This window comes from Nicotiana tabacum, chromosome 14, assembly GCF_000715075.1.
Source record: "Nicotiana tabacum cultivar K326 chromosome 14, ASM71507v2, whole genome shotgun sequence".
Lineage (NCBI taxonomy): Eukaryota > Viridiplantae > Streptophyta > Magnoliopsida > Solanales > Solanaceae > Nicotiana > Nicotiana tabacum.
In genome coordinates this window covers 111,728,032-111,790,025 of record NC_134093.1, presented here as the reverse complement: position 1 = coordinate 111,790,025, position 61,994 = coordinate 111,728,032, and the positions used below count along the sequence as shown (strand labels likewise).

The 61,994-nt window shown below is 35.6% G+C and overlaps 3 protein-coding genes and 1 pseudogene across 5 annotated transcripts; 3 read left to right on the top strand and 1 right to left on the bottom strand.

The window, feature by feature from the left end:
• Positions 1 to 2,227: 2,227 nt before the first annotated feature.
• LOC107773813 (3-isopropylmalate dehydratase large subunit, chloroplastic-like) lies at positions 2,228 to 10,812 on the top strand (annotated as a pseudogene).
• Positions 10,813 to 17,550: 6,738 nt separating this feature from the next.
• On the top strand, positions 17,551 to 26,283 carry LOC107830165 (3-isopropylmalate dehydratase large subunit, chloroplastic-like). The gene is made up of 15 exons (XM_075230341.1): positions 17,551 to 17,798; positions 17,894 to 18,028; positions 18,719 to 18,889; positions 20,165 to 20,317; positions 20,430 to 20,498; positions 20,589 to 20,705; positions 21,033 to 21,107; positions 21,274 to 21,351; positions 21,429 to 21,524; positions 21,713 to 21,762; positions 22,482 to 22,536; positions 22,808 to 22,939; positions 24,352 to 24,399; positions 24,504 to 24,662; positions 25,865 to 26,283. The coding sequence occupies exons 1-15, from the start codon at positions 17,751 to 17,753 to the stop codon at positions 26,003 to 26,005; spliced, it is 1,527 nt and encodes a 508-aa protein (XP_075086442.1). The 5' UTR covers positions 17,551 to 17,750; the 3' UTR covers positions 26,006 to 26,283.
• A 671-nt stretch (positions 26,284 to 26,954) lies between these two features.
• Positions 26,955 to 29,463, bottom strand: LOC107772837 (uncharacterized). Its single transcript, XM_075230394.1, has 2 exons — positions 28,862 to 29,463; positions 26,955 to 28,359 (listed from the first exon to the last, which is right to left on the bottom strand). Exons 1-2 carry the CDS (start codon positions 29,243 to 29,245, stop codon positions 27,172 to 27,174), a joined length of 1,572 nt encoding a protein of 523 aa, XP_075086495.1. The 5' UTR covers positions 29,246 to 29,463; the 3' UTR covers positions 26,955 to 27,171.
• Positions 29,464 to 32,795: 3,332 nt separating this feature from the next.
• On the top strand, positions 32,796 to 39,098 carry LOC107773576 (uncharacterized). Of its 3 annotated transcripts, none has more exons than XR_012698836.1 (6): positions 32,796 to 33,838; positions 34,580 to 34,752; positions 34,851 to 34,934; positions 35,023 to 35,147; positions 35,643 to 35,834; positions 38,724 to 39,098. XR_012698836.1 is itself a non-coding variant. In XM_075229886.1 (6 exons), the coding sequence occupies exons 4-6, from the start codon at positions 34,854 to 34,856 to the stop codon at positions 38,841 to 38,843; spliced, it is 606 nt and encodes a 201-aa protein (XP_075085987.1). In that variant the 5' UTR covers positions 32,807 to 33,224; positions 33,738 to 33,838; positions 34,580 to 34,752; positions 34,851 to 34,853; the 3' UTR covers positions 38,844 to 39,093. The 3 variants fall into 3 exon arrangements, 2 of the variants coding, with proteins under 2 accessions (XP_075085987.1, XP_075085986.1); XM_075229886.1 differs by having other exon boundaries at positions 32,807 to 33,224; positions 33,738 to 33,838; positions 34,851 to 35,147; positions 38,724 to 39,093; XM_075229885.1 differs by having other exon boundaries at positions 32,807 to 33,838; positions 34,851 to 35,147; positions 38,724 to 39,093.
• The last annotated feature ends 22,896 nt before the right edge of the window (positions 39,099 to 61,994 follow it).

Genomic DNA, 61,994 nt, shown 5'->3' with positions numbered 1-61,994 from the left:
GAAAATTCATTTGTAGCAATATAAAATTTTTCTAAAAATTCTACAAGTATTTTAACATTAGCCCAATCCCAATTTGTAAGGTGCTCATCATCATCACTTACATGTGCATTAAATGTTGAGTTTATGGGGTTTCTATATTCATATACAACAACCAAACTTTTATACATGTAATTCCATCTAGTTGGACAAGGTTTAGGAACCTTTCTTTCTCTTAGGCCAAATTCATCGCATCTTTTAAAATATTATATAAGTCTAATTCTACGGTTTGAATAAAAAAGCCAGTTAAGAGCTATTTTAACCTTTTCAATTTCAATATTTAAAATTCTCATACCATCACCCACAATTAAATGGTAAATATGACAAATACATCTAACATGAAAAATATCACTAAATGTAGGATTTAGCGTAGTGGTAAGCAAGGCTATATCATTTGTGTTACTAGTAGCATTATCCATTGAAATTGACATTATTTTATTACTAATGCAAAAATATCTACAAATATCTGTAACCGTGCAAGCAATAAACTGCCATGTGTGATATGAATTAATTATTCCATAAGAAATAATGCGCTTTTTGCATTATCCAATCCTCATCAATCCAATAACTGGTAACAGTAAGGTAATCACAGTCGTTACCACTTCTACCAATATCAGTTGTAATAGCAACACGACAATTTATATGAGTAAATAAATAGCGCAAATATTGGTCATATTTATGTTTATATTTATAAATATCGCTCTTTACGGTTGTGCGAAGAAAACCTTTATAAGTAGGATTAAAAAATTTTCTAATATAATGCATAAAGTTAGGATCAAAAGGAAAATTATAGGGTAAATACATAACAGTTACCATTTTTGTCAATTTTTCCCGATCTTTTGTGGATCATAATATAAAATACCACCGATAACAGTGTTAATTCTCGATTGAAATTGATTTGAACCGGTACTAGGGTCAACCTGACTAGCAGTAGGTAGACTTTTCCCCTCGGCCAAAGCTTTCAGATGAAGATATCTCACTTTTATCTTGAGGTTGTTTCATTATGTGTCTGGCCAAAGTTTCCGTCCCCCCCCCCCCCCCAAAATATTTAAAAACTAACTCCGTGCTATAAGTTTTACACTTAGCCTTATTTTCTGGAATTAGTTGAGTAAAAAATGGCCAAACGGGAGATATTTTCGTCCGTTTGCTAGGCTGTCTAGAAAAAGTAGGGGTAGTGACAGGAGTATCAAATGGGGCATCATTTGGATTTGCAGGGTTACCACTAGTTGGGTTAACATCAGGAGCATGACTAGTTGGTGTATCATCATCCGGTTGAGTTTCATCAAAATCTATTTCCTCATCATCATTTTCATCAATAGTTGGATTAGAATAAAGAGCATTCATTAATTCATGGTCTAATTGTTCACCAGATCTAATATTATGATAAAATTGACTTTTAGTAAATTGTAATAAACTATTATCGCTATCAAGAATAGCAGGTGTAGGACGTATATGGAGTTTGGTTCGGGGAGCCCGGGGCAGTGGGGAGGAACAAATTGAACACTAGATTCGTCACTCTTGAATTTTCCCTTATTTTTACCAAAACGTTTTTTTAAGGAAGCCATCTTAATTAATAAAGTAATAGAAAATAAATAAATAAAACAAAATTATAATATTAAAACTTAAGAGTTGGAACGAATTTACCGAATTGACGAATAACTTGTTGGAAATTGATTATCGTTGAAGACTTCAATTCACCAACTTCACAATTGTTTCACAAATTGTAACAATAAAGTAAGTAATAGTAGCAATTATAGAAGAAAATTAGAGAGAGATTGTGATATATTGATGATTTTGTAAGAAAAAATAAAAGAATGATGGAGTATTTATTGTTGAAAATAGGGAAAAAGTGTAATTATAAAAAGTTTGGGATTAAAACAAAGTTGGGGGGGTTAAATGACTATTTTATAAATAGCCAACGACTATTTTTTGACAGCCCAACGGCTATATTTTTTTTAAAAAAAAAAAAATTTTAAAAAATAGCCATTGGGACCGTTTGGCCCGCTAAGGAACCGGGACGGTCCCGGGCCCTGACGGACTAACGGTCCGGGCCTGACAGGTACAAACCATAGGACCGGCCCGCGAGACCGGCCCAAGCCCACTAAAATCGGGCCAAACGATCCTGGCCCGTTTGGCCCGCGGTCCCGGGCTTGAACCGGCCCACTTGACACCTTAGCGACCCCTAAAGCTTGACCATACCTCAACAATGGCTTCCTCTTCTATAGCTTCAAGTTCCACAGCTTTCATCAATAAGGTAACAATTAAATTAATGCAAAAATCAAGATTTGTTGCATTTTGAGGAAAATTTCACTGACCCTTTTTCTGATATTCTTTTTTTTTGTTATGCAGGAAGATGTGGGTTTATCAGCTTTTTCTTCACAACATTCAGTTTCAGTCCAAACTGCAAAGAAAAGGGTTTCCAAGAAAAAAGTTTCTGTGATGACATCAAAGCAGACTGAGAGAAAACCTGCCACCACTGGCTCAGTTAGGATTCTTGATTATTTTATGCTCTTTAATTGAAAAAAAGTGAACTTTTTTTAGTAAGGGATTTTGGGTTTGGTGATTTTTGATTGTTTTGTGCTCTTTATTTGAAAAAAGTTGTCCTTTTTAGTATTTTGTTTTTGGATTGTTTTGTGCTCTTTAATTGGGAGAAAAGTTTGTATCTTTTGGTTGTTTTGCGCTCTTTAATTTAAAAAAAAAGATAATTTTTTTACCATGGGTTTGTATTTTTGATTGTTTTGTGTTCTTTAATTGAAAAAACTTTGACTTTTTTTAGTATTGGATTTGGTGAATCTTGATTATTGGGTTTGTATTTTTGATTGTTTTGTGCTCTTTAATTGCAAAAAAATTGATCTTTTTTAGTATTGAGTTTGTAGTTTTGATTGTTTTGTGCTCTTTAATTGAAAAAAGTTGGCTTTTTTAGTATGATTTTGGTTTTGTTTGATTTTTATTAATGGGTTTGTTGCATATGTTTTTAGGTGAAGACTGGGATGACTATGACTGAGAAGATATTAGCTAAGGCTTCTGGCAAGCCTGAAGTGAGCCCTGGTGATAATATTTGGGTTATTGTTGATGTTCTTATGATCCATGATGTATCTGGCCCTGGCGCTTTTGGAATTTTTAAGAAAGAGTTTGGGCAGAATGCTAAGGTATGTCCTGCCAGTAGAGTACTTTATCATGCAAATTCATTGTGTTAGGAATTTAATTTTGCTGCTAGTACTTGGAAACTGATTCTTAATTTTTATGGTTTCTATGTTTCTATGGCAAGAGCTTATGTTGTTGACTAGACACACTTATTCGAATTATATATCTAATGAATGTTTCCTTGTTTCAATATCATAGGTTTGGGATCCTGAGAAGCTTGTCGTTATACTCACGGGCGGGGCCTAAGGCGAAATCATATTTGGAGATCCTTAATCCCAGTATAATTCCACTAGTGGGATCTGGGGAGGATAGTTTGTACGCATACCTTACCCCTACCCTGGAGTAGAGAGGCTGTTTCTGATAGACCCTCGGCTCCCTCCCTCCAAGAATTCCCTACCTTGCTCTTGGGGTGACTGGAACTCACAAACTCTTGATTGGAAGTGGAGGGTGCTCACCACTAAATCAACCCACTCTTGTCAAATATACTAATTAATGAGGGAAGAAAATTATTATAATTTATAAATTTATTATATAAAATAACCTCAATCAAGTAAAAAAAATATATTATAATATTTTTTTTATTCTAATTATTTATAGAAATTATATAATATATAATAATAATAATAATAATAATAATAATAATAATAAATTTGGGTGTATTCAAAATTTGAGGCCTAAGTGAATGGCCTCACTGGCCAAAGTTCTGCACCGAACAAAATATTAAGTACTTCTATGACATTAAAGATCTGGGGAACTTCCGCGTATGGCTATTTCCTCTAAGAAAATTCCAACTCTTTTACTTTTTTTGTCTGCCTCTTAAATGGAAAACTAAATTTGTGATAACTATACAGGCTAATCCTGATTGCAAGGGCGTTTCCCACGTTGCTCTTGCGCAAGAAGGTCACTGCAGACCTGGAGAGGTGAATTATCTTTGCCAATATCCACTGTCGAGACGTTTTAATATGTGTTGGCATATGCTTTAACTTTACGAAATCGTTATGTTTGCTCCCAGGTTTTGCTGGGTACAGACTCCCATACATGTACTGCTGGAGCTTTCGGGCAATTTGCCACTGGAATTGGCAATACTGATGCAGGTTTTGTGTTGGGTACTGGCAAGATTCTGCTCAAGGTATGTGATTCTTGCCTTTATGGGATGTAGTTCTGGATTTATGGTTGTGTTGTTTGATTTTCTTGCCAATAAGAAATTCCTAATTAAATATCCAGAGGATCTTTATCTACATTGTCTACTGTTCCTTAGAGGTGTAACTCACTTTCTTTGTGTTGTCTCTTACCAAAGACTTGGCCTTTTTACTTCAGACAATATATACAGAGCTAAAGACTTGGAATAGTAAATGCTAAGGTCATGGAGCATGGCGCTGAGCTTGAAGGTCTAACCATCTAATAAAACGCGGTTTAATGCATGTAAAAGAAGAAAAAGCAATATGCTACAAAAAATGTATTAAAAAACATGGTGTAGGCTTAATGATTTTCTCTTTGAAGATTGAAGGATGAACAACAACTGACAGTCACATATGTCTCTTCTACATTTTTACTTTTCATAGTGACTCTTCGATTCCCGAGGGTCTATCGGAAACAACCTCTCTGCCTTTTCCCGAAGGTAGGGGTAAGGTCTGCGTACACACTGCCTTCCCCAGACCCTACTTGTGGGATTTCTAATGTAACATTTGTATGATGCAAGCGCCTCCAACTCTGAGATTTGTAATGGATGGTGAAATGCCCGATTTCTAAGCTCTCTTTCCTAATGTACATAGTCTTTGAAATTTAACATCTGTATGATGCAGGTGCCTCCAACTCTGAGATTTGTAATGGATGGTGAAATGCCCGATTACTTGCTTGCTAAGGATTTGATTTTGCAAGTAAGTACCCATTAGATGCTCTACATTTCATTTATGTGTGCTGTTTCATGTGAATAAAAACAAGCCGTAAGTAATCTGTTATGTCTCTTTTTCTGTTTTGCTGCAACATTGTTTGGTTGATAAATTTCAAAGTTCAAATTCTTGTCCTTTGTTCCAAATTGCAGATTATTGGTGAAATTTCTGTGGCTGGTGCTACATACAAAGCAATGGAGTTTGTCGGCACGGCAGTTGAAAGCTTGAGTGTAATTTTTTTTTTTAAAATCTTGTTGATGGAAGTAACAAGGTAAAATCTTTAATTAATATTGGCGTTCGTTGTTTTAATAGATGGAAGAAAGAATGACATTATGCAATATGGTTATTGAAGCTGGGGAAAGAATGGTGTCATCCCAGCTGATAAAACGACATATGACTATCTTGAGGTTAGTGGAGAAGCTGGGGGTTAAACTTTTTCTCCTTAAATTGTTCCACCTCCCTCGTGAATTTAACGTCATTCGACATATGCTGCCCAAAAGGTCCAATAACTTTATAATCATGGGTGGCCGAAATAAAGAACTGTTGTTCTTGCTAATGTCCGTTCATTTTCTGCTGTCTCAGGGCAGGATTTCTGTGCCTTATGAACCTGTTTATAGTGATGAAGAAGCCAGGTATTTAACACGAAAGACCGTTGCAGCAATGTCACTATTTGATTCCGTATCGTTCTAGTGTGCATTTGTCTCAGTCTTGAAAATTTTCAACTTGATTCACATAATGTCTGATATTTGAAATACTAGAATATGCAAAATATATTGCAAAAAGTGCAAAATACGGGATCAACTGCAAAGAAGCAGAGCTCTAATCAGTAAAAAACTTTGTTGCAAAGAAGATATCAGCATATGTTCAAGTTGAAGAATAAGGTCGACACATGTTTTGGGTTTAAAAAGGTGGGAAATTAGTTAACGAGAAAGATTTGTTCTATAGTATACTTGTAGAAATAATTGTTCTATATTCCTGGAGAATATGGTGACACAATTTCACAGCAAAAAACAAATGCCTTTTTTGCCATCATTTTCTTGTAACGAGAAAGAGTAATTTAGTGAAGTTGACGAAGAATAGGAAGGAGGAGTAGATGTCTTGAAAACTGACAAAATCAGAAAAATGTTATTAAACTGCTCTTGATCTTAGCTTAAAGGCCAAGAAAGTTCCGAAAATATTACTGGACTGCAGTTATTAGTTATGCCTTTGTGTCTAGCTGATTAGATTCTTGTTGTGAGGCTCATTATGTAACTCAATAATGGAATTTTGGCCCATGTTGAATGTTTGGGAATACTCTGTTCAATTTGTGCTTTCAGCTAGTCGTGAAATTCTAACTGATGAACATTAGGAATTGGTTGCCTTAAGAATTGTAAATGTGTTTTTGGTCGTGGAATGTTTGTATTTGGATAGAGCTAACAACAGAAGGGTCGAAGATTGGTTTCTTTTCAAAATGTTTGGGATATAGAAGTCTTTTAGTAAAGCAATAGCCTCCGTCATGAAATTGACTTATTTAATCTTCGAGATTGTAGGGTTTTATTTATTTGATACAACTCTATCATAAGTGTTGTGGACATCTAGTCATCTTCTATTTACCCTTCTTCTGTTCTTTTCTTTCCTCAACCAAAAGATAATATTAAGTTGTCATTTGTCAGCTCAAATTGCGATGACTTTTACATTTATGAATTTTTAATTTTTAATTTTTTTGATTTTTGTATACTCAGATATCTTAAGGAGTACAGATTCGATATTTCAAAGTTGGAGCCCTTAGTGGCAAAGGTAGGTTATATTCTAGCCTTCTCTCTTTGTGGAATTCATCAATGATCAATGGTATTAACAGTGTTGGGTTGTGAATATAATTCATAAGCTGTCAAAATTTGAACTAAATTTTATACTATTAAGAGGTCAAGAACAATAGTACAGTGCTCTTTGCATAGCTTTAAGCTTGTTTTCTTGTTTAATACTTTGGTATTATTTGCTCTGGAGATAAATTTCTACTCATGTTGAGTACTGTGCTCCAAATGTTCTAAATCTTCTGTGCATCCTGCAGCCTCATTCTCCTGATAATCGTGCTTTGGCAAGAGAATGCAAAGATGTCAAAATCAATAGAGTATATATTGGATCTTGTACTGGTGGAAAAACAGAGGACTTCATGGCTGCTGCAAAAGTTTTTCTAGCTTCTGTAAGATGTTACTCCATTTATCTATATATTGATTTGGTGCACTCAGCAAAACATGGCTACTTCTGTGATTCGGTTGTACTTTTTTCCCCCTCTGGCACTTCTCGTAAAGGTAAATGCGAACTGTCTATTTCTAGTCAACCATTAGGGTTGAAGGTGATAAAATGGTCAAAGAACCATCAAGTCACCCCGATTCACTCAATTTAAATAAGTTCACTGACCGATATCCTCTTATTTGTTTACTTCTTTATAAGTTTCCAAAAATTGAAGATCAAGATTGGGTCTTCACAATGTAGGATTATACCCATTACTAAGAAAATGTTTCTTAAATAAGTTGTTTGCAATTAATCGCCTCTACTGCTGCCTGATGAATGCAATGTACTAGAGACCATGACCAACAGTCTTGAAATAACGTTTTTCTTTTCATTAGAAAGTGATTTGAAAAAGAATAATTTTCATTCAGAAGAAATTGTATATTTATGTTTAAGCATATTGTAATGGTCAATGGTTTTACATTTACTGATACGTCTTTAGTTTTACCTGTTTTATTGCAAGTCCTACGATCACAGTAGAAGCAGGGATCAATATCGCCAATCAACTAGGTGCAGTTAAGACTTGTATGTTGTTATTATACTTAAACTAGGTGCAGTGATTTTGAGGAGTCCTTTGTTTTGGTTAGAGATTTTTATGGCCATGTTGGCATAAATGATAAGATTTAGAGAATCTCTAGTTACAAAGAACCTTTTGCCGTCAAAGACAAACTTTTTGGTAATGGAATGAAATTGGCTTGAATAGAGTGAAATGAATACCGAGGAGTCATATATCATCTAGCTTATTCCAACAAGTTTGGAATTGACGCTTAGATGATTGATGGATTAACTTCTTTACTTTCACAATTTTATCCATTGAATTCTGCATTATGGTCGGACTCAACAGTTGACAACCTGACGCGCATGATGTAATGTTGCTTTTTCCATATTTAAAAAAAAAAAAAAAATATATATATATATATATATATATATATATATGCTTTACACGTTAGGCCAATTGTTCTTTTTTCAAGTTGTATTCTTTTTTCTTTAGATTTGTTGTTGTCCTATTTTTGTGTAATGCACATGTGCAATGATGCTTCACCATGTTTCACAATTATCTGAAACTACTTTGATGCTTTGTCGCTTTTTTTTGTGGGTTGCTCTAGTGGTGAGCACCCTCCACTTCCAACCAAGAAGTTGTGAGTTCGAGTCACCCCAAGAGCAAGGTGAGGAGTTCTTGGAGGGAGTGAACCGAGGGTCTATCGGAAACAGCCCCTCTACCCCAGGGTAGGGTTAAGGTCTGCGTACACACTACCCTCCACAGACCCCACTAGTGGGATTATACTGGGTGGTTGCTGTTGTTTTGTGGCAATCTTGGCTCGCTTATTTCTGCTCCTGCTCCGGAGGTAGAGGAAATACTTCATTTTTCAAGATTAAGTCCTTATTTGTCTTGTGTTTAACCATGCAATAAGACTCAGAACCCTAGATCAGATCTTCAATTATGTTTTCCAATTGATTCTAAATGTTGAATGTTCTGTTTCTTTATTAGATAACTTAGAAAATGGAAAGTGCAAGTTCTATGATGTACTTCCAAGTAAGCGGGATATATTAAATCTTTCATGCTAAACAAATAACATTGTCTTACGCAGGGTAAGAAGGTAAAGGTTCCAACTTTCCTTGTTCCTGCTACGCAAAAGGTTCGTTAATCTTATTTTTCATCCTGCTACTATCTTGGTATCTCAGCCAAAAAAATATCACTGCAGAAGTACCATATGATGTAAATGTTAAAAAACCGTTTCAGGTATGGATGGATGTATATAGCCTCCCAGTTCCAGGATCCGGCGGCAAAACATGTTCCCAGATTTTTGAGGAGGCAGGCTGCGATACACCTGCAAGTCCTAATTGTGGTGCTTGTTTGGGTGGCCCTAAAGACGCACGCACGCATGAATGAAGCTCAGGCAAGTTGTTAGTTGTTTTATATGAATAGTTAACTTGCCACTAATATGCTACTCCCTCTGTTCCAATTTATGTGGCATGATTCGGAGTATGAGGGTCAAAGTTCTTAATTTTGACCATGAAATTAGACATAGATTCTTCAAGCTTTTGAAAACAAAATTTACATTTTCGGAAACTACCTCAAAAGTATTATAAGTCATAGTAATTTAGAACTCAAAATATTTATAAAATATTTAAGAAAAATACGGTCAAAGAACAACCTCATAGACTCCCCAAATAGTAATGTTGCCACATAAATTGAAACAGAGGGAGTACTATTTAGGTGTATTTGACTCTTGAGTAAACATCATTGGCTTGTCTGGGACAAATAGGATATGTGATAGTTGATTTTTCCTTCACCACGAATAAGTTAAATCAATCTTATGCCGTAGTTGAAAATGCATTGGACACTTTCCAAGCTGGAACATATTTTTATAAAGCTAGTTTATAATGGTCACATCATTGAAATTTGATGTATTCTTATCGTAATGTTTTCCTTCAGAATAATGATAAATGAAGAGATAAACTTCAGAAGTATTAACATGAAACATGTTTGTCTCTTGTGATTTAACCCTTTCTTAGAAATCATAAATGTTTCTTCTGCGTCTAGTATACAAATAATCGACAGCTATAATTAGCATCATGATATTTAGCACATAGACTGAGTCCAGAATAGTTTAAAATAGCAAGAAATTGTATGGACTTCATTTGTACTAGACACAGAAGAAACATGCCGACCCCAACTTGTTTGGGAGTGAGGCGTGTTGTTATATGTTGTAGTTGTGATGTTCGGAGGTTATTGGCGGGTAGGAGCAGAGCTAGTGAATGGGTTACGGGTTTGGCCGAACCCGTAACTTTGGTCCAAACTCTGTATTTGTCTTAAACAATTCTTTCAATATGTACAAAATTATTGATTTAGAACGCAGTAGCTTAAACATACTAGAATCCCGAATCTACAACTTCAAATCTTGGCTCCACCTCTATTGGCGGGTTGGTAAATTCTGGAAGGTCTTCCCAAATCCGTTCCTTTTGGTTTTTGTTTCCTTTTTTATATCTGTTTTGTATAGAATGCCTGAATTCCTAACATCAGCATCTTTCCTATGTAAATTTGCTCGCTATGTTCTTTCTCCTTGGCGGTATCTAGAACCCAAGTTCTCCAGATGCAGAACCTTTCTATTGATGATTTTGAGAGTCAAACGTGTCAATGGGATGTAGGTCGTTACTTGACATTACGAATGGTTGTTTTGCAGGTCTGTGTATCAACTACGAATAGGAACTTTCCTGGTCGAATGGGACACAAGGAAGGCCAGATATATCTTGCATCGCCGTATACAGCTGCAGCATCAGCATTGACTGGTTATGTCACTGATCCCAGAGAGTTTTTGCAGTGAAGCGCTTTGATTAACTCGTTTTAGGAGTTGGGAGTATGTTGCATCACTAATAGATGAGTAACTTAAGCTCTTATGTGTAGGTTAATACCGGAAAAATGCGACTATGTGCTCTCTTTTTCTCATGTTTACTCCAGGAAATGGATATTCTGCAATTAAATGAGTCGTCCTTACTCCTATTTATGTCTTCTTTGTGTATTACTGGAGTCTAATGGTTATTGCATTGGGACAAGAATTTGCTTGAAAATAACACTGCATGGCCGCCTTAAAAATTTAATAGCCCAAAATTTTGCACTTTACCCGAAATGTCCAGTGAAATAAATTTAATATCAAATCATAGCCATTAGCACAACTATTACCGTCTGAACTAAAATTTTTCAAATCTCCGTATCCAGACAACATCACATACTCTTAAAAATTTTATTATTTATTATACACGTTTTCCAACTTAACTTAATCTCTTTCGTTTCATTTCTCAAGAATAATTTTTTATCTTCTAGAACCCAATCACCCGTAGAAGTTACTCACTATCTTTTTTTTTGTCTTCTTCTCCTTCATTTTCTTTCTGTCTATTTCTCTCTCTTCTTTATATTCCTTCTCCTTTTTCTATTTCTCACTTCAGATCTAGATTTCTTTCTTTTTATTTTGCATTTTATATGGAAAAGCTTCTTTTGAGTAGATAGAAAAGTTGCCAAAAATTCAATTTAAATCTTAAAAGAATTTCTTCGATTAATGCTACGGTAATGATATTAGAATGTCAGTAGAAGAGATGAAATTTTCTAGTCAAGATTTATGTATTTCTGTTGGTGCTTTATTGGTGGTTATGGTAATTTTTGTGAGGATATGAGATTTTATGATAGATCGACGGGTTATTTTTTCATACAGGTGGTTGCTTCTTGTCATAATGGTGTTTTGTGAGTGAAGATCTTTTACAGTGAGTGTTGATGGTGGATCTAGGTTTAATAAGGAAGCTGAACGGTACTTATATGTAATTTAGTATAAATATTATATATATATATATATATATATATATATATATATATATATATATATATATATATATATATAGTTATAGTTATAGTTATACAATGTATTAAATATTTTATATACACATATATAGAGTTGTACATATACGATAATTTGTATTGTAGTTTGGTATAAAAATTATATATATTGTATATACATTGTATCCTAGGTTTGGCAATGCACTTTGTGTATATTGAGTGTATTATGAACGTGTTTGTATATCCAAAGCGTATATTGAATTTTTTAAACATGATTATATAGTGTATATATACTACACAATACGTATACATTGTGTATATACTATGTATGTATAATATATAATATTTATCTATACTATATACAAATTATATACATAATTTATACACGATTAATACATATTATGCAATTATATTTTTGTATAAAAATTATATATAAACTGTTATATATGTATAGACGATGTATATTTACAGTTAAACAGTATATAAAAGTTTTATATACAATATTTCCTGAGTTTGACAATGTATTCCGAGCTGTTGTGTATTTTAAGTGTATAAAAAATATTGTTCAACGATGTATAAAAAATGTATAGTACGTGTACAACCTATACTTCACCTTCTTCTTCTTCTTCTTCTTCTTCTTCTTCTTCTTCTTCTTCTTCTTCTTCTTCTTCTTCTTCTATCATGGGTATTTTTGCTTTTATAATATTATATTTTTCTAAATTGGATCACTAAAAATTTATTCTTTGTAAAAGTTAAAAAGGGGATTATAATTTTTGTATAATAGGAAAAAGTTTGGTGGTTGTGGAGAAGACAATTGGGTTTGATGGAATTTTGGGGCTGAAAGGATAGTCTTTACGGGGATTTCACTAGATATGAATGATTTTGGGGGTGATTTGGAGAGACTTTAAAAATTTTAACTGCTAACATTAATTTTAAAAGAATGTTAGGCTAGAGGTTGGGCTAGCAGCTATTATGTTGCATTGAGGAGCTAGAGTCTCTTGTTGGTTTTCTAGGTTTCACTTGCTAGCACTTATAATTGTTTTTGGGCTATAAATTGTATACCTTATTTTGTGGCTACCAGTTGTCATTAGTTTTCATCGAGTGGCTACAAATGAATTTCTCTTATTTAATAATGCTGATTTATGCTTTTTTGAAAGCTCAAAACAAACATGTTTATTTTGTTTCCTTTGCTAATTAAAGCCCAAATCATGTCAATGAAGGGGTTTATGCATCTATACCCAGTTTTGGGATCACAATTAAACTTATACCCACTTTGCAAATAAGTTTGCAAGTCTACCCACTTTACGATCAACTTCAAACTTATCGGGGCTGAAGTTAAAAAAAATTAGTCCGAAGTGAAAAATTTGTATTTCAGATGCACTTAAGGCCAAATGGGTTTGAAGTGTAATCAATGCTTTCTTGCACTTAAGGCCAATAAATCTAGAGTGAAAAATTATACTTCAGATGCACTTAAGACCAAAGGGTCTGAAGTGCAATAAATTTTTTCCTACACTTAAGGCCAATAAGTCTGAAGTGAAAAATTGCACTTCAGATGCACTTAAAGCCAAATAGGTGTGAAGTGCAACCAATTGCTTCATGCACTTAAGGCCAATAAGTCTGAAGTAAAAAATTGCACTTCAGATGCACTTAAGGCCAAAAGGACTGAAGTGCAACCAACGATTTCATGCACTTAATGCTAAATAGGCCTGAAGTGCAAATTGCCGAGAAACAGAAATTTGTTCTTCGAATTTTAACAATCCAATATATGATTTAATACCTAAATCTACTCCAAATAAGCTCAAATTTGAAACATAGCCTTCAAATATCATTAAGAACAAACCCCAATCATCAATTTTGTCAAAACAACAATAAATCTAAGAAACTCATTTTGCAACTAAGAAAAAGAAAAAGAAGAAATTCTAAGCAATAGTAAAAAAATAAAACGCCACAATAGCTGCCACTGTAACATATCATAAACTATCTTAAAATATTTTCACAAACACCATATAAAATCATTGTTACCCAAAGAAGAAGAAAAAGAAGAAGAAGAAGAAGAAGAAGAAGGATGAGGAGGAGGATGAGGAGGAGGAGGAAGAAAAGAGAAAAAATCCCGAAGTTATTTAAACAGTGGGTATAAATTTAAAAAATAAAAATAAAAAGTGGGTACAAGTTAAATAGGGGCGACCAAATAGGGCGCCCATGCAATTTTTACGTGAATGAGGCCTTCAATAGGAACTGTTTTACCTCAATATCATAGGGCTTCATGTTGTTGATCAAAATGGAAAAAAATAAAAAATAGCCCGATTTACAACTGATAATTGAAAAATAGTCATAGTTTCAAAAGTAGTTAGAATTTAGTCACTTTTTCATGTAAAGATAAAGTTTGAACAAAACACCCTTAAAAATCTGGAATTATTGCACCATAATATGATGGAGTTCGAAATTCTTACATATGAGATTTTAACATAATATGCTGGAATTTTATAATGTGCTGGGGTTGCAACGTATATGCTGGAAGTTTATGCGCATGAGTTTCATAATCCAGTATGCTAGAACTTTTTGTGTTTCATCTAAGATATTTTTGTTTAAATTTTATCTCTGCATAAAATAGTTGTTATTTTTCAATGATTTTATAAACATTGACTATTTTTTTTATTACCAACCCGAAAACTGACCAGCACATGCTATTTTCACGATCAAAATAGACAAGCATCTCAACCCTTTTTTTTAATATAACCATTTGGAATTTGGAATTTACATACCAACTAAGTCGAATTTGCGCCTTGTGGGGCCCATAAAAGGGGAAATACTCCATATCAAAGATTTTTTTTCCATTCCAGTGACTCGGTCAAAGCGCTAGGAAGGAGTTAAAAAAAGGAAGCAAAAGAATTCTTTTCAAGAGATTTGTTAATCAATAACAAGACAATGTATATAAATTCGACAATTTCTGCTAAAGACCAAATATTATTTTGACAATTTTTGCTCCACAAAAATCAAAATAATTACAGCATTGTAAATAAATATAACAATGAACAAATTTAGTGAAAAGAGTGACCTAAACAACAAGATTCCCCAATTAAATTCCTGAATAGCATCTTCAATATCATTAATCTTGCAACTCAGCCTTAAAATCAAATTCGGCTTGGTATTGGGCTTTCAAAGCCATAATCGGCTAGCATTGGATGGACCAAATAGAATTTGCCTTTAATGGGCCTCCATAAACAAACTTGTCATTTTGCATTGGACCTCCATATTCATTTCCACTATACTTCACAATGGGCTTTCCAATTTGTGGTATTGATGTCTCTTTAGGTTTGTCACCAACTCCAAAACCTTTGGATTTTGTAATTGATTGTTCATCAATTACTTTAGTTGTGGGCTCATTTTTGTTACCAATTTCTAACTCAATAATTTTGAGCTTGGACTTGGGCTTTTCATTATTGGACAATTATAACTAGATGACTCTTTGCTCATAATTGAATCACTCAAAATAGAACCTGCATTACCTTTTTACCTTCTGATTTTGGTTTCTCCCTTAGATATCTACACTATTAATAAGAGAACTTGCTTTTCCTCCCTTCTTCATCATATGAGTTGGAGGCTCAAATAAAATACTAAGTATTTAGTCATAGTAATTATTGCTCACAAGATCATATCCGATGGATCCACCAATTTTAGGCCAATCAGAATTCATCAATAAAATTTAGGAACACCATTAAGTATGTAAACACACGATAAAATAGATATAATTATTAATTCATGTTTCATGCGGTCGTGCATAGTATTCTTATAATTCCGAAATGCTAAAAAATAATATTAGTCATGATGAGTATTGCCTATGATACCGTATTCGAGTGATCCATCAATTTTTAGGCCAATCGAAGTTCGTCAACCAGACTCAAAAAATTATCATGTATATACACACAAAGAAATGGACATAATCATCAATTTATGTTTCATGATCCCAAAATGCCAAAAAATGATATTAGTCTTGGAGAAGCTATGAGTATTACTGACTAGGCCATTTTTAATTGACCCATCAAATTTCAGGTCAATCGGAGTTCGTCAATTTTTTAAGCATCGATAGGATCCAAGTTACCGTGCATATCATGAGTAGGTTCTATGTGATCGTGCATAGTATTTTTATGACCTCGAAAATCTAAAAACGATGTTAATCATGGTAAAAATTACTCACAAGGTCATATCAATGGATCCGCCAATTTTTAGGCCAATCGAAGTCCATCAACTAAACTCAAGATAATCATCATATATATATATATATATATATATATATATATATAAACACACGAAAAATGGGCATAATCATTAATTCATATTTTATGACTTAAAAATGCTAAAATATAATGTTAGTCATGGTAAGTGTTATTCACAAGGCGGTATTCGATGGATCCACCAATTTTAGGCCACTCGCAATCCATCAACCAAATTTAGAAAATCATTATGTATATCAACAGACAAAAAAAGGACATAATTATTAATTATTATTTCATGCGGCCGTGCATAATATTTTTAAACCCGAGAAGCTAAAAATGATGTTAGTCATGAGTACTGCTCACAATGCCTTTTCCGAAGAATCCATCAATTTTTAGGCTAATGGGAGTCCGTCAACCAAATTTTAAAAAATCATCATATATATAAACAAACAAAAAATATTATTTACACTCATTGTTTACATCAAATTAATAGATACATGATAAATATTTGGCATCTAAACTTTAACCACTTAACTATGACTCATTATATATATATATTCTTACCTCATTATACTACTGATAACTAATAAAGTTACTGTCATGTGATTAGGAGGTCACGAGTTCGAAGTGTGAAAATAGATTTTTCAAGAAATGCAGGGTACAATAAATATTTCGGAAAATGGCCAAAAATGCCTTTGAACTATTTGAAATAGCTCAAAAATGCCCTCCATTTTTTTGGGTACCAAAAATATCCTTGTCGTTTCTATGTTTTGGACCACAAATGCCCTTAAGCCGTTAGTCTTGCCATTGAAGGTGACATGACAGTCCAACTAGGTTAGATTTGTTTACATGACCATCCACCTAAGCAATCCAGCATGACAAAATTATTTTTTCCGATTTTTTTTTTTGAAAAAATTATTTTTCCGGAAATATTTTTAAAATACAAAATAAACACTTATTCCGAAAAAAGTAATTTTTTTTCAAAACAATTATTTATTTCGGAAATTTTTATTAAAATACAAAATCAACACTTATTCCAAAAAAGTAAAAAAATTTCGGAAAAATAACCCCTAAATATTTATTTTTTCCGGTTTTTTTTTTACTTTTTTCGGAATAAGTGTTGATTTTGTATTTTGAAAAAAATTTCGAAAAAAATAATTTTTCCGAAATCTTTTTACTTTTTTCGAAATAAGTGTTGATTTTGTATTTTAATAAAAATTTCCGAAAAATAATTTTTTTGAATTTTTTTTACTTTTTTTGGAATAAGTGTTGATTTTGTATTTTAATAAAAATTTCCGAAATAAAATATTTTTTTTGATTTTTTTTACTTTTTTCGGAATAAGTGTTGATTTTGTATTTTAAAAAAATTTTCGAAAAAATAATTTTGGCATGCTGGATTGGTTAGGTGGATGGTCATGTAAGCAAATCTAACCTACTTGGACTATCATGTCACGTTCCAATGAAGACTAACAGTTTAAGGATATTTATGGTTCAAAATATAGTCGACATGAATATTTTTAATAAAAAAATAAACGAAGAGTATTTTTAAACTATTTAAAATAGTTCAATAGTATTTTTGGCGTAGATATTTTTGGTCTAACGTTTCTGTGGATCTCGCATTACCGGGCTGTCTTAATTATTATTATATTATGCTACTTAACTATGAGGAATTTACATTGGGGACAAAATTTGGAGCATACCTTTCCCTAGCCGATTGCAAAACATTCAATCATCATCTACCAACCATAGGATCTTGTCATCTTGTGGGACCCTCTATCTCAGAGTTCAACAATTTTTACCTTCTCATCAGCCGCCATTTATTTTCTTTCATTTCTCGCCGACCCCTAAAAAGTTAGCTAATTTCTATCAGCAATGGCATCTTCTGCCATCGCTTCAAGTTCCGCAGCTTTCATCAATAAGGTAACAATTAAATTGTTGTTAAAATCAATATTTCTTGCATTTTGAGGATAAATTATGTTGACCCTTTTTCTGATATTCTTTTTTTTTTTTGGCAGAAAGATGTGGGTTTATCAGCTTTTTCTTCACAGTCTTCATTTTCAGTTCAAACAGCAAAGAAAAGGGTTTCCAAGAAAATAGTTTCTGTGATGACACCACAGCAGACTGAAAGAAAACCTGCTACCACTGGCTCAGTTTGTATTTTTTTGACTGTTTTGTGCTGTTTAATTGTAAAAAAAGTTTGACTTTTTTAGTATTGGATTTTGGGTTTGATGATTTTTGATTGTTTTGTGCTCTTTAATTGAAAAAAAACTGTCTTTTTTAGTATTGGATTTTGGGTTTGTATTTTTTTGATTGTTTTGTGCTCTTTAATTGGGAAAAAAGTTGACTTTTTTAGTATTGGATTTTGGATTTGGTGATTTTTGATTATTGGGTTTGTATTTTTTGATTGTTTTGTGCTCTTTAATTGAAAAAAAGTTGGCTTTTTAACCACTGGATTTTGAGTTTTGGTGATTTTTGATTGTTTTGTGCTCTTTAATTGAAAAAAGTTGGCTTTTTTAGTATTGGATTTTGGGTTTGGTGAATCTTGATTACTGGCGTTGTAGGTTTGATTGTTTTGTGCTCTTTAATTGAAAAATAACCTGACCTTTTTACCATGGTTGATTTTGGATTATTTGGGCTTGTATTTTGAATGTTTTGTGCTCTTTCATTGAAAAAAGTTGGACTTTTTTAGTATTGGATTTCGGGTTTGGTGATGTTTGATTATTGGGTTTGTACTTCTGATTGGTTTGTGCTCTTTAATTGAAAAAGTCAACTTTTTTAATTTTACCATGAGGTTTCAGTATTGGTGATTTTTGATTATTGGTTGCATATTTTTTGCTTAGGTAAAGACTGGGATGACTATGACTGAGAAGATATTAGCTAAGGCTTCTGACAAACCTGAAGTGAGCCCGGGTGACAATGTGTGGGTCAATGTTGATGTTCTTATGACACATGACGTCTGTGGCCCCGGCTCTATTGGAATATTTAAGAAAGAGTTTGGACAGAACGCTAAGGTATTTGCTGCCAATAGTGTAGTGTTATTTTGCAAATTGATCGTGTTGCAATGTCAACCGAGTATTTGGTTTTGATTCTATTAATCGGAAACTGATTCTTGATTTGCGACTTTTCTTCAGTACCTGGTTATGTAACTTTAAGCACAGACCGGAATTTCTATAATGATCTGTGTTATGTAATGTGGAAATATGTGAATCAGAAAGTGAAATTATGTAAACTATGCCGTTGTGATCTTTGTAGTTAGTGTCTTAGGTTCTTTCAGTTTCCGGTATAAGGGTAGGGATAGAATTCTGCATAACTAACTACAGTATGTTGTTTGCAGCATAAAATCTGCGTTACTACTCTAATCTGTTGTGTGTGATCAATACAATGTTTAAAACTTTGCATAACTAATGCAATATTTGGTTTTTGGGTATTCAAACAATTGTTTTAGTAATAGTGTAATAGCGGCATAACTTTCTAAGCATTATTTATTAAGAATAGGATGTGTAATAATAATATATATGTTACCAATACCTAGAGATTAGACTATCTACGAACAACAATGCTCTTAAACTAGGCAATACATACATAATAATATCTGTATTATTATTCTTTTATCTCTGTATTGTTGTTAACTGTAAAAATCCCTACGTTTTTTATTCATCGTATAACATTCCCTGTATCATAATCCTTGCATATACTTTGGACTTATTAAACTCGAGTCAGAATTTCTTTTGTTTGCCATGAGAAGTTTGAAGTCTAATTTACTGAATAAAAAATGTTTCAAGTCTAATCTATTTTGGAGATTTACTATGCTTTTTAAGACTGCAATCGTCTCCAATCATGACATTGTTGGCTTGTATAAATGGTTTTAGCTGATAGCTTAATTTCTTTTCATGTTGTGCATCTATACTAATTTCCTGTTATGAGGAAACATCACACTTTTATGAATTGGGATTGAGTAGTTTGCTTGTTCTTTATAACTTATTATCAAAGCAGGTTAATCCCTTCTTCCTTTTAATGTATTGTAATTAATCCTTAATTTGCTTTTGTTCAGTCATTGCTTTTAGCCATCTAGGCAGTTGGAGTAGAAGACTATCTTAATAATATTTCTGTAGATTATACTGAACTGAATAATTCCCAATGCTTTTGAAAGTTTTTGTGAACTAAACACTGTGTTTCTTTTTTATGAACTAAAAACTATGTTTCCAAGGCAAGAGCTTATTTTGTTGATTGGATACATTTATTCGAATTATATATCTCATTGATGCTTCCTTATTTCAATTTCATAGGTCTGGGATCGTGAAAAGCTTGTCATTATACCCGACCATTACATATTCACAACTGATGAACGAGCAAATCGTAACGTGGATATCTTGAGGGATTTCTGCACTGAACAAAATATTAAGTACTTCTATGACATTAAAGATCTTGGGAACTTCCGCGTATGGCTATTTCCTCTAAGACAATTGCTACTTATTATGTGCTCAGCTGAAGCTTTTACTTTGTTTATCTGCTCTTAGCAAATGGAAAACTAAATGTGTAATAACTATACAGGCTAATCCTGATTACAAGGGTGTTTGCCACGTTGCTCTTGCGCAAGAAGGTCACTGCAGGCCGGGAGAGGTGAATAGTTTTCCAGTATCCACTCTGTCGAGACGTTTTATTGTGTTGGCGTATGCTTTAACTTTAAGAAATCGTTATGTTTGTTCCCAGGTTTTACTGGGTACAGATTCCCACACATGTACTGCTGGAGCTTTCGGGCAATTCGCCACTGGAATTGGCAATACCGATGCAGGTTTTGTGTTGGGTACTGGAAAGATTCTGCTCAAGGTATGTGATTCTTATGTTTATGCTACATTTTTACTTTTTGTAGTCTCTTTGATTGCTGAGGGTCTATTTGGAATAGCCTCTCTACCTTCCCGAAGGTAGGGTAAAGGTCTGCGTACACACTATCCTCCCCAAACCCCACTTCCCGAAGGTAGGGGTAAGGTCTGCGTACACACTATCCTTCCCAAACCCCACTTGTGGGATTTCACTGGGTTTGTTGTTGTTGTTGTTGTTGTTATAGTGTCTCTTCGACATTTTGCTTTTCATAGTTAAATAAGCTTTCTTTCCTAATGTACATAATCTTTGAAATTTAACATCTGTATGATACAGGTACCTCCAACTCTGAGATTTGTAATGGATGGTGAAATGCCCGATTACTTGCTTGCTAAGGATTTGATTTTGCAAGTAAGTAACCCATTAGATGCTCTACATTTCATTTATGTGTGCTGTTTTATGTGAATAGAAACAAGCAGCAAGTAATCTGTTATGTCACTTTTTCTGTTTTGCTACAACATTGTTCGATTTATAAAATTTCAGAGTTCAAATTCTTGTCCTTTGTTCCAAATTGCAGATTATTGGTGAAATTTCTGTGGCTGGTGCGACATACAAAGCAATGGAGTTTGTCGGCTCGACAGTTGAAAGCTTGAGTGTAAGTTTTTTTGATCTTGTTGATGGGAGTAACAAGGTAAGATCTTTAATTAATATTGGCTTTCGTTGTTTTAATAGATGGAAGAAAGAATGACATTATGCAATATGGTTGTTGAAGCTGGGGGAAAGAATGGTGTCATCCCAGCTGATAAAACGACGTATGACTATCTTGAGGTAAGTGGAGAAGCTGGGGAGGGGAGGGGGGGGGGGTTAAATTTTATCTCCTTAAATTGTTCCACTTCCGTGAATTTAATGACATCTGATACACGCTGTCAAAAAGATCTTATAACATTATATTCATGGGTGACTGAATTAAAAAAAACTGTATTCAGCTAATGTATTTTTATTTTCTGCTGTCACAGGGCAGGACTTCTGTGCCCTATGAACCTGTTTATAGTGATGAAGGAGCCAGGTATTTTACACCAAACACCATTGTAGCGATGTCACCAATTGATTCCATATTATTCTAGTGGTGCATTTTTCTCAGTGTTGGATTTATCTAAATTTTAACTTGATTCACGTAATTTCTGATACCTGAAATACTAGAACATGCAATAACATTTTTATTTATCTGATGCAACTCCTTTTCCTTTCTTCTTCTTCTTCCCCCTCCTCTTCCTCTTCTTCTTCCTCTTCCCCCTCTTCTTCTTCTTCTTCCCCCTCTTCTTCTTCCTCCTCTTACCCCTCCTCTTCCTCCTCTTCTTCCTCTTCTTCTTCCTCTTCCCCCTCTTCTTCCCCCTTCTTCTTCCCCCTTCTTCCCCCTTCTTCCTCCTCTTATTCCCCCTTCTTCCTCCTCTTCTGATTCTGATTCTGATTCTGATTCTGATTCTGATTCTGATTCTGATTCTGCTTCTGGTTCTGGTTCTGGTTCTGGTTCTGGTTCTGAGCCGAGGGTCTTTTGGAAACAACCTCTTTATCTTCATTAGGTAGGGGTAAGGTTTGCGTACACACTACCCTCCTCAGACCCCACTTGTGGGAAAACAACTCTTTCATAAGGTTGCGCACTTGTAGTCATCTTCCAAATAACCTTCCTCTGTTCTCTTGTCTCACCAAAAAAGTATATTAGGTTATCATTTGTGAGTTCAAAATGGTATGACTTCTAAATTTACGCATTGTTTTTTGTATATCCAGATATCTTAAGGAGTACAGATTCGATATTTCAAAGTTGGAGCCCTTAGTGGCTAAGGTTAGTTATGTTCTAACCTTCTCTCTTTGGTGGATACATCAATAGTATTAACTGTATTAGGTTGTGTCTATATAATTCATAATTTGACAAAATTTGAACTTAAATTTTATATTTTCAAAAGATCAAGAACACTAGTACAGCGTTCTTTGCATATAGCATTAAGCTTGTCTTCTTGTTTAATACTTTGGTATTATTTGCTCTGGAGATAAGTTTCTTTTCACGTTGAATACTGTCTGCTCCAAATGTTCTAAATCTTCTGTGAATCCTGCAGCCTCATTCTCCTGATAATCGTGCTTTGGCAAGAGAATGCAAAGATGTCAAAATCGACAGAGTATATATTGGATCTTGTACTGGTGGAAAAACGGAGGACTTTATGGCTGCTGCAAAAGTTTTTCTAGCTTCGGTAAGATGTTACTCCATTTTTCTATATTTGACCATGTAGTTGTTGATTTGGGCACTCAGCAAAACATGGCTACCTCCACACCCTCCTATTAAGGGACATGTCCTCGGTAAGCTCTAGCAAGGATTGATATTCAACTAGGTGTGATTAAGACTTGGATGCAGTGGCGGAGCCAGAATTTTCGTCAAGGGGTGTCAAAATATAAAAGTAAACATACCAGGAAATTAAGGGGAGTCAATACATAGTATATATATGCATATAATTTTTTTTTACCTAACTACACAGTGTATTTTTCACGCGAAGGGGTGCCATTTGCCACCCCTTCCCATAAGGTGGCTCTGCCACTGCTTGGATGTTGTAATTAAAAAACTTAACTTAGGAGTGCTTATTGTGAGGAGTCCTTTTGTTTTGGTTAGAGACTTTTATGGCTATGTAGACTATATGTTTTGATTTAGAGAATCTCTAGTTACAGCGAACCACTATTTGCTTTAAAGACAAACTTTTTGGTAATGGAATGAAATTGGCTTGAATGGGAGCGAAATGAATATTGATGATTCAAATATGATCTAGCTTATTTCAACAAGTTTGGAATTGAGGCTTAGATGATTGATTAATTAACATCTTTACCTTCAAAATTTTATCCATTTTGATTTCTAGATTATGGTTGGACTCAACAGTTGACAACCTGACGCGCATGATATAATATTGCTGTCCATGTTAGGCTAGTTGTTGTTTTTTCTTTAGATTGTTGTTTTCCTATATTGGTGGAGTCAGTGTTGTCAAAAGCTCATTTAAGGCTCACTTTGCCTTGAAGCTCAGAAAAGCTCAGGATAGGTGCTTCGCCTCGCTTAAGCTGCACTTCAGTGTAGGCAAGGCACTAAGGTGTGTGCCTCATTGCCCATGAGTTCTATCTTGAATTGATTGGTATTAAAGGATAAATATTATCGGCAAATAGGTCTATTATTTGTTGATGAAGACATTAGGAATGATTGTCTCTTTTTTCTTGAATTGCATTTGTATTTTTTATTTTTTTTCCTTAGTTGCGCCTTTTTTCACTAAAGCCCGCAGTTTAGTTGCGCTTTGCGCTTAAGCCCCGATCGACTTGGAGCGCTCTTTAGAGCTTTTCGCTTTTGTCAACACTGGGTGTGAAGTACACGCGTGCAATGATGCTTCACCATGTTTCACAATTATCTGAAATCATTCTGATTGCTCTGTCACTTCTTTTTGTGGCAATCTTAGCTCGTTTATTTATGTCACTTCTTCAATTATGTTCTTCAATTGATTCTAAATATTTGATGCTTTGTTTCTTTGTTATATAACTTAGAATATGGAAAGTGCAAGTTCTATGATGTACTTCCAATTAAGCAGGATATATTAGATCTTTCATGTTAAACAAATAACATTGTCTTTCGCAGGGTAAGAAGGTAAAGGTTCCAACTTTCCTTGTTCCTGCTACGCAAAAGGTTCGTTAATCTTATTTTTCATCCTGCTACTATCTTGGTATCTTAGCTGCAAAAATATCACTGCAGAAGTACCATACTATGTAAATGTTAAAAAACCGTTTCAGGTATGGATGGATGTATATAGCCTCCCAGTTCCAGGATCCGGCGGCAAAACATGTTCCCAGATTTTTGAGGAGGCAGGCTGCGATACACCTGCAAGTCCTAGTTGTGGAGCTTGTTTGGGTGGCCCTAAAGACACTTACGCACGCATGAATGAAGCTCAGGCAAGTTGTTAGTTGTTTTGTATGAATGGTTAACTTGCAATTAATATGCTACTCCCTCTGTTCCAATTTATGTGGCACGATTCGGAGTACGAGGGTCAAAGTTCTTAATTTTGACCGTGAAATTAGACATAGATTCTTCAAGCTTTTGAAAACAAAATTTACATTTTCGGAAACTACCTCAAAAGTATTATAAGTCATAGTAATTTAGAACTCAAAATATTTATAAAATATTTAAGAAAAATACGGCCAAAGAACAACCTCATAGACTCCCCAAATAGTAATGTTGCCGCATAAATTAAAAAAGAGGGAGTACTATTTAGGTATATTTGACTCTTGAGTAAACATCACTGGCTTGTCTTGGACAAATAGGATATGTGATAGTAGATTTTACCTTGACCAAGAATAAGTTAATTCAATCTTATGCCATAGTTGAATATGCATTGGACACTTTACTAGCTGGAACATATTTTTATAAAGCTAGTTTATAGTGGTCACGTCATTGATATTTGATGTATTCTTATCGTAGTGTTTTCCTTGAGAATAATTATAAATGAAGAGATAGCTTCAGAAGTAGTGACATGAGAAAAATGTTTGTCTCTTCTTGTGATTAACCCTTTCTTAGAAATCATAAATGTTTCTTCTGTGTCTAGTATACAAATAATCGACAGCTATAATTAGCATCATGATATCTAGCACATAGACTGAGTCCATAATAGTTTAAAATAGCAAGAAATTGTATGAACTTCATTCGTTCTAGACGCAAAAGAAACATGCCAACCCCAACTTATTTGAGAGTGAGGCGTGCTATATGTTGTAGTTGTGATGTTAGGAGGTTATTGGCGGGCAGGGGCAAAGCTAGAATGGGTCACAGGTTTGGCCAAACCCGATAACTTTGGTCCAAACCCTGTAATTGTCTTAAACAATCCATTCAATATGTACAAAATTATTGACTTAGAACCCAGTAACTTAAAACGGACTAGAATCCTGAACCTATGACTTCAAATCATGGCTCCACCTCTGTTGGCGTTGGTAATTGGAATCCCGAAACCAGTACAAAATTTTGCGTGCTATGTTACTTCTCCTTGGCGGTCTCTAGAACCCATGTTCTCCAGATGCAGAACCTTTCTATTGATGATTTTGAGAGTCAAGCCTGTCACTGGGATATAGGTCGTTACCTGACATTATGAATGGTTGTTTTGCAGGTCTGTGTATCGACTACGAATAGGAACTTTCCTGGTCGAATGGGTCACAAGGAAGGCCAGATATATCTTGCATCGCCGTATACAGCTGCAGCATCAGCATTGACTGGTTATGTCACTGATCCCAGAGAGTTTTTGCAGTGAAGCGCTTTGATTAACTCGTTTTAGGAGTTGGAAGTATGTTGTATCACTAATAGATGAGTTGCAGCTTAAACTCTTATGCTTAGGTATACCGAAAAGGGCAGCGCGCGATCTGTCTTTTTTCTCTTGTTTACTCCAGGAAATGAATGTTCTGAAATGAAATGAGGAGTCCTTCTATTATGTCTTCTTTGTTGTATTACTGGAGTCTAATGGTTATTGCACGGGGACAAGAATTTGCTTGTCATAATAATATGCTGATTTATGCTTTTTTGAAAGCTAAACTAATGACTTTTGTTTTGGGTTATCATCACTTTTAGCTCTCGACATAAGTTATTTACATCTGATAGCCGAAAAAGTATAAAATTTGTATAGATTTTATATGTATACAAAAAATAGAAAAAATTATATATATATATATATATATATATATATATATATATATATATATATATATATATATATATATATATATATATATAAAATTTCGTCTATTATTTTTACAGCGGCTATACAATGTCTTCCTTTGCTTGTTAAGCCCAAATCTTATGAATGTTGCCTTCTATAGAAACTCTTTTACCTCAAATATTAGAAGGCTTGTCTACACCTGTGATCAAAATAGATAAGTATCTCTGGTCGATTCTAGAAGAGGAAATAGGCGGTTTTCAAATTTAGAAACACACATAGCTTTGTAACAATCACGGGTGTGGCTTAGTGGTTAGTGAAGTAGAAAAAAAGGTTTTGAGATCAACATTTAAAACATGATGCGACTTTTTCCATTTGCCTAAGTTTGGATGTACAGAAGAAAGACGACTAAGGTTCATAGTGTCTTTTTCCCATTTGTTCAAGTCTAAATGTATGGAAAGGAGAAAGTGCGTGCAAGTTGGTACAGACTACCACTATCAAAAAGGGGTATAAATCAAAAAGAAGAGAATATAATTATGAGAAATTCCGCTAAAGAAAACCATATATTATTTTGACAAATTCTGCTCCTGAAAATCCAAAGGAAAAGGATAGTTACAGCATTGTAAATAAAAATAATAATGAACAAGTTTAGTGAAATGAGCGACCTAAGCAACAAGATTCCCCAATTAAATTCCTCAATACCAATATATCATTCTTCTTGCACTGGGCCTTAAAATCTAATTGGGCTTGGTCTTGGAATTGGGCTTTTAAAGCCATGATCGACTAGCAGTTGATGGGCTACGATACTTGTTGTTAAGACTTCTCCTTTGAGGCTTACCACAAATGCATTGGCATTCAAACCCACAAATATTACCAAAGCAAGAAAACAAGCTACTCCCTCCGTCCGAATGCCTTCTCGGGTGACGTCCGGTCGAATGATAGCTGCTTGAGGCCATCCCACGATCGTATATCGGTGGAAGCTCCGTTCGCCACCTCTCGAGCTTCGATCGGAGCCCCTCGGTGCTCTCATCTAAGCTCCAACCATCCAAGACTGAGCTCTTTTTATCATCCAATGGATATCTCTTTTCGACCAATGCAGCTGCCACTTCAGATGCTGAAGGCCCAATTTCGGACTCGGACCAAAGAGAATTTGCCTTTAATGGGCCTCCATAAACAAACTTGCCATTTTGCATTGGGCCTTTTGGGCCTCCATATTCATTTCCACTATACTTCACAATGGGCTTTCCAATTTGTGGTATTGGTGTCTCTTTAGGTTTTTCACCAACTCCTAAGCCCTTGGACTTTGTAACTGATTGATCATCACTTACTTTAGTTGTGGGCTCATTTTTGTTACCCATTTCTAACTCAATAAGTTTGAGTTTGGGCTTGGGCTTTTTATTATTAGGCCAGTTATAACTAGATGACTCTTTGCTCACAATTGAATCACTCAAAACAGAACCTGATTTACCTTTTTTACTTTCTGATTTTGGTTTCTCCCTTAGCTCTGCACCACTAATAACAGAACTTGCTTTCCCCTTCTTTTTTATCATATGAGTCGGAGGCTCAAATGAAATACTAAGTATTGAGCTCTCTTTATCTTGAGCTTTAGCCTTTATTTTAGAGGGAACTGCAACTAATGAACTATTACCCATAGAAATGTCATTGAACGTGACACGTTCGCTACGTTCACTCTTTGATCGACGTAATATAGGTTTTAAAGTAGTGACATTGTTGGTGTTACTGTTGTTGTTGTTGTTGTTGTTGTTGCTGCTGCTGCTGGTGCCGGTGTTGTTCTGCTTATTGCGTGGTAGATGTGTATCTTCTTCCATCAAATCGCGATATCCAACTGCTGACGTGCTCATTTGCCTATATAGTGGCATACTTCTCATAGATCCATCAAGCAACGCCACACCGATGTTCAATATACCTTGAGGACGACCTGATGGACGACGTATCTACGTACACCAAAATAGATAGATCTTTAAATGTCAATTAAGATAATTCAATTGAACAAATATTGAACTATATGTTAAGTAATTATCATCATACTCACATATTAATTAATTCAAAAACTTTAACAGAATTCTTAGCTACATATAGTTTTTAATAAAAACATGTACATTTGTTAAGGAGAATAATGATAAACAACATATACTTATGTCGACTTCTTGATACCTAACTCATGATATGTAATGTTAAGCTATTGTCACATTCATTAAAAGGGGTGAAATTTATTTGGAATTTCTGCACAAATTTATAGAAAATAAAATGACATTTAGAAAGGTAAATCGGAGAAAAGAAGACAAAAAAAGAAATTAAACAATAGAGGAGATCAAAGAAAATATCTCAATTGATTGCATGCATGCATGAAACTACGTATGTACGTAACCAAATAATGTTAGTGATAAATAGCCAAGAAATAGCATATGAAGAAAAAAAAGGAATGAACAAACAAACCTGCAGTGCAACAAAACGCATTCCGAGATGGTGATTATGGTGGCCGTAAGCTCGAATAGGAGGAATTAGGTTTCCGACGAGGACACGAACCGTTCCGATGAGCGAGTCTCGGAACCAATGGACAGAAAAAATCTCAATGTGGACAGCGGATGTGTCTTGTCGGAGAAATTCCTCGTCCACTCGAAAAACAAACTTGTCGTTCCACGTAGGGTTGTTGCCACCTTCGACATCAACGCCCGTGGTGAGTTTTTGCGTCGGATGGATCCACGCGGTGACGTAGGTTTTCATTTTCTTGGACGTAGGTTCCAAATCTTGGACGGATATGATGTTAATTTCCAAGAGTTGGAATGGTTTTAACATTCCCATCTTGGAAATTGGTGGCATTTTGAAAAAATAAGAATAATCGTGATCGTGGTGATAGAAAGAAGAGGTTTCGCTCGTCGTCCGACTGAAAAGGACGACGAGGGAAAGGTTTTGGGATGGACGTGGAGGAGAGACCCCAAGTGAAATTGGGGTAAGAGAAGAAGGTGAGCTCTCGAGAGAACATTAAAGCAACATATACAATGAATTAAGTTAGAATCAACTTTGTGTTTTACATAATATACCGTATTGCCGCAGAGATTTTCTTTTTATTGTTTAAATGTTATTAAGTTAAAAGGGCATCACTATATGGACCTTACTTTTAGGCAAGAATTTAGTCATACGTGGGATTTTCCTTAAAGAATTTAGTCTTCTTCGACTTGTGTATTTCTTGTCATAATTTGATGTATGCAATACACCTTATGTTATATCATAAGGGTTATATCATAAGGGTTGCGGCGAAATGAATATGACCCTCCACTTTTAATTAAAATTCTCGGGTTCAAGTATAAGAATGAAAAATATCCTGATGTAGGCTACGTGTAAATATACCAAAATTTGGGGCCACCAATAAAGTCATATTTGCATTGCACAAAAAAATATAAAATTTATCCACTTCGGAACATACATCACAATTGTGTATGAAGTTTTATAAGATTTAAAGTTCTTCAATCGCTTCAATGTGCAACTTCAAAATTGGATCTGAAATTCTTTTATCGTTTCATTACAACTTTAGAAAAATCGGATCTGAAGTTCTAATTTATCGCTTCAAAGTGCAACTTTAAAATTGGATCCGAAGTTCTTCTACTGCTTCAATACAACTTCAGAAAATCGAGATATGAAATTCTTCTATTGCTTCAATACAACTTAAGAATATTAAATATGAAGTTCTTTTATAGTACTCCAGACACCACTTCAGATGATACAATACAAAACTTCATAACCGGTGGCAGGGGCGGATCTATGAAGAGCATAGGCGTGATACGCCACCCGTTCGCTCGGGTAAAATTTGATGTATGTATTGATATTTTACACACAAAACGTATATAATTAAACGATGGCACCCAGAGAAGCAAATACACTCCAGGTGCCACGGTTTAGGTGCAAACTTTCCATCTGCTTGATGTAGGATTGATTCTCACTTGCTTGCTTTCCCACGCTACTTTCTACTTGTGCCCTTTTCTGTCTTCTTTTTCTACCCCTTTTCTTTGTTTCTTTTAATTCTTCAATATTCATCTTTGCATTCTCTCTCTTGGTAGCTATTTTTTTTTTTTTTATCAAATTATATATTTGCTTCCTTTTTGTTTTTCTAGATCTTTATTTGAACATGATTTTAATCATTTTCTCTTTGTATCCTTCTAATATACATTATTTTTTTCTTGATTTCCAAATATATTTTAGAATGATAGTATCAACAAAGATAATATAAATCTAGCTATATGTAGATTGAAGAGATGTATTTGTTTATTTTAAATTTATATTTTTATTTATGTCTTTTCATTATATTATTCATAATTTGAGTCACGAAATTAGATCGCATTGAAATTTATTCAATTTGGTGATCACCTATTTATTTATGCACCAAAGGTCTTGTCCATTGAACTAAATTATTCAAAATGGATCGAATCGACCCGAATCAAATTAATTCAAAATGGATCGAATCGACTAAATGCACACCAATTCAATCAACAGTGATAAATTTGTATTAAAATAGTAGTACCCGCATTCATCAAATCATAGATTTACCTCTGACCAGTGGAGCTAGGATTGGGTGGTAGATGTACATTGTTCAGTGGTATTGGAGATTAAGTGTGGTATTTTTTCAGGTGGTTTCACAATGGAGCTTGCGAGTGGCTTCTGGTGATTTCCATGGTGTTTGGTAGTACTGATCTGGTGGTGAATAATAGTGAGGAAGTAAATGTCACGATCCCAATTTTCACCCGTAGGGTGTCATGATGTCACCTAGTCTCTAAGATTAGGTAAGCCTAACAATTTGCGGAATAACTGAATATAAAACTGAAACTCAAACCTCAACATGTGAAGTAAGTAAAACTGCAGTTTAAAATAATTACAACTCCCAAAACCCGGTAGAAATAAGTCACAAGCTTCTAAGAGAAAATATTATGTGTCTCTATACATCAGAGTCTAAACAGAATAAGGAAAAACAACATAACAAAGATAGAGGGAGACTCTGAGGTCTGCGGACGCTGACACATGTACCTTGAAGTCTCCACGCACAGGCTATCTCACTGGTATCTGGCATGGTAGGAAGAACCTGGATCTGTACAAAAAATGTGCAGAAGAGTAGCATGAGTACACCACAGTGGTACCCAGTAAGTGCCAAGTCTAATCTCGGTAGAGTAATGGCGAGGTCAGGTCAGGGCCCTACTGGAATAAAAAGGAAACACGGTAGAAGATATAATAATATAATGAAACAACTAAGAATTTAACAATGAGAAATTTCAGAAAGGTAACAACACAACAAATAGAAATAAACGACAGGGGCGCTCCCGATGTATCGCCTCGTAGTCCCAAATGTAAATACACAACAGGGGAATCTCCCGAGGTACAACCTCGTAGTCCCAAAAGTAAATATGCAACAAGGGGATCTCCCGTGGTACTGCCTCATAGTCCCAAAAGTAAATATGGAACATGGGGTTCTCCCGAGGTACCGCCTCGAAATTCTAAAAGTAAATATACAACTCTTAATCTATGGAACAATGAATTTACAGCAAAGAATCATACAGTTAAAGACCGAATACAAGATCATAGAGACAAGTAATTTAACTAAGCATATTGTACATATTTCAAGTAAAAGTTAAGACATATAGATATACAATACTAGGCTAAACACGTCACCGACACGTGCTAAGGCAACTCAGTTAAAGTTAAAGAATTTAAAAGAGGACTTCCCATCAAGAACCGGAATTTCTACATCAAAACCAAACTTTTTTCTGTTTTCTTTAATGGTTGTCCAAGAAGGGACTGACTATAAAAACTTGAAATTCTTACACGTATATCTTCTATGAAGACACGTGGCTTTTCCCTATTCTCTAAGATGTTCCCAATTTTTATTATTTTATTTTATTTTTATGGTATTCCCAATAGTTTTTGTATTTACATATACAGTCAAACCTTTTTATAACAGTCTGGTTTGTTTCAAAATTTTTGACTACTATAATGAAATGATGTTATAGAGGACATATATTATAATATAATATTCGATTCAGAGAATAACTCGACTTTTATAATGAATGTCTATTATATAGGGATGGTGTTATAGAGATGTATTGCTTTATTACCTCATCGTAGTTTCATCGCACTCCCATATCTTTACATGCACCACCATCTACTATAATAAGAAGAAACAAATCAAAGGTAGGCTACATTATATATCACACTCTCCCATCCAAATTCTTTAGTGGGATATTTTTTTTCCACTTCTGACTGATATGTTTAGTCATACGTTTACTTTAAATCTTATATTTTTATGAGTCTTTTAGTCCTCATGAAAATTCTTATACGGGTAGAAACATAGAAAAATCTAGTAACTTAATAGTATTTATTTTGTATAATATTAATCTAAAATAAATTTAAATTAAAAAAATATATTTAGTGAGGATTCATATTAACTACCAAATTATCATTTTTGAACACTTTATTTAGGATCTCCATAGAAGTATCAAATCAAGTTTTCTCAGTCTCAAGCAACAGCCATAGATCACACCATACAAATAATGCTCCTAAGCTCATCAACTCCAGTTTCACAAACACTTTTTCCAGAAAGTCCAAAGAGATTTTGATAATACCTCTGATCACTATATTGGCACAGTCTTATTTCACCCTTCAAACCATCTGTGTTTTTATTCAGGCAACACCGAATTCAGCCCAAAAATCAGTAATCTTCGTCGAAAATCGATCCGGAGAGCTCAATCTGATGGGAATTTAAAAGGGTTGGTGTCAAGTTCTGATCTTGACCAAGTGGATATAGATCAGATCAAAGGTAGTTTCAAGATCTTGTCATAAGCAAGAGAAGATAATAATGTTGCAAACAGAACCATCACTTTCTATTTATAATCAAGATTTTGAGGAGTTCAATGATGGAAAATTGGTGAAGTCTGTTACTATAGGAAATGATATAGCGGATATAGTAATTAGTGATGATTTCAGCTTTGGAAAAAGAGTTATGGGGCTGATAGAAGAAGATGATAATGAAGAATTAGGTGAAGGGAAACAAGATAAAGAAAGAGTCTTGGATGGATTTAAAGACAATATGGGAGTTGAAGGAGGAAGTGAAGAAGTTGGTCTAATGTACCTTGCTTCTCGATTTGGAATTAATGACAATGGCATAGACAATAGTGGTGTTGTGACACCTAATTTTGAAACTTAGTGAAAATCTTGACTCCACCGCTACATGATTCTAACTCTATACCTTCAAATAAAACACATTTAAATTTGGACAATTAGCGAAAATCCTGACTCCGCTATTGCATGGTTCTAACTCTATACCTTTCAGATTTTGAAGAAAATGGAGATATTGAAGCGCATTATAAGAGGTCGCTCCAAGAATATCCTTCCAACCCTTTGTTTTTGAGGAACTATGCTCAGCTCTTGCAGGTCGGTCTATTGACTCTATTCACCATTCCATTGAGAGTCTTTTTATATTTTATGTTTATGAACATGGCCAATTCTCTTTGTACCGTGCACAATTTCTCTAAGATTTGACAATTGTGAAGTCTTCATTGAGGGCTATAACTGTAAAGTTAGTATTTTAATAGTCTATAGGCTACTTCAAAGATTATGTGTTCCTTATAGATTGCATAAAAACATGCAAGAGCAATCATTGGGCTTGTGTTCTCAGATGCCGACGATGTATTACTGTGCAAACTGAACATATCCAAAAGAACTCTGATATGTAAAGTATGATTGAAAGAGGTCAAGAACAGTGACAAGAAATGTCCTCGACTCTTCCCTCCGATTTCAGCTGAAGATAATGATGGTTGAAATTGATAAAAGGAAGTGTGTGTGTGTGTGTTCTTTTTTTAGTGGTCTTAGCATAATTTATTTTGTCCATAACATATTTATGAATGATTCGGAAGGTCATAGCCTCATAGGGACGCACAATACGTCCTGATATAATTGTTATTTGGTTCTAATTTTTCTGGTGTAATTCAACAAGATCTGCTCTTAAAAGATTTAGTAGTGATTTGGCTGGATGAAGCATACACGGAATTGTGACGACGTATGCTGTTTTACCCTTAAAAACTCTATTCTTGTTTCCACATAATGAGATTTAGTCCAATGCTTGGTTCTCTTCTGATATTTGTGTCGTTTATAAACCTTCTGCAACTTTGACAGTCAAAAGGTGATCTTTCCGGGGCTGAGGAATATTACTTTCAAGCTACACTAGCAGATCCAAAAGACGGGGATATCTTATCTCGGTATGCTAAATTGGTGTGGAGGCTGCACCATGATAAAAATAGAGCATTGAACTACTTTGAACGTGCCACTCGTGCTAATCCTGAAGACAGGTAATAATAATCTGTAGTTTTGAATCCTTACTTATCGTGAGAGGACAAGTCTACGGGGTATTAATATTGATTTTTTGTTTCCCTCAATGTCCTCGCAGCATATGCTAGTTTTCTTTGGGAGATTAATGATGATGACACTGAGAACGAGCACGATACAAACACACCCTGCAATCAAACTAAGGGTACTTTACAGAAGAAGTTATACTATATTTCAGGACATGGATTGTAAAGGAGATAACAGACCAGTAACTCCTCCATTGCATCTTGCAGCAGGATTTGGGATTGGAAGTGGTAATATTGGTGATGGAAATGCTGATTATTACTACAGGAGTATGATTCAAGAAAATCCGAATAGCGCGTTGTTGTTAAGAAACTATGCTCAGTTCCTTGATCAGGTAATGTCCCTTATTCTCATTCTAGGTTACCACTTATACATCCTTCATGTGCTTAAAGTGAGATCCATTTTTCCTCTTGCTTATTGTTCTGAGGATGTCATCAAATAAACATGTGAAATACTTGCTTTCGTTTAGTTTTTCTTTAGATCATCTGAGTAGTCCAATTAGTGTCGAAAACAGTATATGTACGTGGGCTTTTGCGTCATTGGTAATGATAATGACATGAGTTGAGCTTAAATCGAGAAGTGAGGATTCATATAGCTGACCCCAACTTGTTTGGGACTGAGCATTGTTGTCGTTGTTCATGTTGTTTATGAGCTCTCGCCTCAATCAAAATGTGTGCAAATACAGACAACAAATGAAAATAGACTACCTTGAGACACTTATAGCATACTTTTTCAAACGGAAAACTCTACATTGCATTGAAATGAATATTATTAGATGTAACTTGTAAGTTTATATTTGTCATTATGCTTCTTGTTATTGGCCTGGCAGTGTAAGGGAGATTTAAAAGGAGCTGAAGAATACAACTCTCGCGCAATATTAGCATATGCTAACGATGGAGAAATTATTTCACAGTATGCAAAGTTGATATGGAAACTTCATCACGACCAAGATAAAGCCCTGGGCCGGTTCATATCGAGGTCCTCCGATAAGAGCCATCGGTTCTTCTTTTCACAGAAACAGGTAAACAATGAACTGTGTCGAGCCATAAAAAATCTTCCAATTATAGAAATATTAACTACTACTTTAATACAACTACAACCATAAAGTACCTATGGAATTGAAGACAGATTCCTTTTCGTTTGATTACTACAATGGAATGGTGGAAAGTGCTTCACTGATAACATTAGTAGGAGAAGAATGAAGATTAACATTCTGCATATTTATTATGCTGTTTCACATCAAGTTCATTAATTCTCATATCGCGATGGAGCCCATCTTCAATGATTTCAACTTAATCAAATATTTCCGATATGGAACATAGGACAGTGTGGAACAAACACTCCTTCGCCAAATATTACACTATATGTTAAATTGTCTGGTGTGTTTACTTCTTTATACTTTGACATCCTTAGTGAAAAAACCTGGCTTCGCCATTGTTACATAGATATATGTGTAAAATACTACTACTAAATTTTTGAGAAATGTTCAATTCTGGACCCATAATAACAATACATTATGGTGCTAATATAAGAATCTTAATGGTTGAACTCGTCAAGTTTATATTCTCGATTCGTCTCTATTCATTGTGAAGCTATGCGGTTTTGCTTTCAGCGATATACTTGCAGCATATGCTAGATTTCTGTGGGAAACGTGTTGGGAAAAATAATAATCCCGCCCATGAATAATATCCACGGCAGATAATAATAACACAAGAGAGTAACAACGACACCAACTCTTTTAATGGGGTAAAATACAATACCCGAGCGGAGCAATATAACCACTATAATATTACAACTTAGTAGTGTCAAGAGACTACTACAATTTTGAAAGAAATAACACTCTTTATTTAAAAAACACCTCACTACAATATTACTCACACTCACTATTTATCTCACATACTACAATCTGTGGATTACTCTCTCTAACTTCTATTGCTTATCTCTTATTTTGGTGTAATTGAAATGAATAATGGAGGCCTCTATTTATAGTAAGAGATGCCGTCCAACTACTACAAAGAAGATGGCTTGTTGTTGATTTAGTTTTTAACAAAGTTAGGCACCTCCCATCCCATTTTTCTTCTTTTCATTTTGTTTTCTTCAATATGAACCCCACGAATCTCTCCCTTAATTTTTCTTTTACTTTTTCATTCTAAGACTTGATCTCAATCTCTGAAAATCCTCAAACTTAAGAGGCTTTGTAAAGATATCTGCAGCCTGATCATGAGACTTCACATATTAGAGCTTGACTTCCTTCTTGGCAATGCACTCTCTGATGAAGTGATATCTTGAATCTATATGCTTGCTTCGATCATGATACACCGGATGCTTGGCGAGTGCCTGTGCAGATTTGTTATCAATACAAATCTCTGTAGCTTCAATTTGTGGCAAATTGAACCTCTTCAATAATCTTCTTAGCCAAATAGCATGATATGTACATGATATTGCTGTTATATATTCAGCTTCACAAGTCGAGAGAGTAACTATGGACTGTTTCTTTGAACTCCAAGAAATAACAAAATCACCCAAAGAAAACACAAAGCCAGTTGTGCTTTTTCTATCATCAATATCTCCCGCATAATCACTATCACAAAATCTCATAAGGTTGAAATCATTAGAAGAAGAATAAAATAACCCAAAGTCGATCGTACCTTTTAGGTAACGAAGAATTCTTCTAGTGATCTTTAAGTGAGTGGAGGTAGAAGCTTCCATGAAGCGGCTTACTACTCCAACCGCAAAGAGTATATCTGGCCTGGTACAAGTCAAGTACCTCAAACTTCCCACAAGACTTTTAAAAAATATGGGATTCACTTTTTCTCCTTCATCAAACTTGGACAATTTTGTCCCACTCTCCATCGGTATGTTCACGGGGTTGCGATCGAGCATGTTGAACTTCTTCAATATCTCTTTTGTATAGCTTTATTGAGAGATAAAAATTTCACCCTCCATCTGCTTCACTTTTACGCCCAAGTAGTATGACATGAGCCCTACGTCTGTCATATCGAATTCACGAGACATATCTTTCTTAAAAGATTGAAACAAACTAGGGTTATTACCCGTGAAAATAAGATCATCAACATAAAGATAAACAAGTAAGATATCTCCATTAATATGAACTTTAAGATAAAGAGCATATTCATGGAGATAACGAGTAAACCCATTGTCTTGAAAATACTTGTCGATGCAACTATTCCATGCTCGTGGGGCTTGCTTTAATCCATATAAAGAGTGATCAGGTAAGAATAATCATTTGTGTGACTTAGTATGAGACTTGCTTTACATGTAAATTTAGTTCTGCCTCTATTTGGCCTTTTTCAAATACTTTAAGATGTATGTTCGCTTTAACATATAAATCTTGGTTGGGATTCTTATAGATTTGATGGCCAAACAACATTATTCTTTCTTATAGTTATGTATTTCTACTCTTATAGAATTATTTTTGTTCATTGATTCAAAGTTAACTTCCCAACTTGTTTAATTGAGGCGTAGTTGTTATTAATTGAAGACAAACTTTGGAATATAACAAGAGGTCTTCTCTACTGCATAGATGATACTTGTAAAAAAGGCTACATTACATATATTCTTTACTTGCTAATATGTTAAGCATCGGTGCACTAAGGGCTACATTACATATATTCTCTACTTGCTAATATGTTAAGCATAGAGGGCAGCTCGGTGCACTAAGCTCTAACTATGCGCGGGGTTCGGGGAAGGGTCGGACCACAAGGGTTTATCGTACGCAGCCTTATCCTTCATTTCTGTAAGAGGCTATTTTCACGGCTCGAACCCGTGACCTCCTGGTCACGGGGCAGCGCGCAACTTTACCAGTTACGACATGACTCTCCGTTAAGCATGGGATGTAATTTTAACTTCAACGGCTTGCTAATACATTTCTCATTTTATAAATGCATAGGTGACTACATCAGACAATATTCTTGTCTCAATTCAAGAGAGTATCAAATGGGCAGACACACAAGTGAATTGGAGAAGAAGCTCCTTGAAAAAAGTAGCAGAAAGAGTGGAAGACAGTTGAAGAAGAAGTGAAGAAATCTCTTGTTGTTCTAAACTTAGTTAGATTTTACTTAGGCATACACTTGGAATTAGTTATAGGGATCTTCTTTTCATAGTATTTTACTTTAGTTCAAATTGTCTATGGTGAATGACATTTGGATGTATATATTTTGGAATTGGATGGTTATGGCTTCAGGTATAATGAAATGAATATTAGCTTTGCACTTATAGCAAATGTGCTTTCAATATTAAGTACAAAGATCATTGTGTGTTTTCGACATTAGCCGGATGTGTTGCACAAGTGTAAGTAGAAACTGATACTATTGACATTTGATAATAGTGGTTAATAAATATCACTTTTTATTACTCACAGTATTCTAAATGTCAGAAATTTCAATCCGATGTTTCATAAATAGTCAGTAAATAAATGTTATAAATTCTTTACCGACATTAATATAGATGTGTCGTAGCCCTTATTTCTTGTAGTGGTGAGAACTTACACAAAAAGATATTGGTTCCTATATTTTGTCGAGACATGGGACTAAGGGACATGTCTGGATTTTATTCTCTTGGACAAATAAATCGACTGTATTTGGTTTTAATACTTTGTATTTTCCAATTCGTTTAATTTGTGCTCCTTTTAACTGATGATTACTGCTAACATCTTATAGATTCATCAAAAGCTAGACAAGTATTGAATACCACGTTGTTGGGAAAAATAATAATTTCGCCCATGAATAATATCCACGGTAAATAATAATAACACAAGAGAGTAACAACGGCACTAACTCTTTTAATATGGTAAAATACAATATTCGAGCAGAGCAATATAATCACTATAATATTACAATTTAATAGTGTCAAAAAACTACTATAATTTTGAAAGAAATAACACTCTTTATTTAAAAATACCTCACTACAATATTACTCACAGTCACTATTTATCTCACATACTACAATCTGTGGATTACTCTCTCTAACTTCTATTGTTTTTCTCTTATTTTGGTGTAATTGAAATGAAGAATGGAGGCCTCTATTTATAGTAAGAGATGTCGTCCAATTACTGTAAAGAAGATGACTTGTTATTGATTTAATCCTATAATTTTTCAACAAAGTTAGGCACCTCCCATCCTATTTTTCTTCTTTTCATTTTGTTTTCTTCAATATAAGCCCCACAAAACGGCGATGAAGACGAAGACAAAGGATCGGACAATCACAATGGAGTACCATATTTTCACAATCTAATTAGCTTTGATGTTGTCAAACACTCAATTTGACAATAGTTTGATTTCTCAAGTTGTTGAGTAACTCCAGAGAGCTAATTTCTGATCATTTTCTGGACGATCACACAATATTCAAGTTTCAGGATTTGTCCTTCAGCTTGAATCAAGCAACATCAGGATTTATCAAATAACCTCTCATTAATTTTATTCAAATATGTCTTTCAAACAAAATACAATCTTTTCTCCTCTTCTCTTTTTCTGTTTAATTATATTTTTATTTTAAATAATTTTAATATTTATTTATTTATGTTTTAAATTAAACAAAATACAATTTTGATTAAAAATATTTCATAAAAAAATATTTAAACATTTTAATAATTTATATTTAACTCATTAGATTTAGTAATATATTAATTTACATAATATCTTGAATGATTGAGAAGAAGAAAAAGTTATCACATAATTGCTTCAAATATTTTTTAAGGATCAATATCTGTCGTTCATCCAATGATAAATAACATCCTAATTATAGAGCTACAATACAATTAAATCTGAACGAACAAAATACTGAATTGAATTGTACCAGTCTTTGCCAGGGGACATTATTCATTTTTATACCTTTTTTTCCCTTCAATTAACAAGACAAAAGAAAATAAATAAAATTCTCTTAGCTCATCCGGAAGGATCTCATAATTTAATTATTTATGATTGTTTTTGTCTCTAACATGATCACTTGATAAAATATAGAAAAAATAGGGGGTAAATGACCGGTACTACTAGAAGAATTCCTTTTTGGATAATAGATACTGTAATTGATATTCTTGTTAAGTTGTATATGTATTTTCTCTATGGTTCAAATTGGTTCATTACCTATCGAATGAATTGAGTTGTCAATATGAAAGCTTAAGAATTCAACGTCGTTTCCAAAACTTTTCTCTAGTTGAATAATACTAATTATAAAAATATTATTTTGTCGCTAAAAAATATTATGGTTAGAAACTAAAGAAGTGTGTAATGTATTAAATGTGCTTAAATTTTGTGGTACTAAAGTGTTATTAAATAAATATAGAAGTAAGATTTTTTTTGAAACAAACTAAAAAAGAAAGTAAGACACATAAGTATAGTTTAATAAAATGCTTCTAAAAATAAACTTAAGCTTGCTTTTCTACTTTTTTTTTCATTTCTCCTATAAATGTTTTCTTTAGATCTCAATAAATGACAAGGGTTTTAGCCCAAACCTCAAGCTAGCAAAAACCCTAAACCTCCCTCTTCAACCACCTCAACAATGGCATCTGCCGGCGGAAAACGCTTCTCTTTGACCAAATCAAACAGCAGCAACAAAAACGACGGCATAATCTCTAGGGTTTCTCGTTCATCTATAGTGATCAAAGGAAAGCAAGCAGCTAGTGATGCCACGTATGTAGGCAAAAAACTTGCTAAAAGCACTGGAAAAGCTGCGTGGATAGTTGCGACAACGTTTTTGGTTCTGGGTTTGCCTTTAATTATAGTGATGGATCGTGAACAACAGCTCAATGAAATTGATCTTCAACAAGCTAGCCTTCTCGGTGCTCCCCCTTCTGCTGCTATTGCACTCCAGAAATAAATGATTTAATTTAAATTTGTGGGGTTTTTTCTTTGTTTTATGTAACATTTTAGTGATGGGTTTGTGATTGAAAAGTATGGTTATTTGATGTTTGTGCTGCCTCTTTTAGTAAATTGATTTTATCAATTGAAATGTTTTTAGCCTGATAGCTGTGAACACCTAATTTTTGCATCTCTTTAATCCTCCTAAATAGTCTAATTTTATGTGAACAACAGCTCGATGATCTTGATTTGCAGCAAGCTAGCCTTCTTGGTGCTTCCCCTGCTCTTGCAGCACCCCAGAAATAAATGATTTAATTTAAATTTGTGGGTTTTGTTTTGTTTTATGCAGTGTTTTAGTGATGGGGTTGTGATTGAAGAATATGGTTATTTGATGAAATATGTTTAGATGGGCAGCCGTGAACACCTAATTGTTGCATCTCTTTAATCCTCCTAAATAGTTCATCCCCTTTGTACTTCAGAAATACCTGTTCCGGAGAGAAAAAAGAATCAAATTTTCTGCTAGATCCCGTATTTCCCCGGGATTGTAGTTCAATTGGTCAGAGCTCCATCCTGTCAAGGAGGAAGCTGCGGGTTCGAGCCCCACAGCTCAATGATCTTGATCTTCAGCAAGCTAGCCTTCTTGGTGCTCCCCTTGCACTTGCAGCAGCACCTCAGAAATAAATGATTTAATCTAAATTTGTGGGTTTTGTTTTGTTTTATGTAATGTTTTAGTGATGGGTTTCTGATTGGATTGCTTAATTTAATAGAGTAGTTTGTGTTATTAAATGTTTGAGCCTCCTCTGCTAAATTGATTTTATCAGGTGAGATATGTTTCTCTTTGGCTAATTTTTGCCCATAATCATAGTAATGGACCGTGAACAGCAGCTTAATAACTTGATCTTCAGCAAGCTAGCCTTCTAATTGCTTTGTTTCGGAGAATTTATGTTATGTACACTGACAATTTAAAAATATTTACACAATCAGGTCACTTAAAAGGTAATTGCAGTTGACTTTATTTAATAGCATTGATTGCTAATCGTTAATAAATGGTAAATAATATGTTATGACAAGTTAAATTACACTGATGGTATATCATTTCACAGTTTGTGCATATAACTTATATCCTTTCTAATTAAGTTTATGGCCTTTTTTTGGTCTTTTATCTAGTGTTTCTGTGACTGGATTGAGATTGGCTTGCTCAATTTATAGAATAGTTTGGTAAATGAATAGTTGCGCCTCCTCAGGTAAATTGGTTTTAATCAGGTGAAATATGTTGTTTTTGGTTTGTTTGCTTTGATGTTATGTCTGTGACTTTGTTTGTGCGAATATAATTATTCTGTAGAGTACTTCACTAGAGGAGAAGAAATACAGTCCTAGTTGACTCTTTGGCAACCAAAGGAAATATATGGCGAAATAGTGAGTAATAGTGGCTCAAGAACACTGCCCATGTATTTTATCATAAAAAAGAAGGGGAAACTAAGTAAAAGATTTGTTCTTTTTTGTAGATCAGAAGTTTGATGTTTATTTGTGGGATTTATTTCCTTTTTTCTCTGAAAAATACAGCTGAAAGAAATTATGGGTTGTTTTGATGTTTTTCTCGTGCGTCTTAGTACAAAGAGTTGGTTCTTTCTGAATGAAAACTCCTTTTGAAGCGTAACCTGAAGTTCTATAAGATTCCTGGTTATGTCCTTTGACAAAATTGCAACATATGAAGCATGTCGTCCTACCTTAACACTTTGCTTCTACCCGTTGTATCACTTTGAAATGCTTCAGGTGGTTACAGGGCAATAAGTATTTGTAAGTATGGAGTTGTCACAAACATAATGTAAAGAAACTTAAAGTCTCTTTATTGCTTGTTAATTTGTTATTGATAGAAGTTTCCCCCCTCTCCTTTTGGACAAGGATTAGCTGATTTGTGTTTCTTGCTTTGGGTGTACGGCCTATGTAATACCCTCATTGAAGGATGCTCATTGTAACATTTTACAAGCAAGGCTGTGCCAAGAAATCTATGTTGCACCGACTCTCCAAATGATGCCGCACCGTGATTTTCGGAGGATCCGACACACGCCCGGCAACATCGTCGGAGAATCCGAGCAACATAGTAAGAAATAGAATCCTTCACTGTTTGATTCCTTAGCTTGCAGTCAAGCAATCTAAGTGCTTTCACTGGTTTGTTGGATCTCCTGGCTGAGTTGAATTTAAGATGATCTTATATGTCTATTAGTATGATTTTCTCAGGCATGGTTTGGTAAATTTGCTAATACAGATTTTGTGGTTGTAAGTCTTTGTCCGCTATGTGATCATAGTTTGGCCACATGAAAATATGGATTCAGTGTTTGAGTCAATAGGGGAGCCTTGGAGCAACAGTCAAGTTGTCTCCGGTGCAATATAGGTCATGTGTTCGAGCTGTGGAATCAACCACGGATGCTTGCATCAGGGTAGTATGCCTACATTATACCCCCTTGGGATGCGGCCATAACACGGACCCGCGTGAACGTGGGATTGTGCACCGGGCTGCCCTTTTAGTGTTTGAGCCAATTCTAGGCAATATTCAATCAAATAAGTGGCCACATCAAAATTTGTCTGGATTAACATTGATCCCCAATCATAGTTGTGTGTCTGTCTTTGAGCAACAAGAATAAATGGATAGTCATTAATTCCCCCCTAAGAAATGGATTGTCATTCTCAAGTCTCAAGTCGATTAAGAGCCGGTTCTTTCTGAACAAAGTGAGTTTATCCTGCTTGTGTATATCTGTAGTTTGTTATATTAAGTTTTCTGGGATTTCTTCCTTTTGCTTTTCTCTGTAGTACTGTGGATTTTGATAGAAATTGATCACCTTTTGGAATCATTTGACGTTAGTTATTTTGAAGCTTTCTTGATCTGTAACATTAGTACAAAGAGTTGGTTCTTTCTGAATGAGAGCTCCTTCTGAAGCTTCACCTAAAATTAAATGTGAAGGCCTAGTAATATCATTGGACAGAATAGCCATGTATGCAGCAGTTTGTCTTGCATTAGCACTTTGGCTGTAGCTATTTTTTTTTTTTGGTCATCCTTGTTTCAGTTCTAAGGAGGGGATCTTTGGTGTAACTGGTAAAGTTGCTGCCATGTGATCGGGAGGAGGTCACGGGTTCGAGCCGTGAAAATAGTCTCCTGAGATGCAGGGTAAGATTGCGTACAATTGACCTTTGTGGTCAGGCCTTCCCCTGGACCTCGCACAACGTAAATTTAGTGCACCGGGTTGTCCCCTTCTTGTTTCGGTTCTAATAATTGCTTAAGATGGTGATTTTGCTGCATTAGGAAGTTTTGCAGCTGCCATGAAATTAGTGTTGGGAACTTGAAGTTATCTCATTCATTATTGTTGGTGAAAGTGCTTTATTGATGAATTACTATCTGATAACTGCTTTGGATGTATAACTTCTAACCTTGAATGAACTTCCAAAGATGTGGCTTAGTGGTTAATAAAGTTGATCCAACACTAGAACCGAGGTTTAATCTCAGTAGAAACAAAAAATTAGATAATATTCCCATCTTTCTAAGCTTTAGTCGTTAAAGTTACTATTGCCTTGTCTATGCTGGTGGGAGATTGAATGTATGTGCAGTGGAACAGTTGAGGTGTGTTCAAGCTGTCGCGGATGACAAATATGCCAAGTAGAGACCTTGAATGGTTGATTCCCTCTGCTTGGCTCTCCAGCTCTGGGTTGAATATCTGATCTTCACGTATTTCTGATGATCTTTTTTTTTTATAAAATAAACATTATTTTATAAGTTTTGGTACAGGAATCAATATCGTTATCGAAAAGTAGGGTGTCGTATGCTGTGGCTGCAAGTTGCATTAAATTTCGTGATCTTAGTTTGGCTAGCTAAATAGATTCAGTTTGAGTCAATACTAGTACATTCAATCAAATGGAAAGTGAAAATGAAGTTGACTTCAATCACATTGATACCCCTAATAAGTTATCACATGATTAATTATTTCGGGATTAATTATCCCGCCCTCCTATAGGGATAAAAATAACATCATAATCTTGGAATAACTAGTTGCGAAATTATATTGCAATTTTATCCCAACCAATTGTGAGATAAATTCATCTCAAATTTAATTTTGGAATTAATTATCCCTTATTCATTGTACCAAACAAGCTCTGAGGGGTTGATTTGGAGTAAATTGATACCTCTATCATAGTTGTAAAAGTGTCGTATAGCAAAAATTTAGAATCAATGGTTGTAGATGTGATTGTTGCAATATCTTTAAAGTGTTAGGGTGGAGTTACATGGTCCGAAAAGGATTTAATCGATGATTTGGAGTAAATTGATACCTCTATCATAGTTGTAAAAGTGTCGTATAGCAAAAATTTAGAATCAATGGTTGTAGATGTGATTGTTGCAATATCTTTAAAGTGTTAGGGTGGAGTTACATGGTCCGAAAAGGATTTAATCGAATTCATTTCATCGAAAAATAATTGTCACGATCCAAAATCCCACCCGTCGTAATATTTTAATACTAGGCAAGCCGACAATCTCAATAAACCATGAATTCTTTTAAATTTGAAAAGAGAATGATTAAATTTAGCAGAAGAAATCTCACAAGTACAAATATAAATACTCCCAAAACCTGGTGTCACTGAGTACATGAGTATCTAGTATGAATACGAGTCTGAAAAATACGGTCTATAACAATCAAAGACCAAATACATTAAACAAGGAGATAGGGAAGGAGAGACAAGGTCTGCGAAACACGACATCTACCTTTGAATCTTCGGAAAATCAACCGTGTGAGAGAATCAACACCCGTTATGCCCGAGAATACCTGGATCTGCACATGAAGTGCATGGTGTAGTATGAGTACAACCAACTAAGTAAGTAACAATAATAAATAAGGAACTGAAGATAGTGACGAGCTACACAGTTATAGTTTATTTTCAGTAATTCCAGCAAAGAAAAGACATGCTTTCAAATCCAGCAGTTTAAGTCAAATCAGTTCTATACAGTTCAAGTTCATGTAATCCAGATATAAAATCTTTCAGAGAATTTCACAATAATGACAGATAGCAACTAAGTGCAACAACAAACGAAAAGCAAGTACAGCCTCTCAGGACAACAATCACTCACTGGGCTCCCAGCCCTCAACACTCACACTCAATGGGTACCCACGCTCACTGGGGGTGTACAGACTCCGGAGGGGCTCCTACAGCCCAAGCGCCATAATTCGCATGGACAACTCACGTGTTGCACAGACAACTCACGTGCTATAATATCCTGCACGGACAACCCACACGCTATAGTATCCTTACCTCACCGACAGACCCTCGGCCTTAGTCAGTCCTCAACCTCTCTAGTCTCTCGGGCTCTCGAAAATTACAAAGATCAGCCCAAACAAAGATAACATAGTGTATCAACAAAATCAAGAAAGACTAAGGTATGATACGCATGTAAAATCATGGCTGAGTACAAGACAACAGTTAGCAAATAATTCAACAAGTACGCAACCTCTACGGGTCCCAACAACACTATCACATAGCCTAAGCATGATTTACAGTCAAATTTCTTTAACACATAGAGAACATATAGCTAACAATAAGTTATTCAACTTTACAGTTTTACGGGACGGACCAAGTCACAATCTCCTCGGTGCACGCCCACACGCCCGTCACCTAGCATGTGCGTCACCTCTAAAATAATCACGTGATACAAAATCCGGAGTTTCATACCCTCAGGACCAGATTTATAACTGTTACATACCTCAAAACGTGAAATTCTTTACTCTGCTATGCCTTTGCCTCACAAATCGGCTTTCGAATGCCTCGAATCTAGTCACAATAATTCATTTCAGTCAATAAAATTTATTGGAATTAATTCCATAAGAAAATACTAAAATTTTCATAAAAACCCGAAATTTAGCTCAAAAATCGCCTGTGGGGCCTATGTCTCGGAACCCGACAAAAGTTACAAAATCTGAAAGCTCATTCAACCACGAGTCTAACCATACTAATTTTACCAAAATCCGACCTCAACTCGACCTCCAAATTTTCAAATATTATTTTCAAATTCCTAAGTTCAAATCCTCAATTTACACCTCAAAAACATGTAATCTAGTCGGATTATTCGATGACAATTCAATATTATGGAGTAGAAATGATCACAAGGGACTTACCTCAAAATTTTTCATGATTTCTCGCTCAAATATTGCCTCACCCGCTTTTGGAAATGTCAAAAATGACAAAATCTCGGACTCCTCTGTTTTTAACATTCTGGACAGGAGTTTCGCACATGCGGCTCCATTTTCGCATCAGCGATCAAAGCTCCACTTCTGCGGAAAAATCACTTAAGCCTGCCTCCGCTTCTGTGATCAGGGGACCGCATCCGCGCTCATCGCAGGTGCGGAATTTCCCTCGCACCTGCGACCACTGCCTCACAGCCCTCTGCCCGCATCTGCGCTTTCCAGGCTCGCTTCTGCCAGCTCGCACCTGCGATGGAATTTCTGCAGGTGCAATTGCATCAGATGGCAGAAACTTTAGCTTTTTCTTCTAAGTCCGAATTTGATCCGTTAACCATCCGAAACTCACCCGAGGCCCCCGGAATCTCAATCAAATATACCAACAAGTCCTAAAATATCAAACGAACTTAGTCGAACCTTCAAATCACCTCAAATAATGCTAAAACCATGAATCATACCCCAATTCAAGCCTAATGAACTTGGAAATTTCAAGTTTCTACAAACGACGCCAAAACCTATCAAATCGCGTCCGATTGACCTCAAATTTTGCACACAAGTTATAAATAACATAGAGGTATTTAAATTTTCAGAATCCGATTTCGACCCCGATATCAAAAAGTCAACCCCCGGTGAAACTTCCCAAAAATTCGACTTTCGCCATTTTAAGCCTAATTCCACTATCGATCTCCAAATAATTTTTCAGACACGCTCCTAAGTCCAAAATCACCATACGGAGCTATTGGAATCATCAGAATTAAATTCTGAGGTTGTTTATACATAAGTCAATATCTGGTTAACTTTTCTAGCTTAAGTTTTTAATTATGAGACTAAGTGTCTCCTTTTACTCCGAAATCCTTCCGGACTTGTACCAACTAACACGGTAAGTCATAAAATAACTATAAAGCATAACTTGAGCAGTAAATGGGGAAACATGGTAATAATACTCAAAATGACCGGCTGAGTCGTTACATTCTCCCCCTCTTAAACAAACGTTCATCCTCGAACGAGTATAGAATAATACCTGAAGTCTCAAATAAGTGTGAATATTTCCTCCGCATTTCCTACTCAATCTCCCAAGTAGCTTCTCCGACTGGCTGGCCTCTCCACTGCACCTTCACTGATGCTATGTCCTTTGACCTCAACTTTCGAACCTGCCGGTCTAAAATAGCCACTGACTCCACATCATAAGTCAAATTACCATCCAACTGCACTATATTGAAATCCAGAATATCAGATGGATCCCCGATATACTTTCAGAGTATGGATACATGGAATACTGGATGAACACCTGATAGACTAGGTGGCAAGGCAAGTTCATAAGCCACCTCTCCAATTTTCTTAAGTATCTCAAAAGGTCCAATATACCGAGGGTTCAACTTGCCCTTCTTCCCGAACCTCAACACGCCCTTCATGGGTGAAATCTTGAGCAGAACCTTCTTCCCAACCATGTAAACAACATCACGAACCTTCCTGTCGGCATAACCCTTCTGTCTAGACTGTGCCGTGCGAAGCCGTTCCTGAATCACTTTGACCTTTTCTAAAGCATCCTGAACCAAGTCAGTACCCAATAGCCTAGCCTCACTCGGCTCAAACCAACCCACCAGGGACCGCCACCGTCTCCCACACAAAGCCTCATACGGAGCCATCTGAATGCTTGACTGGTAGCTATTATTATAAGCAAACTCCGCGAGTGGCAGAAATTGATCCCAAGAACCCCCGAAATTAATGACACAAACGCGTAGCATATCCTCTAATTTCTGAATAGTGCGCTCGGACTGTCCGTCCGTCTGAGGATGAAATAATGTATTCAATTGAACCTGTGTGCCCAATTCTTGCTGAACTGCTCTCCAAAACTGTGATGTAAACTGCGTACCCCGATCCGAAATAATGGACACTGGCACACCGTGTAGGCGAACAATCTCGCGAATATAAATCCCAGCCAACTGCTCCGAAGAATAATTAGTACTAATTGGGATAAAATGCGCAGATTTGGTCAACCGATCTACTATCACCCAAACAACATCAAACTTTCTCAAAGTCCGTGGGAGCCTAACTACGAAGTCCATGGTAATACGCTCCCACTTCCACTCCGGAATTTTAAGTTTCTGAAGTAATCTGCCCGGTCTCTGAAGCTCATACTTTACATGTTGACAATTTAAATACCGAGCTACAAATCCAACTATATCTTTCTTCATTCGCCTTCACCAATAGTGATGCCTCAAATCCTGATATATCTTCGCGGCACCTGGATGAATAGAGTACCGTGAATTATTAGCTTCCTGGAGAATCAGCTCACGCAAACCATCTACATTAGGCACACATAGCTTGCCCTGCATACGTAATACACCGTCATCCCCAGTAGTGACTTCCTTGGCATCACTGTGCTGAACCATGTCTTTAAGGACGAGCAGATGGGGATCATCATACTGGCGCTCGCTGATGTGATCATATAAAGAAGACCGAGTAACCACACAAGCCAAAACTCGATTCGGCTCGGAAACATCCAATCTAACAAACTGGTTAGCCAAGGCCTGAACATCCATGGCTAAAGGCCTCTCTGCTACCGGTAAGTATGCTAAGCTTCCCAAACTCTCCGCCTTACGACTCAAGGCATCGGCCACTACATTGGACTTTCCGGGATGATAGAGATTGGTGATATCATAATCCTTAAGTAACTCTAACCACCTTCGCTGCCGCAAATTAAGATCCTTCTGTTTAAACAAATGTTGTAGACTCCGATGATCGGTATATACCTCATACTGGACACCGTACAAGTAATGCCGCCAAATTTTCAAGGCATGAACAATAGCTTCTAACTCAAGATCGTGGTCCAGGTAATTCTTCTCATGTACCTTTAACCGTCTGGACGCATAGGCAATCACCCTACCATCTTGCATAAGCACTGCACCGAGACCAATACGCGACGCGTCATAATACACAGTATAAAACTCTGAACATGTAGGCAACACCAATACTAGAGCTGTAGTCAAAGCTATTTTGAGCTTCTGAAATCTCTCTTCACATTCATCTGACCACCTGAACGGAGCACCTTTCTAGGTCAATTTAGTCATAGGCGATGCAATAGACGAGAAACCCTCCACGAAGCGACGATAATAACCAGCCAAAGTGAGAAAACTCCGAATCTCAGCAACTGAAGATGGCCTGGGTCAACTCTGAACTGCCTCTATTTTCTTCGGATCCATATTAATCCCTTCACTAGACATTATGTGTCCCAAGAATGCCAACGAACTAAGCCAAAACTCACACTTAGAGAATTTGGCATAAAGTCTCTCCTCTCTCAATCTTTGTAATACAATACCCAAGTGTTGTGCATTCTCTTCCTGGCTACGTGAGTACACCAGGATATCATCAATAAATACTACGACGAATGAATCAAGATATGGATGGAATACAGTATTCATCAAGTGCATAAATGTTGCTGGGGCGTTGGTTAGCCTGAAAGACGTCACAAGAAATTCATAGTGGCCATAACGAGTTCTGAATGCCGTCTTTAGAATATCCGAATCCCGAATTTTCAACTGGTGATACCTAGTTCTCAAATCAATTTTGGAGAACACCCTCGCCCCTTGAAGCTGGTCAAATAAGTCATCAATACGTGGCAAGGGATATTTATTCTTGATTGTAACTTTGTTCAACTGCCTATAATCGATGCACATCCGCATAGTACCGTCTTTCTTTTTCACAAACAGAACCGGTGCACCCCAAGGCGATACACTAGGCCTAATAAACCCTTTTTCAAGGAGTTCCTGAAGTTGCTCTTTCAATTCTTTTAACTCATCTAATGCCATACGATACGGAGGAATAGAAATGGGCTGAGTGCCCTACACCAAGTCAATACCAAAATCAATATCCCTGTCCGGTGGCATATTCGACAGGTCTACAGGAAATACATCCGGAAAGTCTCGCACGACCGGTACTGAATCAATAATAGGAGTAGCTGCATCAACATCTCTCACAAAGGTCAAATATGACAAACATCCCTTTCCAACCATACGTTGGGCCTTCAAATCAGAAATTACCGTGCTAGGAACAAAATCTAGAGAACCTCTCCATTCAACCTTTAGCAACCCCGGCATCGTTATTGTCAAGGTTTTTGCGTAACAGTATAGAATAGCATGACATGAAGACAACCAATCCATGCCCAGTATTACATCAAAATCAACCATACCGAGTAATAAGAGATCAACTCTAATCTCCAGTTCCTCAATAGTTACCACACACGACCGATACATACGATTCACAGTAATAATATCACCCACCGGTGTAGATACACAAACACGTGAAACTAAGGACTCACAGGGCATATCCAAATAATGAACAAAATACGATGATACATATGAATAAGTGGAACTAGGGTCAAATAATATAAAAGCCTCCCTATGGCACACTGAAACAATACCTGTGATCACTGCATCTGAGGCAACAACATTTGGTATTGAAGAAAAAGCATAGAATCGGGCCTGACCGCCACCTGACCGGCCTCCCCCTCTTAGGCGACCCTTAGCTGCCTGACCCCCACCACGAGCTGGCTTGGCGGGTGGTGTAACAGCTAGTGCTGGTGCCGTTGGTCGAGAACTCTGCTATAGAGCCCCACTCAACAACCTAGGACAATCTCTCTTGAAATGACCCAATTCTCTGCACTCGAAACAACCCCTCCTCTGACGGAACTGATGTTCCTGATAACCCGGAGAATTGTTTGTAGAAGCCTGAGCGGATGAGGGATGATGAGAACCCTGCGCTGGTAGTGCACTGAATGAAGACTGTCTTGAGTGAGCACTGTAAGAACCGTGGCTAGCTGATGCACCATGATGAGCTGGACGAGTCGCCTGAGCGTGTCTGAAAGAACGACCCCTACCGCGGTAAAACTGACCACCTGAAGGAACACCGCTAAAATCACCTGCACCACGTGGCCTCTTAGCCTCCCTCTCAACCCGTTCTTAACTGTGAACCATCTCAATCTGACGAGCAATGTCGACAACCTCGTCGAAAGTAGCATCAGACACTCTCTCTCTAGTCATGAGTAATCACAACTGAAAAGTAAGGCCATCTATGAATCTCCTGATCCTCTCCATGTCTGTGGGAATCATCCAGATAGCATGATGGTCCAACTCTAAAAATCTCATCTTATATTGTGTCACGAACATGTCACCCTGACGAAGATGCTCGAACTGTCTGCGCAACTCCTCTCTGCGGGATTGAGGCACAAACTTCTCCAGGAATAGACCGAAGAACTGCTGCTAGGTAAGGGGTGCTGCGCCGACCGGCCTACGCCCACCATCTGAAAAGTAGTGAACGAGACCCCACTGGTCTCCAGAATACCCTCTGTCCGAAGCATCCGTTGACACTTATCCAGAAAATCCTGAGCATCTTCTGACTCAGTACCGCTAAATGGTGGAGGTCTAGGACTCTCAAATCTCTCAAGTCTCCTCTGCTCATCATCTGCCATAACAAGAACTACCGGGGCCTGAGCAACTACAACCGGCTGGGCTGGTAGTGCCCCCGGTATATGAAGTCCATGTACTACCTGGTCTGGAGTACGGGCAATATGGGTATGAGTACCTCCCCCGGCCTGAGAAGTGGCAGGTGCGGCCTGAGCCAAAACCACCTGAACAAGGCCAGTGCAAACTGTCAATATTTGGGCCAAAGTCTCCTAAAGGCCTGGAATCTCATTGGGCACAGTTGGTGCTTGAGCTGGTCCTGTCGGTTCAGCTATATCTGGTATCTTCTCCTGAGCTGGAGCAACTGGTGGTACTACAGGCGCTGGTCCAACTGTGGTACGAGCTACACCTTGACTTCTACCTCGGCTCCGACCTCTCGCGCCCCTAACTCGTGGCTGACCGTTCGATCCAGTAGTACGTGTCCTCACCATATGTGAGAGAATAGAATAACATAAATTTAGCTTCCGGAATCAACAAATTCGCATAACAGAATACAAGAAAGTGAAGTTTTCCTTAGGGATCTGCATCATCTCGAAGATAAGTAGAGACGTATCCGTACCGATCTGCAAGACTCTACTAAACCTTCTCATGACTCGTGATACCTATGTAACCTAGGCTCTGATACCAACTTGTCACGACCCAAAATCCCACCCGTCGTGATGCCGCCTATCTCAATACTAGGCAAGCCGACAATCTCAATAAATCACGTATTCTTTTAAATTTGAAAAGAGAATGATTAAATGTAGCGGAAGAAATCTCATAAGTACAAATATAAATACTCCCAAAACCTAGTGTCACTAAGTACATGAGCATCTAGTATGAATACAAGTTTGGAAAATACGGTCTATAACAGTCTAAGACCAAATAGATTAAACAAGGAGATGGGGAAGGAGATACAAGGTCTGCGAAATATGGCAACTACTTCTGAATCTCCGAAAAATCAACCGTGCGAGAGAATCAACATCCGCTATGCCCGGGAACACCTAGATCTGCACACGAAGTGCAGAGTGTAGTATGTGCACAACCAACTCAGTAAGTAATAATAATAAATAAGGAACTGAAGATAGTGACGAGCTACACAGTTATAGTTCATTTTCAGTAATTCTAGCAAAGAAAAGACATGTTTTCAAATCTAGCAGTTTAAGTCAAATCAGTTCTATACAGTTCAAGTTCATGTAATCTGGATATAAAATCTTTCAAAGAATTTCACAACAATGACAGATAGAAACTATGTGCAACAACAAACGAAAAGCAAGTACAGCCTCTCAGGACAATAATCACTCACTGGGCTACCAGCCCTCAGCACTCACACTCAATGGGTACCCACGCTCACTGGAGGTGTATAGACTCCGGAGGGGCTCCTACAACCCAAGCGCCATAATCCGCACGGACAACTCACGTGCTTCACGGACAACTCACGTGCCATAGTATCCTTACCTTGCCGACAGGCCCTCGGCCTTACTCAGTCCTCAACCTCTCTAGTCTCTCGGGCTCTCGGAAATCACAAAGATCAGCCCAAACAAAGATAACATAGTGTATCAACAAAATCAAGAATGGCTGAGGTATGATACGCAAGTAAAATCATGACTGAGTACAAGACAATAATTAGCAAATAATTCAACAAGTACGCGACCTCTATGGGTCCCAACAACACTATCACATAGCCTAAGCAAAATTACAGTTAAATTTCTTTAACACATAGAGAGCATATAGCTAACAACAAGTTATTCAACTTTACAGTTTCACGGGACGGACCAAGTCACAATCCGCTCGGTGCACGCCCATACGCCCGTCACCTAGCATGTGTGTCACCTCCAAAATAATCACGTGATACAAAATTCGGGGTTTCATACCCTCAGGACCAGATTTATAACTGTTACTTACCTCAAAATGTGAAATTCTTTACTATGCTATGCCTTTGCCTCGCAAATCATCCTCCGGATACCTCGAATCTAGTCACAATAATTTATTTCAGTCAATAAAATTTATTGGAATTAATTCTATAAGAAAATATTAATTTTCCGTATAAATCCGAAATTTAGCTCAAAAATCGCCCGTGGGGCCCACATCTCGGAACCCGATAAAATTTACAAAATTCGAAAGCCCATTCAACCACGAGTCTAACCATACTAATTTTACCAAAATTCGACCTCAACTCGACCTCCAAATCTTCAAATCTTATTTTCAAATCCCTAAGTTCAAATCCCCAATTTATACCTCAAAAACATGTAATCTAGTCGAATTATTCGATGATAATTCAATATTATGGGGTAGAAAGGATCACAAGGGATTTACCTCAAAATTTCACGTGATTTCTCGCTCAAAAATCGCCTCACCCGCTTTTGGAAATGTCAAAAATAACAAAATCTCGGACTCCTTTGTTTTTAACATTCTAGCGAGGAGTTTCGATTAAAAGGAGCCGCATCTGCGATCAAAGCTCCGCTTCTGCGGAAAAATCACTTAAGCCTGCCTCCGCTTCTTCGATCAAGGGACTGCATCTGCGCTCATCGCAGGTGCGAAATTTCCCTCGTACCTGCGACCACTGCCTCACAGCCCTCTGCCCGCATCTGCGCTTGCAAGGCTCGCTTTTGCGGGCTCGCACATGCGATGGAATTTTCGCAGGGGTGATTGCATCAGATGGAAGAAACTTCAGCTTTTTCTTCTAAGTCCGAATTTGATCCGTTAACCATCCGAAACTCACCCGAGGCACCCGCGATCTCAACCAAATATACCAACAAGTCCTAAAATATCATACGAACTTAGTCGAACCTTCAAATCACCTCAAACAACGCTAAAACCATGAATCATACCCCAATTCAAGCCTAATGATCTTTGAAATTTCAAGTTTCTACAAACGATGCCGGAACCTATCAAATCGCGTCCGATTGACCTCAAATTTTGCACACAAATCATAAATGACATAACGACGGTATTCAAATTTTCAGAATCGGATTTCGACCCCGATATCAAAAAGTCAACCCCCAGTCATACTTCCCAAAAATTCGACTTTCGCCATTTAAGCCTAATTCCACTACCGACCTCCAAATAAATTTTCGGACATGCTCCTAAGTCCAAAATCACCGTATGGAGGTATTGGAATCATCAGAATTAAATTTCGAGGTCGTTTACGCATAAGTCAATATCTGGTCAATTTTTCCAACTTAAATTTTCAATTATGAGACTAAGTGTCTCCTTTTACTCCGAAATCCTCCGGACCCAAACCAAGTAAGTTATAAAATAACTATAAAGCATAACTTGAACAGTAAATGGGAAAACAAGGTTATAATACTCAAAACGACCGGCCGGATCGTTACAATAATACAGTCTGATTCGTATAAGCAATCTTTTGCGCATATATAAATTGTCAAGTACTTATTATAAAAAATCAACAAACGATTATGCCTTAAAAACCTGTGCCTACATATTGTCATAGTCGATAACGTCGTAGTAATCAAATGACACTGCTTGTGGATGATAAATCACCAATAATAACGTAATAGTGTCATACTGTCGTATTGTGGTAGAGTCGGGAATTCATATAAGAGAATTTTAATAAGTAAAAAAAATCTCACACAGAGAATTTGAACCTATAAGTACCTATAACACAAAGTAATTTTTGAACCCTATCTGCCATTTCACTATGATATTCCCTTGCATCAACAGAATTACCAACTTATATATATAATATAAGTACAAATTTATTTTTTTGCTCTATTGTTTGCACTGTATAATTTTTCAATGGGAATTAAATTGAACCCTCGCCCCTCTTGTTCCAACCATTTTGACATGATGTATAATCTAAGCACGCTAAGAGGTCAGGGTGTTACAATACATATATAGTACAATATTAAAAAACCTAACATATATGAGACAAGATATATAAAAGAACATAATATATCATTAATAGAGCAAAGTACAAGCAATCGTACAATCGTTGAAACAAAAAAAAAAAGAAAAAGAAAAAAATAAAAGCACACACTAATCATAAGAATGTAAATTTTCATATTTTTGTTGCATACCACTCAAGATATTATCTAGAGATGATTCACCTACGAAGAACTAGATGAGTTATCTGCATTCTCTCGAGGAGCTTGTGACGAGGATGAAGCTCCATTCTCCAACTGCTTTAAATGATTGTCCAAACCAAAGACAAGGCCATTTAACCAAGCTTCATACTTGGTTATATCATCGGCATTAAATTGGTCAATCGATTCCCGTTGATCTATTTGTCTAGTCTCATTCAACTGATCAAATAAAAGCATTTGTTGGGAAGCAATTTTTTCTCTCATTTTAAACTCTTTAAGCCTATCGCAGCTTTGGTTTACTTTGTTATGTAAATATGCAGCAACAAGTTGTGTAGTATCGTTTAATTCTATATTTGGATTGTCAAAACGATCTAAAACTATATTAGCCGTTGGGTGAAAAAGAGAAAATAGATTACCACTCGGCGAAGAAAGAACTATTCCTATATCGGCGCCACTTTCCCTAACAAGTGTTTTCTTATATAAGCCCGATCGGCGCTTTGAGAATGTAGCGTATCGGTGGTCTTCCCTTTCTATTTTTACTAAAGGAACTTTTTGACGCCCTGCAGTTTTCTTCTCTGCAGTCTTCTTCTCCTCCTCCTCTATTGCAATCTTCTTCTCCTCCTCCATTGCTAAAACAAAATAAAATTTATTGCTCAATTGTTTTCAATAAAAGTGGCTTACAGAAAAAGATAATATCATGGGTATTTATATACTCATGTTAAGAAGTTATTCACAATAGTAATTGAATTTCTAGCCAAATATTAAACTAGAAAGTAATCTTCTTCATATTGAAAATTATAGTAAAATTTTTAAATTGATTTGATACTTAGAATATGATTTGCACGTCACTAAAAAGGTAACTGATTTAATATACTTAATTAAATCTACCAAGTAATAATAAACAATTATGAACATAAAATGATAGAACATTAGTTACTTACCAAAGACTTTCAAACCTTTATAGTAACTAAATCAAATTATTTACTTGCACAAATAGAAATAAATTTACCATTTGGATGTTTGTTAACCATTGTATTGTATCGTATTGTTACTTTAAGTACGATGTTTGTTTTGATTGTTAATTAAATTTTATTGTATCGTATCGTTAAATCCATCGTTACGTAACGATCCTTTATTATTATTAAATAATTTTATTTTATCATTTACCCTATCTTTTTATATACCGTATCATAATTTCTTTTTATAATATTGGAAGTTTATTCTTCATATTGCTAGTGTGTGATATCATAAAATGACGACAAACGGCACAATCTATCCAAACATTTTATTCATCAAACGATACAGTACAATACAATACAATACAATACGATATATTCATTGGATTTTTTAATATAAATACAGAGTTTGAACAAAAGCTACTGGGTTTGGCCGACCATGCAAATAGTACCGTAGCTCCGCCCCTGATAGAGATTAGTAGCAATAGTGAAAGTCAAGCATTCAAATTAATATTAACCAGATGCGAAATTTAATTTGAATTAGAAAATATTTTAATGTGCTTAACAAAGTAAATGTGAATGTAATTTGAAGAGAAAAACTTTCAGGTTTTATGATTTTAAAATTTTGGAAATGCATTAACATCAATAGAACAAATTTGACACTTAACTTGTAACGGAAAATGTTAAATATAACGAAGATCAACACAAATTGCATACCACAAAATTCTTAAGTTTGTGAAAGACTTAAAAGTAAATTTATTATACGGAAAAGGGTCAAATATGCCCTGAACTGTTGAAAATATAGTAATATTATCCTCCATTTGCATTTGGGTACAAAATTGCCCTTGTCGTTAATAAAGTGGTTCACTTTTGCCACTCCCCACTAACAGATTCCACATCAAGGATAATTTTGTACCCAAATACAAATAGAGGGCATAATTGCTCTATTTTTAATAGTTCAGGGGCATATTTGACCATTTTTCATATAAAATAATATTTTTTTGCTGAGTTGAAAAGGTCCAGATATGCCCCTAAACTATTAAAAATAGAGCAATTATGCCCTCAATTTGCATTGGGGTACAAAAGAAGGGCACGATTTTATACCCAATTGCCCACATTAGAGAAATGTAAAAGTGGAATTTGTGATAGTAACTTATGGATGTATCGATATGCGATTGCAAATTAAAATAGGAAGACGAAACGAGTCCCTTTAATGGGGGTATTGTATGGTTATCTTACATGCTAGGACTTAGGAGTTCAAAGAATATAAAAATCAAATCACACGAATTTGATCTAGTAAGAAAATAATAAGTAAAAAAAGTGAAGCAGGAGGTTGTGATCAGCTGGCCGGAGGGATTTTCCGGTTAGATTTCTCGTCATAATAGTAATTACTATGTAAAAGATTTGGCAAGACATTCCTTTCCCCTTTTTTTTTTTTTTTTTACAAAGAAGACTTTTTCTCCAACATAGATTTTCAACTCAGCAAAAAAATATTATTTTATACGAAAAATGGTCAAATATGCCATTGAACTATTGAAATTAGAGCAATTATACCATCCGTTTATATTTGGGTACAAAATTGTCCTTGATGCAGAGTCTGTTAGTGAGGAGGGGCAATAGTAAACCACTTTATTAACGACAAGGGCAATTTTGTACCCAAATACAAACGGAGGGCATAATTGCTCTATTTTCAATAGTTTAGAGGTATATTTAAACATTTTCCGCAAAATACGAAGAAACATTAATACCATTTTGCCTTCGTAAAAGACGTCGTGATTATAGAAATTAATAGATATCCCCGGTCTAATTAGAAAAAGTTTTGCAAATTTTGTGCAAACATGTTAATTATTAGATCTAGAAACCGTATTAAATCACAAAAGAGACTTGAGTAAATTGTTGTCTTACACAAAGAACACATATTTATTCTTAATATAAATAGATCCAAGTGAAATAATATAAAACAAATTAAATACGAAAAGTTAAAGAAGATACCTTGCAAGATTTATGATATTTGTATCTTCTTATCATCGCTCTCTTGTCCGCAAGTATGAATAGCAACCTGAAATAAAGTAAATATGATTTGAAATAAGCAAAACTTGCAAATATGTGGATTTTATCAAATAAATAAATATATAAAACTTTTCAAAGGAACCGATAAAGACGTAAACTGTCAAATTTATACAGTAATTTTACATTCTTGAATAATGTGAAAGAAAAAGTATAATATCAATGTTATTCTCTTGAATAATGTGATTTTAGTTTATACAGGAAGAAACAACTTTTATCGTTACAGATATACAACTAATCAACTAATTAATGATTAATTCGCGAACAACTGTATATATATAGTATTGGAAAGAAGTTAACGCAATGTATCTAATACCGGATTACAAAAGAGTCAACATATTTATGTTGTTTATATTGATATTCATATTCTTAGTTGACTTGTGAAGTGACTCCGTAAATACAATAGTAGTGACGTGTGCATGGCCGTAAATGACGTCATTAAATTTATGAATTAATTCTTTTCTAATAGTTGAATAGGAAAAATATTTAAAGATTCTTTTCGGTCTTCCAATCTTAAGAGTTAGATTTTGACTTTTAATTCATTTATAATGGGCAAATTACCAAATATGACATGAACTCTGAAATGATTCAGATTGCCCTCTTCTAATAATTGGGGTTAGATCTACCATTATCGTTACGAAAATGGGCTAAATTTGCCATTTTTAACTAACGATAGAAGCTTTCCCATATATCATACTTCTTTTTACAAGGGAATTCAACTTTGATCCTAAATTTTGAAAACTGCATATTACAAGGGTTTTTTTCTGGCCATCATAATAAAAAAACATGCAAATAAAGTAGCTTCTTGTGGATTTTCATGCCAACAAAAAATCACTGTAAATAACTTCATTGGTAATTATTATCTGCTTTTATTATCTGCGGATATATAAAACCCCTTGAAAGTTACTTGGAAATATTTTATTTGCAAGTACATTACACGGGGATTGTAAATACATCTATAAGTTAGTTGCTAACTTTTCGCGATAAATATAAATATTTCACTAGAAAATTTTGATAAAATTTGTAAAAGAAGGAATTCTCATGAGGATTTTCAAGGTTAAAAACTTGGACAAAACACAAAATGGCCGGTTGTTCGAAACTAATTGTATTCGATGCTCAAAAAGTGTATAAAACATATTTATTATATGTATATAATACACACACATATATGGATGGGTTCTCCTTAAATTCATGTCAGTACTAAATTTTGCGGTCGAAATTATTTACATTTGATAGCCGCAAAAGTACATAGAATTTATATATATATTTTTGTATATAACATACGAAAATGTATATATAAACAAAAGATATACACTTTTTTCGCTACTATTTTGAGAGCGCTATACGATAGTTATTTTCCTATTAAAATTTTGAAACTGAATAGTCAATGATTTGTATATAATAAATTCAAACTTACATGATTATGATGGGACATAAATAAGTTCATACAACACTTTTCAGAGACGCTTTGGTGAACATAATTTTTAAGAAGGTTAATATATGAAGTGAAACAAATACGTACAGGAGTGGGAAAGGGTTTTACAAAATTCAAATTAATAATGCGTTCAAATAGGATCAGAAAGAAGAGAAAAACCAATATTTTTAGCTTATTGAAAGGCTGAGGGACAAGAAATCGTGAGAGTC

Coding starts and splice junctions, on each gene's coding strand:
- LOC107772837 (XM_075230394.1), bottom strand. CDS start 29,245: ATGCCACCAATTTCCAAGATGGGAATGTTAAAACCATTCCAACTCTTG. Junction 28,360..28,861: donor TGCGTTTTGTTGCACTGCAG/GTTTGTTTGTTC, acceptor TGGTGTACGTAG/ATACGTCGTCCATCAGGTCG.
- LOC107773576 (XM_075229886.1), top strand. CDS start 34,854: ATGCTAGTTTTCTTTGGGAGATTAATGATGATGACACTGAGAACGAGC. Junction 35,148..35,642: donor ATGCTCAGTTCCTTGATCAG/GTAATGTCCCTT, acceptor TTGGCCTGGCAG/TGTAAGGGAGATTTAAAAGG. Junction 35,835..38,723: donor TCTTCTTTTCACAGAAACAG/GTAAACAATGAA, acceptor ATAAATGCATAG/GTGACTACATCAGACAATAT.
- LOC107830165 (XM_075230341.1), top strand. CDS start 17,751: ATGGCATCTTCTGCCATCGCTTCAAGTTCCGCAGCTTTCATCAATAAG. Junction 21,525..21,712: donor CGACGTATGACTATCTTGAG/GTAAGTGGAGAA, acceptor CTGCTGTCACAG/GGCAGGACTTCTGTGCCCTA. Junction 24,400..24,503: donor TTGTTCCTGCTACGCAAAAG/GTTCGTTAATCT, acceptor AAACCGTTTCAG/GTATGGATGGATGTATATAG.